A 72,089-nucleotide genomic window follows, 5' to 3' on the forward strand; every position below is an offset into this window, starting at 1 on the left:
AAAGAATGAATACTCCTTTCTATGAGAAGAAGGAGAGATTAAGTCAGAAAAAGATATGGTGCCTCAGTTTTGAAGGACTTTATAAGGATTTTGTAATATCAGTTGCAAAATGTTAGGGAGCTTGTGTCAAGTGGCAGGAATTACACCGGCTGGAGAAGTATAAAGTTATGTGGTCAAATAATGTACACAGTTCAGAATACCTGTGTGGCAAGGGGGCCGCTGGTGAGAAAGAGAGTTAGGGGCCAAATCAAGGGGTCCTTCGTCACCATGCTGAAAAGTTGGGACATTAGTCTGCACACGATAGGAAAGTTATAAAACCACAGACTGCTTGGATCAAATGTGTGTGTGTGTGTGTGTGTGTGTGTGTGTGTGTATGTGTGTTAGGAATCTTTCAAACACTTGGGAGTGGTAGTAGTCAAGAGGCTCTTGTATTATTGCAGAAAAATACACCAATTCAAAGGTGATAGATGATGCCACTATGACATAGATCACTGGCGATGGTTGAAGTTGAGAGAAGGCATTTCTGAAAATTAACATGACAAGATGATTGTGAGGATGCAGGAATGAAGAAAGGAAGGGTTTTTTAATATCCTGGCTTGGATATTTAGGTGAAAACGTTGTTGTTTACTAAAATAGAACATTGGGAGTTGGAGATGATGAGCTCATTTTGAATAGGGTGAATTTGAAGTGCTTTAGGAACACCTGGAGAAAGATGTCTGATGGATAGTTCAATATACAAGTTAAATCTGAAAAGGTTATATAGGCTGAAGATATAAATTTGAGGCTTATGGCCAGACATGGAATGGTAGATCAGCTCTTTCAGGGAGTATATTAAAGGATCAAGTATGAAATTCAAGACAGTGTTTCTCAAGCTTTAGTGTGTGTGCAAGTCACCTGAGGATCCTGTCAAAATACAAGTTCTGATTCAGTAGCCCTGGAGTGGGGTCTAATCGTCATAATTTCCAGCAAGCTTCCAGGTGATGTTGATTCTGCAAGTATGCAGACCACACTTTGAGTAGCAATATTGTAGAAAACACTAGTGTTTAAGGACAGGAAGATGAAGAGAAGTCCACAAAAAGGATTGAGTAGAAGTCAAAGATTTAAGAAGAGAGTTGGTGGGGCGGGGGGTGGGTGGGTGTGGAGAGGGCAGTGGGGCACAGTAAATAGGAGTATTGTCTTGGAATCCAAGAAAAGAGAGAATTTCATAAAGAAGAAAATGTTCAACAAAGTCAAAGGTTACTAACAAATAGAGTAAGAAGGGACTGGTAAATGTCTACGAAATTGGCAATTTGAAAGTAATTTTGAACTTTGACAGAAGAGTTTTTGTACCATGGAGGGAGAAGTAAATTATAGTGGGAGCTAATTAACAGTAAGGAAATAAATGGTAGTTAAGGAAATAGACATAGTGAGAATGGATTTTGTTTGTTTGTTTATAAACAACAACAACAACAAAACACTTGACCGTATTAGGAAACAGACAAATTGGGTGACAATTCAGGAGAGACAAAGATTTTTAAAGTGTCATTATTTTTAAGATTATAAAAGACATGATGTTTGTGGTAGGTAGAATAATTCCTTCTTTCCTAATCCCCTGGAACTGTAAATATAGTTTCTTTGATGGCAAACAGTACTTGGGCAGCTGTGTTTAAATTAAGAATTTTGAGATGGAGAGATTATCCTTGGATTATCCAGGTGTGCCGTGTGTAATCACAAAGATCCTTCAAAGAAGGAGGCTGGAGGGTCAGGACCAGAGAAGGAAATGTGACAACAGAGGTTGGAGGGATGCTATTGCTGGTTTTGAAGAAGAAAGAGTGCTGTGAGCCAAGAAATGCCAGCAGCCCCCAAGAGCCAAAAAAGACAAGAAACTGATTCTTATCTTAGAGCATCCAAAAGGAACACAGCGCTGCAGACACCTTGGTTTTAGAGCAGTGAGACTTCTGACATCCTTTCAGAACTGTGAGATAAAGATAAATTTGTGTTGTTTTCAGCCAAAAACTTTGTGATAATTTGTTATAGCACCAATAGGAAACTAGTACAAGAATCTTTAATATGTGAAGCAAAAAAAAAAAAAAAATGTAAGGGACAGCAGGTAATATCTTTTCTCCAACCATCAAAGGGTCATAGCTGACACTCCCATAACAGAGACAGATTAACAAGAGAAAAGCATAACAAATTTATTTGACCAAAGTTTTATGTGACATAGCAGGCATCATAAATGAAGACCCAAAGACTCCAGGGAAAACTGGTATTTTTATGGACAGCCATACAGAAGTGTGATTGGAGAACAAAACCCTATGTTCTAGTGGTAATAAAATGGGGGGAATTCAGCAAGTCCTGTTTATTCAAATTCTTCTTTGCTTCCAGGAATAGGGCCAGACCCCTCTTCTGGAATGGGGCCTTATGATTTACTTTCAGAGGAATTTTTTTATGACCATGGGTGAGAGGAGAAAGATGGGAGAAGGTCAGAGGAGTGACCGCCAAAGAAGAATGAGGATGAGAAGGGAAAATAAAGACTTTTCTACTCTGGAGGTGCAATGTCTTCAAGACATTAGATGTAAGGCTATGGACAGAATAACTATAAACCACCCTCTCATGTGCATCCTTGTCTATGAAATGGGGGTCATAACGCCCCCATTCGTGAGGATAAAATGAGGTACCATGTAAAATGTCTAGGCAAAAAAGATGAGGGCAAATGTGTCGTTCTCTTGGCCATTTTAAGTGCTTTCAGGAAGAATGTTTTGCTGCAGTCCAGGGCGTGGCAGCTGTTTCATTGTAACTAAACACTGGAAACTGGCTCCCCCAAATAATCTCCACATTAAGCTGAGATCTGTTGAGTACATGAAAAATTGAGAGGAGGAGGACTCTGATCCTGGGGTGTCTTGGACTACTTCTCTGAATGTTCCTAGGCTAAAACCAAACATTTTTAATAGATAATCTGTTCCCTTAGCCCCTTCTGTTTCTACCTCGTCTCGTGCCCTCTCTGCCTAAACGCTGTCTCCTCCTCCCCAGGTTCACATTAATAAGGAGAAGGTCTCCCCGCAGCCCCTCTGGACCCAGTCACACCTCTGCCTGGGAATCCTGTGCTGGGGCTGCAGAAGCCCGCTGCGCGCCTCCTGGTTTCCATGGAGACCCTGCTTGGTGTCAATGGCGGCTGCGGAGCGCAAGGGAAACCTAAGCGTTTGTATTTAAATGAGGGAAAGTGGGGGGAAGGGGAAGTAAAAGAGGAAGGGAACAGAAGAGAGGATGGTGGAGGTGAGCCGCGGGTGTTCATGAGCGGGTGTTCATGAACTCAGGGGACTAGAAAAATCCAGCTGGGTTACTCAGTCATCTCACGCTTGGGGAGAAATCAGAGGAAGCAGCAGGGGGCAGAGGGGTGTTTATTTCTTGCGTGAGAAATATCCCACTTCTTTCTGACATCCGGAGTAAAGGACAGGCAACTAGGGATCCCTTTTCATGTGGCTGGCTCCTGGCTGATAGTGCTGCTCAGTTTCATTTCCAAGAAGCAAGGGAGAGTTCTCGCTCTCCCCAGAGTCTCAAGTCTTAAAGATTCATTGCTGCTATGGGAGGGGCCACACCTCTGTCTTTCACTCTCGACCCTTTCCCTGCAACATATCTAAATAGAAGCTCTGGAAAGAAGGATTCCAAAAGCTCTGGGGTCTGGATTAACTGTTGTTTATTGGCTGACACCCTAGCAAGAGCCTGGGGGAGGAATAGGAGGAGGTTGGGCAGAATGTACGCTACGATTGAATTGCACTAGGGTTCAGATGACGTCAGCTTGAATAAAGGTCTGACCTAGTGAATGTTAAATGTGGCTGAGTGACTGAATCCTCGGAAGGGATCGATGGCAGAAACCTCCCTGAAAGGACCATGCCACTTCTTTAAAACATTAAGCATGTGATTCTGCTTATCTCCCCTGCAACTCCCAGAGCTCTGGTGGAATCTCAGCTTTCTGCTATAATCACTTGAACATTACTTACTGCCCTAGATAACTGCAGGTCACGTGGAGTTTGCACCAAAAAAAGGAAGTCTTTGAAAAAAGAAAAAGCCATTAATCAAAGTGCCTGCTAATCTTACAAAGTGAAAGCAATTCAATTTAATAAACACTTTCAGAGGTCTACTTGGAGCTAAGTGTATGAAAAAAGAGTGAGATGTTCTTTGCCTTCAAGGTGCATACACTCTGACTGGGGAGGGGGATATGTTCACAGATGACTCATGGTGCCTGGCAGCAGGTAATATATACCATGGGCACTCCAAGGAAAGTGAAATTAATTAGATACAAGGCTGTTGGGGGAAGCAGTTTATATTAGATGCTTCTGAGGTCTAGACTTTTATAATAGATGCAGAAGAGAGAAGTACAGGGAAAAGTTCTGCAGGGGTAGAATAGAAAAAGTTTAACCCAATTGCCCATTCCATATAAAATTCCAGTTCTGTAAAATTGTCTGTCAAGTGACATAGAAAGCTAATTTTCCTATTTTTTCCCTCTCTGATGATGTATTGCTATTGCTGCAACTTATAGGAAACTTTGGCTTGGCCTCTATTCCATTTTTACCACTTGCCTAACCCATTTTATTTTGATATTAGAGGTTCAAGCTTTAATGGTTTCATTTAAAAATAAACCCAGAAGGTAGAATTGTGAGAAAGAATGCTTTAAAATGTATTTGGGTTTAGGCTGAGTAAGAACCATAGGTATGTGAAGGGCATTGAGATTCTTTTGTAGTTGAGACAGGACTGAAATAAGGAAGGTATTTGTGCCATTTGGGGCTCATTTTCAGAGTCATGGCACATAGGAATTAAGAGATGACTGGCAGCTCCATCACAAATGGTTTTTAGAATATGTGACACTTATGTTCTGAACTTAGTGCATGTTGCTCAGTCATGAACTATCAAGTTTTCATTAGAAAATAAGAAGATATTCAGGAATACATTAAAGGACACAGAAGCCAAAGGCTAAGTCTTGGCCTTTGGATGGAAGATACCAGGCAGAAATGAAATTAAAGGAGGGCAATTATTTCTAGAAAGGACAGGAAAAAGAAGCCATATGTGCTCAAACTAGTCATAGTTTCTGTGTCATTGAGGTATTAGTTACTAAGGGCTTGTTTTCAAGGTCCTACTCTCAGTTGGCTGAGGAATATACCTATAATAAAAAACATCTTCCCAGAGTTTTGGCAATGAAGCAGAATATTAGCAATTTTTTAATGAAAAAAGGCAGAAAGCCGAGAGTCAAATTATTTTATTTTTATTGTTTCGTTCTTCTCACATGGTTCACCACAGAATCTTTGGACTCTTAATTTACTTTCTTTAATGCCATTCTGCCAAGTTTCGGGATAACTGAAGATAACCCTCTAGCTTCTTTACTTCAAATAAACACCCATAGACATGTGGGCACCTCAGTCATCTGAACACAGTCAAATGTATTTACATGAGACACTTTTTAATGGTAGTCAATATGGCATGACAATTCCTAGAAATGAGTTTAGTAATTTAAAGAATGACCACTTGACATCACTAATAGCTTAAAGAAGAGGCAGAAGGGATAAAATAAACACATAAAAAAGAAATTGGGTCATAAATAGTAGAAAAGATGGAGGGGGAAAAATAAGTAGTGAAACAAGACATTAAGGGAAAAAATGATATAGAACAAGACGTCTTAATCCCTTGAAGAGGTTAGGATCCTTGTATTAGTCCGTTCTCACACTGCTATAAAGAAATACCTGAGACTGGGTAATTTATAAGGAAAAGAAGTTCAATTGCCTCATGGTTCCACAGGCTGTACCTGAGGCATAGCAGCTTCTGTTTCTGGGTAGACCTCAGGAAGCTTACAATCATGACATAAGGCAAAGGGAGAGTGAGGCACTTCACCCAGCCAGAGCAGAAGGAAGCGAGAGAGGTGGGGAAGGTGCCACACACTTTTAAACAACCAGATCTCAGGAGAACTCTCTCACTATGGCAACACAGTACCAAGGCGGAAATCCGCTCCCATGAACCAGTTATCTCCCACCAGGCTCTATCTCCAACATTGGGGATTACAGCTCCACATTTGCAATTTCCTAGAGACTTGTTGAATAGTTGTAACCCAAATGCTGATAGTGATATGGACAATGAAGTACAGGCTGAGGAGGTTTCATATGGAAATGAGGAACTTATTGGGAACTGGAGTAGAGATTACTTTTGCTATGCTTTAGCAAAAAGCCTGGCTGCATTGTGCCCCGACTCTAGGGATCTGTGAAACTTTGCACTTAAGAGTGATGATTTAGGGTATGTGGCAGAGAAGTTTCCAAGCAGCAAAGTGTTCAAGATATGACATGGCTAATAGCCTATGCTCATATGTGTGAGCCAAGAAATGATCTAAAGTTGGGACTTAGAATGAGATTTGGGTGGGAATACAGATCTGAACTATATCATTCTCCCCCTGGTCCCTCCCAAATCTCATGTCTTTCTCACATTGCAAAATCCAATCATGCCTTCCCAACAGTCCCCCAAAATCTTAACTCTTTCCAGCATTAACTTAAAAGTCCACAGCTCAAAGTCTCATGTGAGACAAGGCTAGGCACTTCTGCCTATGAGCATGTAAAATAAAAAACAGGTTAGTTACTCCTAAGATACAGTGTGGGTATAGGCATTGGGTAAATAATCCCATTTCAAAAGGGAGCCAAAAGAAGGGGACTACAGGCCCCATGCAAATTTGAAACCCAGCAGGGCAGTCATTAAATTTTAAAGCTCCAAAATAATCTTCCTTGAATCCATATCCCAAATCCAGGACACACTGGTATAAGAGGTGGGCTCCCAAGGCCTTGGGCATCTTCACCCCTGTGGCTTTACAGGGAACCGCCCCTGTAGTTGCTCTCATGGGCTGGTGTTGAGTGCCTGTGGCTTTTCTAGGTTCAGGGTGCAAGCTGCTGGTGGATCTACCATTCTGGGTCAGGGGTCTTACAGTTCCATTAGTGGGGACTCGGTGTGGGGGCTCCAACCCCCACATTTTCCCTCTGCATTGAGCTAGCAGAGGTTCTCTGTGAGGACTCTGCCACTGCAGCAGGTTTCTGCCTGGACATCCAGACTTTTCTGTACATCCTCTGAAATATAGGTGGAGGCTCCAAAGCCTCAACTCTTACATTCTGAGCACCTGCATGCTTAACACCACATGGAAGACACCAAGGCCTATGACTTGCACCCACTGAAGCAGCAGCTTGAGCTATACCTGGACCCCTTTTAGCCATGGTTGGAGCTGGAGTGGCTAGGATTTAGGGAGCAGTATCCTGAGGCTATGTAGGCCAGCGGGGCCCTAGGCTTGGCCTATGAAACCATTCTTCCTTCCCAGGCCTCTGAGCATGTTACAGGAGGGGCTGCTGTGAAGGTCTCCTGAATGTCTTTGTGGCCTTTTCCCCATAGTCTTAGCTATTAGTACTTGGTTCCATTTTACTTATGCAAATTTCTGCAACTTGCTGGAATTCCTCCCCTGAAAATGGGCTTTTCTTTTCTACCACATGGCTAGGCTGCAAATTTTCTAAACTTTTATGCTCTGCTTCCCTTTTAATGTAAGTTTCAACTTTAGGTCATTTATTGACTCACACATATGAGCATAGGTTGTTAGCGAGGTCACATCTTGAACACTTTGCTGCTTAGAAATTTCTTCGGCCACATACCCTAAATCATCACTCTCAAGTGCAAAGTTCCACAGATCCCTAGGGCAGGGGCACAATGCAACCAGGCTGTTTGCTAAAGCGCATCAAAAGTGACCTTTACTCCAGTTCCCAATAAGTTTCTCATTTCCATCTGAGACCTCCTTAGCCTGGACTTCATTATCCATATCACTATCAGCATTTGGGTCACAACCATTCAACAAGTCTCTAGGAAGTTCCAAATTTTCCCTCATCTTCCTTTCTTCTGAGCTTTTCACACTCTTCCAACCTCTGCTTATTACCCAGCTCCAAAATCACTTTCACATTTTCAGGTATCTTTATAGCAATGCCTCACTCATGGTACCACTTTTCTGTATTAGTTCATTCTTGCACTGCTATAAAGAAATACTTGAGACTGGGTAATTTATGAAGAAAAGAGGTTTAATTGGCTCAGAGTTCCACAGGCTGTGTGGGACGCATAGCAGCTTCTGCTTCTGCAGAGGCCTCAGGAAGCTTACAATCATGGTGGAAGGCAAAGGGGGAGTGAGACACTTAATATGGCTGGAGCAGGAGGAAGACAGGAAGGTCAGGGGGAGGTGCTACACACTTTCAAACAACTACATCTCACGAGAACACAGTCACTATCACAACACATTACCAAGGGGGAAATCCCCTCCCATGATCTAATCATTTCCCACCAGGCCCCACCTCCAACACTGGGGATTGCAATTTGACATGAGATTTGGATGCAGACACAGTTCCAAACCATATTGATCCTCTAGTTTACTCTCATTTTAATTTGAGATGGAAATCTTTTCATTTCACAGATGAGAAAGCAAGAGCCAGGAGGAAATGAGGGACTTTTCTAATATCACAGTCATTTAGAGACAAAGGCAAGGTTAGAGCCCAGGTTTCCTTACTGCTAGTCCAGTGATAGTTCTGCTACATCATTTCTTATACCTATAAAGGCTGACTGAATCCAAAGTTCCTTTGAAATGTAAATACTTTTCCATTTGTACTTTAACAACTAACTGTATTGTATTTTTCCATTTCTATTGTTTATTTGCAGCATGCGAAGTGTTTTATCTAATTTAACCCTTGTATCAATCTGCAATAAGTAAATACCAGCTAAAGAATGGCCTACATGGGACTTATCTACTTTTTATATATGATATATTTTTCCCACAAATACCCATTTCTTATTTGTGAATACTAGGTGAATTAAAAATAAGATAAATAGACCATGCTCTTTCTACTCTTCTCCACCATACTATCAACTAGGAACTCGTTATGCTTTAAGAAAATAAAACAGAAGTGGGAGGAATGGAGAGCCTGACAATTAAAGCAAGCAAGAGAGAACAAATGGTGTGGACAGCTTTTGCAAGTTTGTGCCATAGATGATAGTGGTTAAATTTGCTTGTTATTCTAGACATCTGTAATAGAGGAGGTATTACCTCCAGTTGTTTCTGCAGTAGTGATCCTTGTTATCTTGAGAAAGTTCTCTTTGAAGCTGATGAATTCGGTTCCCAGAAAAAGACATAGGACTGATGTTGGGGAATAGGAGTACCTCCTCCCTACCACGAACTGCACTCTCAGAGGCCCAGCCATCCCTGGCAGGATGGTTTCAATCACTCCTGCCATCCAGTCATCGCTAACACTTCTTGGCAGGCAGCCTGCCTCTAATGGAACGTGTCCTGCAGCTGGGAATTAGGTCATCAGTAATTTACTTAATAGCATTTTATGAGCTGGGCTCTGACAAAAGAAAGTGATCTGGCCTTACCAGCGGGAGCTTTCCTTGATGTGAGGGGAAGGAGGGAAGAGAGTATAGCATTGTGAATAATCAGACATTACATTTCCTGAAAGTAATGGGTGAGGGTAAGAAAATCTGGGTGTTTCTTCAGACTTCCTATATGATCAGGTAAGATACATACCTTGGGCAAGGTACTTCTTGTTTCTGGACTTTAGTTCCTCTAAAGTCCTATGCGACTCTAATATCATATACTTCTGACTCTAAAGAATGCTTTATGAAAATGAGAAGATACAGAATTTGACAGGTCATCACTGCCTCTTCCCTGATGGTGCTCTATGGAAGGAGAGACGGATAACCCCACTCTTCTGCTATTAGTGTGCTTTGAAAAGAAGAGCACTGTGTTGTAGAGTTTGCTAATTTTCCTGGTGTAAGTGTTCTCAACATGGCTGATTTCAAGCTGTCAATGCTTTAACAATTAGCAAAACTTTTGAAAATTGAACAATTAGCTTCTATGGGCTAGTATGAGTTGCTCCAGTACACCACTAGTTCTCTCCCATCTAGATAAAGCTGCATCAATGAATAGTCTCCCGTATGTAGACACATAACTGGATTGTTCACACACTAAGATATGTGCCATATATATCTTTGTTTTGGTTATGGATGAAAAGATATTCACAACTTCTCTTTGATTCTATTCCAGTTGCTATTCTTAATTTATGTGAAACCCTCTCAGAAAACATGTGAATTCTTATTAGGAAACTGTCCAGTTTATATAGCTCTTCATATGAATTCCCATTTCTTCCACCACTGCTCTGATGCTCCCAGGGATGTTCAGGGAGCCATTTGACCCTTCATATTTTCTTCTGACCCCTCGGACCCCATATTCTTTCTGTTGGAAAAACCAATATGCATCTCATGAATGTTCAGAAGATTCGCTTTTGCTATACAGGGTTTAAAATTTGAAAAAGAATCACTGGAATCCTTCCTCCTTTTCACTGGGTGTGAAAGAAACCCTTTTGGATTCTGAAATTTTAATGTGCAAAATCTTCCAATTTCAAGGAAATTAGGGCTGGGTGCAGTGGCTCAGCCTGTAATCCCAACAGTCTGGGAGGCTGAGGTGGGTGGATCACTTAAGGTTGGGAGTTCCAGACCAGCATGGCCAATGTGGTGAAATACCCATGTCTACTAAAAAAACTCAAAAAAAAATTAGCCAGGAGTGGTGATGGGCACCTGTAATTTCAGCTACTCGGGAGGGTGAGGCAGGAGAATCGCTTCAGCCCAGGAGGCGGAGGTTGCAGACAGCTGATATCATGCTACTGCACTCCAACCTGGGTGAAAGAGCAAGACTCCATCTAAAAAAAGAAATAATAAATGCACTTTTAAAAAAAGAAAATTGGGATGATCAGAGGTAAAATCGGTACCCGGAATGGCAATGGATACAATTATGAGTCAGTTCTATTTTATCCCTTCAATTGAATAGTATGTATAAAAAATATTCAATTACCAACTATCTACTGAGCATTTACTACATGAACTCAGCACTGCAAACTATCGTGAAATATAAGAGAAAGCATATGCTATAATACTAGCCTTCAAATTTATCTTTTTGTTGGAGAGATAAGATTAACATGCACAAATTAATGGAAATCAGTTAAAAACATGTTATAATCAAGTGTTTAATGATGTGGCACAAATTCTAAATGAAGCAGGAGTTTAGAGAAAAGTAAAATTTCTTGAAGCAAATGTTGCCCAAGGAAACTTAATGACAGAAATGGAGCATAAGCTGCCTATGATGTGAGGATAGTGTTTACGTAGTCAGGTGAAGGTACCAGACTAGCCAGGCTTGGGGGATTGCATGTCAAACGCTGATGGCAAGAAATAGGGAGGAGGTAGAAACAGTAAGTAGTGGAAGGTGAAGAAAAAATAAAACCTCTGGCCTAAAACTGAGTTTTAGTATATTTGTGTGAGAGATAATGTAGAGGAGGGGTGAGAGGCCATATACAAATAAACAATGGGCAGATCACATATGACAATAGAACTCTGATCTACAACCTCTGCAGCAACCAGTGTGCAGGAAGCCAAACCACAGCCTCTGCAGCAAACAACCCAGAACAGGCAGCAAGTGGTGAATGACCACCAGCTTCCCTAGTTTTTGCCTCCCTTCCCCTCCCCTCAACCGACTCCCACCACTTCCAACTCAGGACCAAGGAGAGAAAGCCAAATATGCTCCCCAAACCAATCACATAGAACACCCCACTTCTAGTTAGGCTGCATCCAGCTTCCCATGCCAATAGCCTCAAATCAGAGCATACTTATCACCTTCCCTTTTTTCTCATTATAAAGCTTTCTTACTCCTCTGCCTGCCTTTGAGTCTCTGCCAAACACCAGTGATGGTGGCTGAATCTCTTGTTATATAGCAAGCTCTAAGTAAATGGCCTCTGCTTGTTCTCATCTGGGGGGTCTGGGTGGTCTTAATTTGTTTCCACAGTGGGAAAGGCACACACCCATGACAGTCTGTTTCTCTTTTGCTATTACACAACTACACACACACACACGCACACACACACAGAGTTCTCTTTCTCCCTACCACTGTTCCTCCTTCCTTCCCACTATCTACTTTTCTGTAGGCTTTCTTACCAGTCTCCCAAGAATGCTCTTAAAAAAGACAAGTGTTGAGGAAGCTATCACTTCCATTTCAAAGGTGAATAGAATGAGGTATTCAAGGTAGTCTATGCTGAGGACATTTATAAATTTTCTTTGAATCTAAAGTGGCAGCTGAGCCAGGTGCGGTGGCTCACACCTGTAACTCCAGCATTTTGGGAGGCTGAGGTGGGTGGATCAGTTGAGCTCGGGAATTCGACACCAGCCTGGGCAATGTGGTGAAACCCTATCTCTACTAAAAATACAAAAATTAGCCAGGTATGGTGGCACACGCTTACAATCCCAGCTACTTGGGAGGTTGAGGCAGAAGGATAGCTTGAACCCAGTAAGGGGAGGTTGCAGTGAGCCAAGATTGTGACACTGCACTCCAGCCTGAGCAACAGAGTGACACTCTGTCTTGCAAAAATAAAAAACAAAAAAATAAAATAAAATGGCAGCTGAATGACTCAATTCTAACCTGATTTTGATTCTGGTTATCCTTTTTCTCTACAAAAGGTCTTTTATTGTTGTTTTAAAAATAATGGTTCCATATTTTAAATGGTTTGATCTAACATTAGTTAAATAACAATTAATGTTTTTCTAGTATATTTTAAGATATCTAAAATGGTTTGTCTGATTCTCTGATTGATGTAAGATAACCAGCATTGTTGCCATGCTAGACAATATATTTCCTGTCAAATCAAAGAACACAAGTATTTCAAATAGTGACTGCTACACAATCTTCTATAGATATATGGATTTTATTAGGGCATTTTGAAATTCTGAAAATAGCTCATCAGCCCTCATCTCTATTCGACTTTTGAGAATTTATTATGGTGATCAGAATCCCAACTTGGAAACAACCCCTTAAATGATATTACAATTACAAGAATTTTGTTATGATTTTACCAGTTCCTGAAAGGCCAGCTCTTTACTCCATACTCCAAAACCCTAAAATAAAATAATTTTTGGGTTTTACAGGTAGATTATTTTTGAATATTTAAAGGAATTGGTTCTCTACCTAATTTATACCAGTAGACTGGAAGTTGACCAGCAGTTAGCCATGATTTTTTTTCTGATATGACATCCTCTTCTTTGTGAACATCTGATATGATCAAAAGGCTAGAGGCAGATTTAGCTTGACTATGCTGAAATTCTCCATGTTTTGCTTTCCATTTAAACCCTGTGGTCTTATTCTTGGGTTTGTAGACTTAGAAACTCAGTTTTCCAGCTCATCCTGGAGCAATTACGCATTGGCAATATAATCACATCCCTGTTATATGTTCTTATCTTACCTTGAATGTTTCCTTCATTTCACCTACTCCTAGAGCCCTGATGATACCAGCAATGAGTCTCCAAAGTACTCATGTGAAGAGAGAATATAACTTTAGAAAATGACTCTTGTTGATGATGATCCTCTTTCATATCATGTATGATCTTGTTAAATGAGATCATAGGTCTTCATTACCAAGGGTTTTGTCTCATTAAACTTTGCTCAATAATCTATTGTCATAAGTCTAGTGGGTGTATTTTAGGGTATATATTAGTTAAGATGACAGTGTTTGTTGTAACCAGCACATCTCAATTGTGTAGTGGCTTCACACAATGAAAGCATATTTCTTGTTCACCCAAAAGTTCAACATTGGTACTCCTTGTCAGCAAATGGCTTTCTCCATGTGGTGATTCAGAGACCCAGGCTTCTTCTGTATTGTGGCTTTGCCATCCTTTAGGGATTTGCCATCTTCCATGGCTGAATACAAGTGGGAAAGAGAGGATAGAAGTAGTTCATTTGCTTGTTAAAATACCTTGGTTCTGGAAGTGGCAGATATCCCTTACATTCATACTGTTTGTGAGAACAAATGCAAGGAAGGCTAAGAAATGTAGTCTGTCTATGGACCAAGATCAAAAAGAAAATGACAATTTGGTGAACATTTAGCATTCTCTGTCTTAGGTATTTGTAGCCTCTGCCTACCTCTTGCTATCCACTAAAGATATTGGAATATGAATCGAGATGCAAAGAAACTGTTTAAAACATGATCTTCCTTCCTTTCCCTTGCCTCACTAACTTGCAGGAAATTGTCATTATCTTTTTTTTCTGAGAGAATTGCAGTTGATCAATTATCTCTTGTTTTCTCTACTTAGCTATGTTAAAAAAGAGGATGGGTATCTCTAGTGTAAAATGACGTCAGCCATTCTCTCCTGGGTGACCTCTCAGTGGCTGCTCTCTGCTTCTATGACAGCTGCTCTTGGCAGAAATTCCTTTTGGATCAACTTTGCTTGCTCAAAAGCCCATTGGCGGTGGAATAGCTCCAGGTTATGCTTTCAGCTCTACGTCTTGAGAACCAACTCATGCACTCCGGACCTTTAGATTCTCCCAGGACCAGCTACAGCTTAGATGGTGCAGGCAGAGCATCTGTCCAATTTTTCTTGGAACCACAGAATTGCAGGCCTACCTCCCTGTCTCCCCTTGAACTCTCTGGCCACAGTCATGCCTCAGCTAGTAGCTTGGGCAGAAAGGAATTTGATAACCCAATTCTCTCTAAGCTCTAAATGATTGCCAAGAGCTTAATATGATTTTGCTGGTAGGCAGACATTTACTGTTTTAAAACAGACACTCTCTAATCATGGGATACAGGTAACGGGATGCAGGCAATGCTACAGGTATTTCTCTTTATTCCTCAGATTGGTAGCTTAAGATATCACCCATATTTTCTACATGTGATGAAGACCTTTCATGGAATCATTCATTTAATAAATTACTTATCCATTCTACACACATTTTTAACAACTACTGTGTTTCAAGCACTGGGAATGTAATAGTAAACAAGACAGATACAGTCCTACTTGTTAGTTAAGACGTTGTTTACAGGGCCCTCTGGGTCCTAACAAAATAGGAAGTTTCAGGGATGTGTGGATTATCTGGGGGCTTTTGAACAGCTCTATCTGTAAGCTGCACAGGTTGTCTCTGTCCTACCTTCTTTGATTCCCTCTGTAGTCCATTGCACAGACTTTAGGGTAACCCAGGGAATTATTCAATAAGTCAATATATTTAAAGTATTTAGCAAGCTCCCCTCAGAAGTAGGTAAGACAAATAATAGCTGTTAGTGATAGTACCATTATGCTATTTAAGAAATCATGGGGAAAAATTGGCCCAGCTGACAATTTTGAATTATTTTTGGTGTTGGAAATATATGTTGGCTATCAATAACTCTCATGTGAATCTGTTGATCTCTTCAAATCACTTTTCTAAGTCCTTACTTTAGGCAGTAGTCATCAGTTGCTTCTGGGAAGAGGCGTGAGGTCAGCAGACTTGAATTGGTCAAATGTCAGACTGCAGCTCAGTCATGGCTGAGTTATTTAACGAATTATATGGGAAGGAATAGTGAATATCTGTGGCAGGAGCACTGACAATATAGCTTAGGGATGCTCCAAGACTCTGGAAAACACAGCTAAGCACTGCTCCTTGGTATTCCCTATAATGACGCTGCATGACATGAAAAAGGACAAAGATTCAGACTGGGAGGTGGTAAGTTTGGAGAATAAAACTGGTTGTTTAGCTACTATTATTACAATGCTCCATCTTCCCCTATGCTGTACCTGCCACTGTACCCAAGGAGGGAGGCTTCTAAATAAAAGATTCATGAGGATTACAACCTCAGTGTGAAGATGCTATGCAATTATCACCAGGGATCAGAATCATTGATCAGTCTAAGTATTCAGTAAGGCCTCTTCAGTATCCAGAGCTGCATGAGATGCTGTGGAAGGAGGCAAGAGAAATGTATAACACCATCACTACCCTTAAAGAATTTATATCCTCTATGTGAAGACCTGGCAAACACAAAAACATTTACAGAACAATTCAACTCTAAACTGCTTGGCTCTGACTAGAATGACAATTTTAAGCTCTGTCCTGGCTTCCTAACTGCCTGCAGGGAGGCACTCTGGTATGGTATAAGAGCACAGGTTTTAGTCCAAGAGACCTAGATTCCAAGTCTCACTCTGCTGTTTGATGAACTGTATGATTTTGAGCAATTTACTTAGTCTCAAAGCTTCAGAGCCTTTATCTGTAAAATGAAGAAAATGTTTTCTCCTACGGTTAAAGTGACCATTTAGTGAGTAAAATACATCAACTGCCTGACTCATAATAAACGTTAAAAAAAGAGGTATCTGCCCCACATCCACATGCTTGTCCCATGAGAACCTCAGAGAATCTCAGAGACCAAGTGCTTACAATAGGCATATCGTCTTTCACACATAATTTATAATTATCTGAGTTAAAGAGTGGATGTTCAAGATAGATCTTTCCCAGATCACCCATGATTAAGGAAAAAAAAAAAAAAAAAAAGAAACGGTAATTTTTGTCACTGTTTCAACTTAAAATTCCCAAATTTTTTTTTTAAATCCGAGTTTTTGACCAAAACTCTCCTTTTTGCTGCAATTCCCTGCATTCTTTGAAGACTTGATAGCCTGTAGTAGATCATATTGGAGTGCCTGCTGAGTTCTAGAGCCACTCTCTCATTCTGAGGATGCCTGGCTAGCAGCCATATTGCACTGCAATATCACCTCCTTCCTGATCTTGGCTGATTGGAAAATGGTGATACCTGGCTCAACCTGGATCAATCACAGTTCCTTCTCACACATTTGGAATTGGAATAGAAAGATTGTGAGACAGCCATAATATGCAGCTGAAGCTCTTAGATGTAAATCCAAGAGCTGACAGGTGGATGAAAAAGCTGTTTTGCAGTGAGAAAGAACACAACAAATTATCTGAAAAAAGTAGAAATAAAAGAGAATGACGGTATCTTCATGTCCTTTTAGGTCCTGATCTCAGATCTTCCAGGGATCTGGTTTGCTCTCTTAAGTTTTCTGAGAGATACTTTCCCACCTCTACAAATCTATACCCTTCCCCCTTTTCTTTAGTGCTTCCACTAATTTGATTTGGTATCTCACGCTGGCAATAAAAGAGAGTCCTAAATAATACAATAACTTGATTCCAGACTCAATATTCTTTTCAAAAAACTTTTAAGTTCAGGGGTACATGTGCAGGTTTGTTATATAGACAAGCCTGTGTCATGTGGTTTGTCGTACACATTATTTTTATCACCCAGGTATGAGGCCTAGTAGCCCTTAGTTACTTTTCCTGATCCTCTCCCTCCTGTCACCCTCCACCCTCTAGTAGATACCAGTGTCTGTTGTTCCCCTCTGTGTGTCCATGTATTCTCATCATTTAGCTCCCAATTATAAGTGAGAGTAGGTGATATTTGGTTTTCTTTTCCTGCATTAGTATGCTAAGAATAATGGCCTCCAATTCCATCCATGTTCCTGGAAAAGATACAATCTCATTCTTTTCTATGGCTGCATAGTATTCCATGGTGTATATGTACCATGTTTTCTTTATCCAGTCTGTCACTGATGAGCATTTAGGTTGATTCTATGTCTTTGCTATTGTGAATGGTGTTGCAATGAACATATGTGTGCATGTGTCTTTATGATAGAACAACTTATGTACCTTTGGGTATATACCCAATAATGGGACTGCTGGGTTAAATGGTAGTTCTATTTTTAGCTCTTTGAGGAATTGCCACACTGCTTTCCACAATGGTTGAACTAATTTCAACTCCTACCAATAGTGTATAGGCCATTCTCTTTTCTCTGAAACCTTGCCAGCATCTGTTATTTTTTGACATTTTAGTAATAGCTGTTCTGACTGGTATGAGATGGTACCTGATGTGGTTTGGCTGTGTCCTCACCCAAAACTCATCTTGAATTGTAGTTCCTATAATCCTCATGTGTCGTGGGAGGGACCTGGTGGGAAGTGATTAGATCAAGAGGGTAGTTTCCCCCATGCTGTTCTCATGGTAGTGTCTGAGTTCTCACAAGATCTGATGGTTTTATAAGCATCTCCCATTTCCCCTGCAGGCACTTCTCCTTCCTGCTGCCTTGTGAAGAAGGTGCCTTACTTCTCTCTCGCCTTCTGCCAAGATTGTAAGTTTCCGGAGGCTTCCTCAGTCATGCAGAACTATGAATCAATTAAACCTCTTTCCTTTACAAATTACCCAGTCTCAGGGATGTCTTTATTAGTAGTGTGAAAATGGACTAATACACGTTGTGGTTTTTATTTGCATTTCTCTAATGACCAGTGATGTTGAGCTTTCTTTCATATGCTTGCTGGCTGCATGTATGTTTTCTTTTGAAAAGTATCTGTTTATGTCCTTTACCCACTTTTTAACAGTTTTTTTCTTGTAAATTTGTTTAAGGGCCTTATAGATATTGGATATTAGACTTTTGTCAGAGGCATAGTTTGCAAATATTTTCCTCCACTCTTCAGGTTATCTGTTTACTCTATGGATAGTTACTTTGCTGTGCAGAAGCTCTTTATTTTAATTAGATCACATTTGTCAATTTTTGCTTTTGTTTCAATTGCTTTTGGCATCTTCATCATGACATCTTTCCTTGTCTCTATGTCCAGAATAGTATTGCCTAGATTGTCCTAGGGTTTTTATAGTTTTTGGTTTTACATTTAAGTATTTAATCCACTTGAGTAGATTTTTTATGATGTAAGGAAGGGATCCAGTTTCAATCTTTTGCATATGGCTACCCAGTTATCTCAGCACCATTTATTGAATAGGGAGTCCTTTCCACATTGCTTGTTTTTGTCTGCTTTGTTGAAGATCAGATGGTTGTAGGTGTATGGCCTTATTTCTGGGCTCTCTGTTCTGTTCATTGGGAGTCTATGTATCTATTTTTGTACCACTGCCATGTTATTTTGATTACTGTAGTCTTGTGTAGTTTGAAGTCAGGTAGTGTGATGCCTCCAGTTAATTTCTGTTTGGGCTTCTCTTGGTTCCAAATGAATTTTAAAATTTAAAATAGTTTTTTAAAATAGTTTTTTCTAGTTCTATAAAGAATATAATTGGTAGTTTGATAGCATTTAATCTATAAATTTATTTGGGCAGTATGGCCATTTTAATGATGTTGATTTTTCCTATCCATGAGCATGGCATGTTTTTCCACTTGTTTGCATTATCTCTGGTATCTTTGAACAGTGTTTTGTAGATCTAAATTGTAGAGATCTTTAACTTCCCTGGTTAACTGTATTTCTAGGTATTTATTCTTCTTGTGACAATTGTGAATGGGATTGAGTTTCACTATTGTTGGTGTATAGGAACACTAGTGATTTTTGTAGGTTGATTTTGTATCCTGAGACTTCGCTGAAGTTGTTTATCAGCTGAAGGAGCTTTTGGGTCAAGCCTATGGGACTTTGTAGATATGGAATCATGTTGTCTGCAAACAGGCATGGTTTGACTTCCTCTCTTCCTATTTGGATGCCCTTTATTTCTTTCTCTTGCCTGATCGCTCTGGCCAGGGATTCTATGTTGAATAAAAGTGGCGAGAGAGGGCATCCTTGTCTTGTACCAGTTTTAAAGGAGAATTCTTCTAGCTTTTGTCCATTCAGCATGAGTTGGCTGTGGGTTTGCCATAGATGGCTGTTATTGTTTTGAGGTGTGTTCCTTCAATATCTAGTTTATTGAGAGTTTTTAACATGAAGGGGTGTTGAATTTTATGGAGAGCCTTTTCTGCACATGTTGAGATCACCACGTGGTTTTTCTCTTTAGTTCTGGTTATGTGATGAATCACATTTATTGATTTGCATATGTTGAACCAAAATTGCATCCTAGGGATTACAGCCTACTTTATAGTGGTGGAGAAGCTGGATTTGGTTTTCAAATATTTTGTTGAGGATTTTTGCATCAATGTTTGTCAATAATATTGGCCTAAAGTTTTCTTTTTTTGTTGTGTCTCTCCCAGGTTTTGGTATCAGGATGATGCTGGTTTCATTAAATGAGTTGAGGAGAAGTCCTTCCTCTTTAATTTTTCGGAAGAGTTTCAGTAGGAATGGTAATGGTACCAACTCTTCCTCATAGTTCAAGTAGAATTTGGCTATGATTCCATCTGGTCCTGGGATTTTTGGTTTTGGTTTTTTGTTGTTGTTGTTGTTGGTAAGCTATTTATTACTGATTTAATTTCACAGCTTGTTATTGGTCTGTTCAGGGATTCAATTTATTCCTGGTTCAGTCTTGGGAATATGTATATGTCCAGGAATTTATCAATTTCTTCTAGATTTTCTAGCTTATGTGCATGGAGATGTTCTATGTGTATAATATTCTCTGATGATTGCTTGTATTGCTGTGGGGTCAATATCCTTTTTTTTGTTTCTAATTATGTTTATTTGGATCTTCTCTCTTTTCTTCTTTATTTGTCTAACTAGTGGCCTATCTATCTTATTGATTTTTTCAAATAACCAATTTCTGGATTTGTTGATCTATTGAATGCTTTTCATACTGTCTCAGTCTCCTTCAATTCAGCTCTGATTTTGGTTACTTGTTGTCTTCCGCTAATTTGAGATTAGTTTGTTCTTGGTTCCCTAGTTCTTTTAGTTGTTACATTAGGTTGTTAACTTGAGATCCTCCTAACTTTGTTATGTGGGCATTTAGTGCTATCAGTTTCTGTCTTATCACTGCCTTAGCTATGTCCCAGAGATTCTGGTATGTTGTATCTTTGTTCTCATTAGCTCCAAAGAACTTCTTAATTTCAACCTTAGTTTTATTATTTACCCAGGAGTCATTCAGGAACAGGTTATTCTATTTTCATGTAATTGTATGGTTTTTAGTATATGTCTTAGTCTTGATTTCTAATCTGATTACACTGTGGTCCAAGAGACTGTTTGTTATGATTTCAGTTATTTTGCTTTACTGAGGAATGTTTTACTTTTGATTATGTGACTGATTGTAGAGTATGTGCCATGTGACTATGAGAAGAATGTATATTCTATTATTTTAATGTGGAGAGTTCTGTAGATATCCATCAGGTCCATTTGATCCAGTGGTGAGTTCGGGTCCTGAATATCTTTAATTTTCTTTCTCAATGATGCATCTCATATTGTCAGTGGGCTGTTAAAGTCTCCCCTATTTTTGTGTGTGAGTCTAAGTCTCTTTGAAGGTCTCTAAGAAAAAACTTGCTTTATGAATCTGGGTGCTCCTGTGTTGGTTACATATATATTTAGGATAGTTAGATCTTCTTGTTGAATTGAACCCTTTACCATAATGTAATGCCCTTCTTTGTCTTTTTTTTATCTTTGTTGGTTTAAAGTCTGTTTTGTCAGAAACTAGGATTGCAACCTCTGCTTTTTTTCTGTTTTTCATTTGCTTGGTAGATTTTTCTCCATCCCTTTATTTTGAGTCCATGTTTGTCATTGCATTGGAGGCTCTTGAAGACAGCATACCAATAGGTCTTGGTTCTTTATCCAGCTTGCCACTCTGTGTCTTTTAATTGGGGCATTTAGCCCATTTACATTTAAGGTTAGTATTCATATGTGTGGATTTGATCCTGTCATCATGATGTTAACTGGTTATTTTGCAGACCTGTTTATGTGGTTGCTTTATAGTGTCACTGGTCTGTGTACTTCAGTGTGTTTTTATCATGGCTGGTAACGGTCGTTCTTTTCCATATTTAGTATTCCCTTGGGAGCTCTCGTAAGGTAGGTCTGGTGATAGCAAATTCCCTCAGCATTTGCTTGTCTGAGAAGGATCTTATTTCTCCTTTGCTTGTGAAGCTTAGTTTGGCCAGACATTAAATTTGGCATTGGAATTTCTTTTCTTTGGAAGGGTTTTTTTTTTTCTTACTTCATTGTATTTTATTCCCTTGAGAGTTTGATTATAGTATAAGGTGGGTTCAGTCGACTGGATTCATTTCTGGGCAATTTTAGGGGGCCAAGGCTCAGCTCCCAACTGCTGGACTATATGCTCTAACTCTGGGGGACTTGTGTTGGCCCTGAATTTGTTCTCTGGTTCCTCAAGGTCAGGAACCCACTTCACTAGAGGAGCCTAGCTGCTCCCAGACCACTAGTCTCTACACTCCAGTGGGTGTTGCCAGCCAAAGCATTTTGTAGGGCAGTGGCAGCAGGATCCGTCTTCGTTCACATGTTCCAGCAGCAGCAGTGCTGCAGGGCATATGCTTGTCAGCTGTGGCAGAGTGAAAAACAGGCTTCAGGGTGCCAGCCTCTCTGTGGACATTCACAACACTGGCAGAGGCAGTACAGTTGGGGGGTCAGGGGTCTCCCACTGGTGACTGTGCACACAGTTGCTCTGGTGGTAGTGTTAGCACAGGGGCAGGGTGCTGGCAGGAGTGGGTCTGAATGTGCAATTTCTGTATGTTAACCCAGCCCAGGTGGCTAGTCAGGGTGGAGGAGGGACTCTGTTCTCCTTGCCTACTTTCATTCTGGCAGCAGTGTTGGTGCAAGGGCAGGGCACAGGTGGGGGTGGGGCTAGTGGGCTCTGTGCCCTCCGAGGCTTGAATGCAGTGGTGGTAAGGCGAGGGACGGGGAGCAGAGTGCAATGGTGGTAAGGTAGCACACACACACATGCATGCTGGTGGGTCAGGGAAGACAAAATCCACAGGTGCACACACATGCTGGCAGAGCAATATGTGGGGTGGCAGTGGGCCCAGGCAAGCTCCATGAGGGAGAGATCAGGTGAGTTGGTGCATTGCTCTGGGGACCACTCTGCTGGAGCTCTCTGCTGGTCAGGTGCAGTCTGCCTGTGTAGGAGCTATGGTGTGGGCCCCCAGGGCACCTGCATCTGCACTGTCAGCAGGCTTGGCCAGACTGGGGCCCGGGGAGAGGTCAGCAGACCAAGAGGTGCTCAGGTCAGACCAGCCCCATCTGATGGGCAAGACTGCCCTGCAGAGTTCAGGTTGACAGTTCCCCTAGGGCTAAAGTCTCCTCTGGAAGCAAGTGGAGCCTGGAGGGATGGGCATCCCTCACCATGCTCCCTTACCGATACTCCTGCACCAAATCCCCTGAGCTCTGCAAAACCTGGCATGCTGCCCCTGCTACTTCTCTAAGCAGTTCTCCTCACCAACTCAAGTCTTCGTGGTGGTTGAAGAGTCTCCTCCTGCTGGGATTCTAGAGGCCTTTGGCAAAAGCAGGTTACTCCTTGCCAGTTGAACTCACTCCTTCCCCCAGAGTTGTCAGGGGCCAGGAATGAGTCCCGGTGGACAGTTGCTCTGTGCAGGATTCCCAGCTTCCTCTCCCTTCAGCCCAGCTTCTGTTTCTTCCCTCCATCCACTTTCAGTGCCTTCCTTCTGAAGATCTATTAGGAGTGAGCCAGTCATCTCGATCCCTCAGTGGCAGCTGTTCCACCTGGGTGCATCTATATACTTGATATTCTATATTCCTTCTTCATTCATTCAACACATAGAGATTAACCATCTACTATATGCCAAATATTCCTCTGTTAGCCTCCCTGCAGTAGCTTATAAAGACAAAGAAGTAATTATAAGGGTGTCCTCTGTCAACATATGCACAAAATACATACACATGGCAAATAAATGGAGGCCAAAAGGAAGAAACATAGTCATTTTGAAAGTATATGGTGCCTTAACTAAGCTGAGCAAAGGGTTTATCAAGTGAAGGAAGGAAGGGTGCCCAGACATTATATATATGATGTACATAATACATACAATAATATAATTAATATATGATATATCTTATGTATATACATTATATACTTCTCCATGTAGAGAAGGGTGGCAAGATATTAAGGCACCTGAGCTAGGTGTAGAGAGTGTTACTTTCCATATCATGAATTCTCTCTTTAGATGATAGGGGAAATCACTAAAAAATTTTAGCAGCAGATTTAAGACCTTATTTACAACATAGCTCAAGCACACCAACTTTGGATGGCATATCCCAATATCTTATCAAATAGAAGCAAAATAGCTCTTGTTATTAAATACATTAAGATTTAGATGAAATTATGCCTGTGCCTTTCTGGAGCAGTGACTTTTAATTCATAAGTAAAATTCTTGTTCTTCTATGTTTTACCAATTGCTTACTTTATGATTCTCTCTTTGACATATTCTAACTCCTAGTTTCTCTCAATATCTCTTCATACAAACCATTGTCTTTTCAGTAATTTTTATAATTCTGCATTTTATTATCCTTTGTGATTTATCTCTTAACATAAATCATTTTCTAATTCATTTTACAGTAATTATTATAATTAAATTTTAATAATAACCACATAACAACGAATCTCATTATAATTAAAAATGATATAAAGCTGGGAGGGATATAAAATATTTTGTATGTCAAGTCGGGACCCAAAAGGATCTCTGCAAGCTGGAGTGATTACTGGACTCCAAGAAAATTCAGGCAATAGTGATAAAATGTAAATTCCTACATTTGAGTTGTAAAAACCAAGTACCCCACAGTAATATGCAAGACAGCTCAAGCAAGAGAACTTTTAGCTATTGTTAAACTCAATGGAAGAATTCTCCCAAAGCAGAATTCCTATCATCCTGGTCAGATGATATGAAGAATGTTGGACTCTTGTAGGCTCACCACATTCTAAGAAAGATATAGAAAAATCTTTACATGTTCAGAAAAGTAAGATTGAAAAGACTAAAAAAAGTGGGGATTTATGATATTTAGCTTAGGAAAGAGTCCATTGTTTTAAAATATGCAGAAAACCATCATGTGGAAGACAAACAGGGGTCAGACTTGTTCTTTATGGCCTTAAAGAGAAGCAGTATGACCAAGGGAGTGAAGGTGGAGGAATTTATGTAGATAGATTTTGTTTTAGAATAAAGAATAATTTTCTAAAAGTTAGACCTGTCTGATGACAGTATGAGCTTCCTCAGAGTAGGTAATGATTTTTTTTTGTTTTTAGAAGTGTTCAAGCATGGGATGAGTGACTTCTTATGAAGTTGCTAGACAAGGAATTGGAGCTTTACCATGATTTTTATTTTAGGCTTCTGAAGTTTATTTAGGGATACTATTTTCACTGACATGAATAACCTCTTACACTATCTTCACTTTTAAAAATCATTCCTGGTTGGGCACAGTGGCTCATGCCTGTAATCTCAGCACTTTGGGAGGCAGAAATGGGCCGATCACTTGAGGCTGGGAGTTTGAGACCAGCCTGGCCAACATGGCGAAACCCCATCTCTACTAGAAATGCAAAAATTAGCCGGGCGTGGTGGTGCATGACTGTAATTACAGCTACTCAGGAGGCTGAGGCAGGAGAATCACTTGAAACTGGGAGGCAAAGTTTGCAGAGAGCTAAGATCCTGCCACTGCACTCCAGCCTGGGTGACAGAGTGAGATCCTGTCTCAAAATAAATAAATAAATTGAGTAAATAAAATAAAAATAAAAATGATTCTTACCCTTTGAGACAAAGATAAAATCTTCCAAATAAGCTTTCTCTTCATGCAATTTAGAATTTTCCTTATGTAATATAAATTCTTATTGTATTTATTGCTCTTTTAATATTAGTCTTTTATGAACCATTTGAGAGTAAACTGCAAATAGTATTTCCTATCACCCCAGAATTCTCCCATTTACCAAAAACAAGGATACTTTCTTACGCTCGAAGTCAAGAAATAGTAATACCACACTTCTATCTAAAACACAGACGTTATTCAAACTGTTCCAGCAATGACTCTTTTTTCCTTCTGCTCCAGGATCTCATCCAGGAACTCAGTGCATTTACTTGTCATATCTCTTTGGTCTTTTCCAACCTGTGACCAGTTCTTCACTCTGCCCTTGTTTTTTGTCTTCTCATTAGATAGTTGAGGGTCTATAGCTGGGCCGTCTAATATGGTGGCCACTAAGTACATGTGGTTGTTAAAACTAATTAAAATAAAATTTAAAATTCCACCTCTCAGTCATACTAGCCATGTTTAAGTGTTCAATAGGCACATTTGACATGTGGTTATCAAATTTGACATTGCAGCTAAAAACATAGGACATTTTCATCATTGGAAAAAGTTCTATTGGACACTGATTAGTCTTCAGAATGATCCTCAACCTAGGTCTGCCTGATGTTTCCTCATGACCTGTTTCAGGTCACAGTCATGATTTCTTTGCAAGAATTCTATGGAAACACGTCATGTTCTTTTTAGTGCATCCATAAGGAAATATTATTTTCCTTTAATATCACTGTTTGGTTTGACTTTATTCCACACTACCATCCACCGCATTTACTGAGTTCTGCTCTGTGTATGACACTATGACCTCATTACAGAGTACATAATCCAGTCCTTGATATCAAGGAACTTCTCAACCAAGATGTTACCTGTAGAATAGATAGATAGATAGATAGATAGATAGATAGATAGATAGATAGATAGATAGATAGATAGATAGATAGATACAGACAGAGAGAGAGTGTGTGTGTGTGTGTCTAAGCTTTAGCTACAGAGAGATCTATATTTGTGTTGTGGTACTGCCATTTTATAGAACAATTTCCCTGTTCAATCAACATGTATGTTTCAATTGCACGCTTTTGTACAAACCATTGCAGGATACGAGTTTATTAAAAGCAGGGACCATGACTTTCTCGGTATCTATTCTTTTACGGCACCCAAGTTAGGTAGGCCTCCCAATAGCGGTGGATTGATGGAACAGAAAAACCCATAAATGCTGTGATGATTCAAAGGCTATATAAAGTTTAGTCGCAAATAAAGTTTAGGAAAGCTGTGTCGTGTTAAACACTTTTGGTAATTTTAAATGAGAGTGGTGTATTAATGGAAAGGATTATATTGAATTCATCCATCCTGACTGTAGACCTATCCTTAGAGCTGACTAAGCCCACCCAGAGCTGCCCATATCTTAGTATGCAGTAAGTCTGATAAAAAGAACTAGAGGATTAAATATTTATGCCCTTTTAAAGTCTTGGGAAAAGGGAAGAGAAGGATATTATACAGTTACACAAATTAGATTTCCTGATAAGAAATCAATTATGTTATTTATCTGTCATGAGTACTTACATGCCACTGGCTAGATCATCATTTTCAGGTTGATGTAAATCCAGCCATCTTTTTGGGACTGTAATTATGTAGAGTACAAATCGAGTTGTGATTAAAAAGCTCAAACTCCTTAGTCAGACTAGTTTTGTGAACTCATCCAAATTACTCATCTCCCTGTACCTCAACTTCTCCATGCATGAAATGGGGTTTCAATAGTTTCTGAATCCCAGGGCTGTTGTGAAGAGTAAATGAGAAAAATGAAAGTAAAGACCTTTCTCAGCACAGTTCCAGGTACATAGTAAGGATTGAATACAGCCTTACTGTTTTAGATTTTATTTCTTTATTGATCTGTCATGACCCTGCCTCTCTCTTGCTCCAATAGTCACACTTACATAAAATCATAGAACTTTAAAACCAAAAATATTACTAGAAGTCAACTATTGACCCACGCATTTTTTAGAAGAGTAGATTGAAACTGGATTTACTGTGACATGTGTTAGATGAATCTGCTTCTTAGGGACAGAGCCAAGAGTAGACCACTTTCTACTATATCATACTGACTTTGAATAAGAACTGTATTATTTCGTCTGCATATTTATTAAGTCCTATTTTCTGCATAGCACTAGGCAAACCACTGGGGATTAAAAACAAAAAATGATAATATATATTCTTGAGAAGCACTCTCAGGGGACGTGGGGATGGGGATGGAGGAGTAAATCCATGAAACTGCAGTAAGATACAGTGGTGAATACAGAGTTCTGCAAAGGAAGCTGCGAGACCATTTGACTCCTTCAGGAAGTCAATGTTTTAACAAATCTTCTTTTTCATAGATCCCAGGAATTCTGTGAAAAGCCACTTACAATCATGGTTTTCAAGCAAAATACCCATCACCACCCAGGTAGTCAGTCCCTACCTTTGTGTGTGTCACTTAGGATTGGACTCAGTACTTCCAGCACCATATCCTCTCTTATCAGAGGTGTTTGGGTTGGAGATTACCAATATTCTTCTACTACCTCTTCTGTTTCAGCCTAAAGATGTTTTTTAATTTGAGAGAGGAAACAGGTTAAACCGTGGCTTTAGAGCACAGATCCATTTGTGTTCAATCCAGTAATGCTGTTGACATGTTGTTTGACTTGGTAGGAATCATGCTGCATTTATCTGGTTATCTCTATCAAAATCTCTTATTTCCCAGAGTTATTGTGGGAAAGATTTTGCCCAAGTGATGCATGATACTTGTAATTATAAAATATTTTGCACTAAAAATGGTAATTGCTTATGTCAGTTTATTCTGTTAGATTTAATCATGGTATTTGCAAATATACCAGGAAGGAAAGTAATGAAATATTATTTGAAGACACTTTAGGGTCTCCTTCGTGTCTGGATGAATATATTTAATCTGTCTACAGGTAGATTAAGAGTTTTTTTAACAAATACTTGAAATTTGTGTTCAACATAATTGCAGCTTAATTTTTGAGGCAAGAAGAGTTAGTATTTTTTGAAAGTCCTCAGGATTATGAACAATACTGATTTGGTGGAGCTATCATCCTGAATCATATCATAAATTGCTGAACTCACATTATTCATTTATTCATACATTCATTCAAAAGCAGTGCATTGAATTCTTATATATCAGTGACCAGGCCAGGTACCAAAGATACGTGGTTGAATAAACACCTTGTCTAGTACTCACTTAATAAGTGAATGAATAAATGCATCTATGAATATCTATCTATCTCTGTCCTACAGAGGACCTCACACTCTAATAGAGGAGACAAAATTATACATAGCTAACTATAATACAATATTTAAAAGGTGATAACAGAATGATATTCAAAGTGCCATGGAAGAAGGCACGTATTATTTCTGCCTAGCAGCAGTGTCAGGAAATGCTTCCTACAATGATGCTTAACTAGGATATCAAAGAACTAGCCAACTCAAACCTCAAAATCAATGTAGAAATTCCGTCATATACTGACTAATTTTTTTTCAATATTTTAAAAATGTTGGCTTACTTACAGCACTGTGGTTAAAAATCCAATAGTCACAAAAGGGTACGTGTGAAAGGTTTTTATCCCAAATTTGTCACCTAGTTATCCATCATTCCCTTAGCTTGGAGAATCCAGTGTAATCAGCATCCAAAGATACTTTACACAAAGACAAACAAATACATATGGAGAGTCTGTGTGTACACTTCCAGTTACATCCACATGCACGTATGCACTGACAATTGTCCTGTTTTTTTTCCATAAATAGTAGTACAGGTATAGCTTAGACATATCATAGGTTTGGTTCCATGGGTTTGGATCACTGCAACAAAGCAAATAAAGAGAGTCCTGTGAAGCTTTTGGTTTTCAAGTGCATTTAAAAGTTATGTTTACACTATAATGCAGTCTATTAAGTATGTAAAGTACTATGTCTAAAAAAAGTATAAACCTTATTTAAAAATACTGCCCAAAATGCTCGCATTCACCTGAACCTTTAGCAAGACATAATCTTTTTGCTGATGGAGGGTCTTGTCTTGATGTTGATGGCTGCTGACTGATCAGGGTGGTGGTTGCTGAAGGTTGCATAAGAATAAAGGATAAAGTTTGTTACACCAATTGCCTCTTCCTTTCATTAAATATTTCTCTGTAGCATGCAATGCTGTTTGATAGCATTCTGCTTACAGAATTTCTTTCAAATTTAGTTCAAATTTGGAGGCAATCCTCTCAAACCCTGTCACTGCCTAACCAACTAAACTTACGTAATATTCTGAATCTTTTGTGCCATTTCCAATGTTCACAGCGTCTTCAACAGGAGCAGATTCTATTTCTAGAAACCATTTTCTTTGCTCAACAATAAGAAGCAATGCCTCATCTGTTTAAGTTGTTCATGAGATTGCAGCAATTCAGTCACATCTTCAGCCTCTGTTTTAATTCTAGTTCTCTTGCTATTTCCACCACATCTGCAGTTACTTTCTTCACTGAAGTCTTGAACTCCACAAAGTTATCCATAAAAATTGGATTCAACTTCTTCCAGTCTCTTGCTCATGTTGTTATCTTGACCTTTTCTCGTGAATCACAAATGTTCTTAATAGGATTTAGAATGGTAAATCATTTCCAGAATATTTTCAATTTACTTTGTCCATATCCATTAGCGTAATCACTATCTATAGAGGCTATAGTCTTATGAAATGTATTTCTTTAATAAGACTTGAAGGTCCAAATGACTGCTTGATCCATGGACTGCAGAATGTGTGTTGCATTGGCAGCAATGAAAACAACATTAATCTCCATTAACATATCTATCAGAGCTCTTGGGTGACCAGGTGCATTGTCATTGAGCAGTAATACTTTGAAATAAATCTTTATTTTTTCCTGAAAAATAGATCTCAACAGTGGGTTTAAAATATTCAGTAAAACATGCTGTAAACAGATGTGCTGTTATCCGGGTTTTGTTGTTCAATTTATGGGACACAGACAGCAGATTTAACATCATTCTTAAGGGCTCTAGGATTTTCAGAATGGTGAATGAGCATTGGCTTCCACTTAAAGCTGCCAGCTACATTAGTCCCTAACATAAGGTAGCATGTCCTTTGAAGCCTTGAAGCCAGGTTTTGATTTCTCCTCTCTAGCTATGGAAGTCTTAGATGGCGTCTTCTTCCAGTGCTATATAAGATTCTTTTATCTACATTGAAAATCTGTTGTTTATTGTAGCCATCTTGATCAATGACATTAGATCTTCTGAATCAGTTAGATCCAGATAACTTGCTGTAGCTTCTCCAGTAGCCCTTGCTGCTTCCCTTTACACCTTTATGCTATGGAGGTGACTTTTTTCCTTAAATCTCGTGGACCAATCTCTGCTAGCCTTATGTTTTTCTTCTGCGGCTTCCTCACTTTTCTCAGCCTTTATAGAATTGAAGAGAATCAGGGCCTTCCTCTAGGTTATTATGCTTTGGCTTAAGGAAATGTCATGGCTTATTTGATCTTCTATCCAGACCACTAAAACTTTCCTCATATTAACAAGAAGGCCATTTCACTTCTTTATCATTCCTGTGTTCACTGAAGTAGTGCTTTTAATTTCCTTTAAGAACTTTTCATTTACATTTATAACTTGGCTAACTGTTTGGTACAAGAGCCCTAGCTTTCAGGCTATTTGACCTTTTGGTGTGCTTTGCTCACTAAGCTTAATCATGTCTAGCTTTTGATTTAAAGTGAGAGATGTGACTGTTCCTTACACTTGAACACTTAAAGGCTATTGTAGGGTTATTAATTGGCCTAACTTCAATATCATTGTGTCATAAGGAAAAGGGAGGCCTGAGGAGAGGGAGAGAGATGGAAGAACGGCAGGTCAATGGAGCAGTCAGAGCACACACAACAGTGCAGTTAAATTCAATGTCTTATATGGGCACTGTCCATGGTGCCCCAAAACAATTACAAAGTAACACGAAAGATCAGTGATCACAGGTCACCATAGCAGATATAACAACAATGAAAAAGTTTGAAATATTGCAAGAATTATTAAAATGTGACACAGAGACATGAGGTGAGTACACGCTGTTGAAAAAAAAATGGCGCCAATAGACTTGCTTGATGCAGGGTTGCCACAAACCTTCAATTTATAAAAAACCAAATAACTCTGAAGCGTAATAAAGTGAAGCACACAAAACAATATATGCCTGTATGGTATAGATATTGTTCTGTACTTTGCTTTTTCACTTAAACATATTTCTTAGAGATCACTTCCTATCAGATTTTTGTCACTTTAAGTCTTTTGCTGTAATAAAAAAGTCTTGTGCCAATATTCCCATATATGTTATATTTTGTAGTAATAATCCTGAGCAAAGACCATTGCAAGATCAAAGGGTAATTTGGATAGATATTGCCAAGTTGCAACACTGTCCCCACAGTGTACGAGAGTGTCTCTTTTTCTGTATTAGCATTAGCTATTCTTTAGCAGTTTGCTCTAAAATTCTTTTGATTTTTACTAATTTGGTTTGTCCCCTTCTGCTTTTAAACACCCCAATTATGAGTCATTTAATTCCCATATTTGACCCTAGGTCTTTTTTTTGTGTGTTCAACGGATGCCAAAATCACTGAAACTTTATAGTAAATTTTTAAATTTTAGAGAGCAGGCACCCTGAATGCAATTCTCATGTATTTACTTTTTGGAAATTTAGTAACAACTGAAAAATTTACATTAAAAATATCACTTTGGCATTTTGTTTAGGATAGCATTGCACTTACAGATGCATTTGGGAAATGTATCTTCTATATAAAACCCAGTCTCCTTATCAGGAACATGGCATATTTCTCCTTACTCAAGACATATTTTATTCTGTTCATAAGGTTTGTTTGTTCATTCAAGTCTTGCACATTTCTTAATTTTGTTTAGTTCATATTTAGCATTTTTATTATTATGTCTATATAAATATGGCTTATAGTTGTGCTAACTAATAAACCATCACACTTTTATCTATATACAATGTTTTTGTTTTTCTGAAGCCATCAATTACCTCATATATATATTTATATATGTGATTATACATAAATATATATATATATAAAAAATGTATTTTATATGCTAAGATGTCTGCTGGCTAAGTTTCCCCACACTCCCCCAGTGGCTCTATTAAGTATCTCTCAGTTGTCCATGTGTTTAAACCTGTCACATATCCCATCAGTTCTATTTTTTTTTCTGGTGATATGTTTCCTAGAGTCCTCTGTCTTCCTACTCCAATTATACTTGTTGCTCCTAGGTCTTCTGCAAAATCACCACCCTGGGCATTCACTTCCCAGTTACCCTGGGGTTTGCCTTTGCCTCTATACTATTGCATTTCTTGTCTCCTGTGTTTCATGTCTTCCTCATTCTTGGTTTTATCTACCATTTTTGGTGAAGTATAGACTCTGGAAGCTCTAGAAAGAATTCCGGGTCAAACATGTCTCCCTCAAAATGTAGAAGGCAAGTCTCCATTATCTTCCAGATTCTTGCATGTGTCTGCTAAGAAGTTTGAAGTTTTTCTTTTCTATGTAATCTGTCTTTCTCTCTGGAAACTTTGAAGATCTTGTTTTTACTCCTAATGTTTGGAATTTCCATGACAGAAATATCTTTTAAAAAATTGCTATGCCAGGAATTCAGTGGGCTTGAGATTCACGTCTTTTCATTCTAGAAAATGTTCTTGTATCACTTCTTTAAGAAATTGTTTCTTACCATCTCCTTTTTTGTTTTTCTGGGACTCCTACTAATTAGATTGTGGGCCTCCTGGAGAGATAAGATGAATGTAGACTCATTCACCAAATGCTAACCCAGATGAATTGCATTATTAAATTTGAAAGTACTCCCTTTATGAAAGACACACAGAAACAGTATATGCTATAGCCATAAAATGGAATTTAACATCAAGAAGTGGTTAAAACTGAAACTAATGATATGTATGTTTTAAGATATTTTAATGTGTGCATGTGATACGCATAATGATAAAACCATCTGTGGAGGCCTACTGACCTGGATTGAGTTTACTTTGCCCCTTAGTGCCTACTTAAACTCTCTAAATAGGTTTCCTCATCTGTAAAATTAGGAGGATTATGGTACTCATTATATTTAATTTTGACAGTTAAATAAGAAAATGTATTTAAAGAAGCTTGCACAATGTCTGGCATACAGTAGTTACTCAATAAACATTATTTGTATATTGTTACTGATGGAATGAGTTACTAAGGGGAAGTTGAGAATGTTCAGAATATTTTACCCATTAGAATTTTACTTCATAGAGAGCTGCCATGTGTTTCTACAAACATCCTGCTGTGACTCTGTATGACATGAACATTGCACAAAATGGGCCATTTGTCTGACTTCAGAATAGCATACCTAATATTATATTCCAGAAAACCCTTTTTGTTGCCATGCTGATGAATAGCTCAAGAAATTATTTATCAAGCTATGTGATTTAGTTAACCCAGTCAGATACTCGTTTAATCTGTGAAGAAAGATAGGCAATCAAATGAAGCAAGAAAGATGGGCACAAGCAGAAAGAGGTGGTGATGTCAGAGGAAGAAAAACAAATGTAGAGGGCACCAAAACCAAGAGCAGGCTATTAGAAGAAGGAGAGACCTCAAAAATCCATTGGGTTGAGATGTTGTTTGAGTAAAAAGGTTCTGTTAGTGTGCTAAGTGAAATTCCCTGGAATACTCCCAGAAACAGTCTAGTGGGTTAATCTCATCAGAGACACAAATGACAAGACCATTGGAGATGGAGACACAAATTCACTAGAATAGTTTTGGCTGTCAAAGTCATTCCATCATGCAGCTAAAACCAAGAGGGAGAAATGTTAGTTTTTATGCCTAGGGTTTATTCACTGAGTAATAGCAGAGGATCTTCAACTCTATTCATGTACTTGTATATCTGTGTAAGATTCCATGGGTCCCTGGTGCTTTGACTGTTGTCTCGTTATCTGATTGCTCTGGTTTATCATGCTCTTTCTGAAACAAAGACTAAGAAAAAGGAGAAACACAACCCATGGAATAACATCCTACTCCTAATTTAGAGTGATGTGATGTTAACAGTAGCTCACCTGATCACCCATGAGGCCTCTAAAGTCCTTAGTTTCTCCTAGGGTTTTGTGGCAAAAGTGATGAAGTGGGACTAGATAGAATTATTTTCTAGTCATGGTTCTGCCAATTGTTCTGAGGGAAAACCCCTAACTTCTCTAAGGCTCCACTTTTCATGTCTATAAAATTATTTTATTCCTGTAGCGAGACGATTCTTAAGCCCTTTGGGTCAAGTGCCATTTGAGAATCTGATAAAAGCCACAACTTCTCTCCTTAGATTTATGCATGTTGCAATATTACAGATTAGCAAAAAGTGACCATACACAGGCAGGCATCCTCTGCAAAGTTAGATTGGATTTCTAACTTATTTTCCCAAAAATACAAAATATTTGAGAAATGAGGTGGCCACACAAACCAGAAATAGATGCAATCAATCCCAGTGTAGTTTCTCTCGGGCCTAAGGTGCCTAACAGGGGCCAATTACACTATTTGTGCAAATTAGAATCTCACCTGATCCAAGAGGGGAAATTCTTGCTGTGTCACTCTCCTTTATATTCAAGGCTTGTACCTCCATTGGTGAGCTTACACTAACAGCCTGTGAACTTCCAGTTAAGAAAATTTTTTACAGAAAATTGGTTCTTTATTCTGTAATCGAATGGTATCAGCTCAGCCACAGTCTTATCTAGGGAAAAAGCAAAATCAATGCCCTGATCGCTACATCAACTGTTTTAGACTTTCAATAGATAAATCATTTCTTTCCACACATACACACACACCCACACCCACACCCGCTTCCCCGCTCCCCCCACCACCACATACACACACTACACAGTGCATGGTTTGGCACATAATTTCAGAGAGTTCAGACACTCCCCCAAATTTATCCCATGCACTCCAGATTAAGAGTCTCTGATCTGGAGTATCTTTATGATGTTTCTGACATCTAAAATGTTATCATCTTTTTTTTTTTTTTTTAAGACAAGGCCTTACTCCCATTGCCCGGGCTGGAGTGCAGTGGTGAACTCATGGCTCACTGCAGCCTCAAACTCCTGGACTCAATCAATCCTCATCCTTAGTCTTAACCTCCTAAGTGTCTGGGACTATACGTATATGCCACCATGCCTGGCTAAATTTTTTTTTTTTTTTTTTTTGTAGAGATGGGGTTTCGCCCTGTTGCCTAGGCTTGTCTCAAACTCCTGAGCTCAAGAGATCTGCCTGCCTCAGCCTCCCAAAGTGCTGGGAGATTACAGGCGTGAGCCATAATGCCTACTAAATGTTATCATTCTAAGCAAGCTATAATATTTTTCTTATCACCAGTATTCCTTCAGACTACAGTGGGAGGATTTGGGGGTGGAATGAGTAACTTTCATGTTTACAGCTTTCAGACCAGCAATACAGCTTTTTCTTTTTAATTTATTATTTTTCTCTGTTTTAATGGTAAAGTTGATAGAGTGTTGAAGCTAACATGAAAAGTTCAGAACAATTTCATCTCTTACTCTTGTTCACATTAGAGATTATTATGTTCCAGAATCATGTTTCTAAAATCCAAGATGAAATATTTTGGGGGAGTCTTTCTATATTGACTTCAGCTGTGAATGAAGTAAAAGTATTGTGGTTTCTGTCTCTACTTAATTTAATCTACCACTTTGTCTTGAGAGAAATGAGATATCCTACCTTTTATCTTTCATCTGAAATTTCATCTCGGCAAATTCCTGTTTAACCAGAAATTGGTTTCATACTCATGGTCACCATTATTATTTGTTCATTTAATACTGTTCAACTAAACATCTTGTGGTGCCCTTACTGACCTATTTAGCCATTCATTCCAAAAATAATCTATGGGAAGGGGTAACATTTACTGAGCATTTACTGTGTGCTGGGTACTGTGCTAAACACTTTGCAAATACCATCTCCTTTAATCCTATTTTGATTGCTTCTTTTCAGGGATCTGGAAGTTATATTCTGCTTTACCATGATTTGAACCAACAGGTTATAACTGTTTGTGAGAAAGAAATGCATTTCATTTCCCTGAAGCCTTGGGGTCACCCTGCTGTGCTACCTCGGTGGTTAGTAAGAAAGTGGAGATAAGGACAAAGGCCATGTAGCAGCTGTATGGAAGGGAAAATTGCTGGGTTTCTGAGTGGTACCAGGAATTGACTGCTTTAACCTCCAACTGAGGATCTTGGAAAACCTTGGAAGTGAAGAAGGATCAGGGAAATAAAACTTGTGAGTGCCTCCTAAGTATCATGCTTAGTAATATATGCTTTGCTATATTTCATCCTCACTTTACTATGTGAAATTGGTCTTATTACCTCTGTCTTCAGAGAAACCTGAGGCTCAGACAAGTCACATGGCTAATGCATGTTGCTATGGTTTGAATATTTGCACCCTTCAAAAATCATGTTGAAATGTAATCTCCAATGTGGTGGTACTGAGAGGCGTGCCTTTAAGAGGTGATTGGGTCATGAGGGCTCTGCCCTCATGAATGGATTAATCCATTCATTAGTTAATGGATTAATGGGTTATCATGGGAATAAGATTAGTGGCTTTATAAGAAGGGGAAGAGAGATCTGAGCTAGCACAATCAGCCCCCTTGCTATGTGATGTTCTTTGCTAACTCGGGAATCTGCATTGTCCCCACCATCAAGAAGGCCCTCACAAGATGCAGCCCTTTGACCATGGACTTCTCAGCCTCCATAACTGTAAGAAATAAATTGCTTTTCTTTATAAATTACCCAGTCTCAGGTACTCTATTACAAGCAGCAGAAAATGGACCAACATACGTGTGAAACTGGGGCTTGAACTAGTCCTGTTAGCCTTCAAAAAAAAAAAAAAAAAAAAAAACCTTTTTCCTCTGCTTCACAATGGAGAGGAAAGAAGAGAAAAAGGCATGGTGGGGAGGGGAATTGTGCATTTACAAAAGCAACGTGAACATCAGAAGTTAAGAGGTTAAGACTGACAGAACCTGATCAGAATTCCTGACTTAGATGCTGGATTGATAGGAGGCTGTGTTAACAACCTGAAGGTAGGAAAAATTAGATGTTGGGAAGCAAATAGAGAAATAAAAAATAATACATATACTCAATTTACAGCTGAAATAACCCTGTTTAAATTGATTGTTTTAGACTGTGAGCCACATTCTTTCATAATATATGCTATAAACTATTTTGAGCAGCTGATCTTTTTTTTTTTTTCTTCAAAATGCATCTGAGGTTTTTTTCTAACTGACCTTAAAAGTTTAATCACATATATCCAAGGGATGATAAAACGTGAGTAAGCCAGTTTCTGAAAATTATTTTGCCCTTTGCAAAACAAGTCTTTTTAGGGAGAGAGACTCCTCCTATCATAATTTAGGGTCTTTAAATTGGAGCAATGAGAAATCATCTTAATTAAGGAAAACCCTTAAGTCTTCCCCAACAGCTGGTTTGCTTGCAAGTAGGAAAGACTAAAAATGAATCAGAGAAAAAGGGTTTGCACAATTTCTAAAATAACTTGATATATTTAGAAGTGTGACTCTGTGTGTGTTTTCTTGTGCAAATCTAGAAAACCAGAGAGCTTGTGTGAGTTTTAACTATGTTGTAATTTTCAGAATCTTCAAGTATCACATAAAATACACAGCATAGTTCTGCAGTTCTATAATGTTCTGTTTTGCTTGGTTGTGAGATTCATATTGGCATAGCAATGTATGAGAGTAAACATTTAATATTTTAAATTTATAAAATGCAGTTGCTGTATGTACAAACATAGTAAAAAGGTATATGATAGTGTGTAAGATATTTTAGGTATATGATACCTTGTGGCTATTAATGAGAAACAGTACACCAGAGAAGTGCTGTTTTAGACAGGTGTGTGCATCCCTTTTCCCCTCTGTAACCTGTGATGTTATTTGGAGGTTTGTCCATTGAACAACAGGTGGTGCCTAATGTTAAAAGCCAAAAAGCAGTTACTATGGAAACCAGATGCAAATTTAGATCTGCGTCCACTTTTTACCACGTACAGAAAAAAAAAATGCTATAATAGAAATAAAAAAACTGAAATATGATTCACATTCATGTCTTCTGAGTCTTAAATGTCTGCCAAATACGGAGATGTTAAATAAGCTACAACTTCTTAGCCTGAACTTCCAATAAAATCTTAAAAATGATGAAATTAGAGAACACTTCAAAATGTTCTTTTTATTTCTTCATTTGTCAAAATTCCCTTTTCTAAATATAGATCTAAAATAATAGCAAATCTATTTTTGGACTATGTAAAATCTATAAATGTATAGATAAATAGTATTTACAGTACTAAGTGCTTATTATATATAATTTATAAAATGCTGAAAAGTAAAATGAAAACAAGTCATGCATAGTTCCAAGACACAGAGAAAACAGTCTTTTTAATATAATTATTTAATATATTTGAGATCATGCACACATACTATAAACACATGTGGTTTGTTCTGTTGCTTTTTTTCATTTAACATAACATCACAACATCATAAGCCAACACATTAAAAATAGTTACTGGACATAACTTTAACAACAGCACAATATATGATTCTATAGATAGACCTTAAAGTACTTCATCTTTCCTGTTTTTTTCAACAAATTAGGAGTTTGAGCTTTTTTGTTATTATATTTTAACACTGTCTTTGTGCATAAACATCATCCACATTTTACATATGTGCCTGTAAGTAGAATAGTAGGGTAAGAAATACAAATTTTAGATTAATGTATATTCCTTTCTTACATATATGTAATATATATAGTATTATATATACATTACATATATAAAGAGAGAGAGAGAGAAATTTTTTTTCCTTTACGAAAGACAGAAAACCAATTAAAACTGAGGGAATGAGGTAGGAGAAAGTTTTTGGTCCGCATAACTCAAATAAACCTGACTTTAGGTACGGTTTGACTCAAGGGTTTTAACAATGTTAATATCAATAACAGCGAATATTTCTTGAACAGTTTCTACATGTCAGGGACTGTTATGTACTTTATATAACTAACTCATTTAACTTTCACAGCATTCTATGAAGAAAATACAACTATGATTCCCATTTTACAGCTTTCTCTTGATCTCCTGTTTCTGCTCTCCTCTGTATGGCCTCATTCCCAGGCAGGTTCTCTCTCTCTAGCTGCTCCAGATTCATTCCCTCAGACCAAAGTCCACAAAATGACTCTTGCCTCTTTCCCACTTGCTCAGGCAAAAGTTTCACAGTTAACTCTGGTCCTGCCTCCTGGATTGGCCTTGACCCCATTCTTGGCCCCATTGCTAAGGGAACATTAGACCCTGATATGTCATTCCTGAGCTAAACTCTTACCCACCCCTGGAGCTGGGAATGGAGTTAGCTGCCTCAAAGTACATGACCTCAGAGTAAAGGATGGAATATTTCCCCAAAGATAAACCAAGTACTGTTTTCAAAAGCAGAGTAAATGGAAAGCAGATGGTCACTTCCACTACAGCATCAAATCCCACTACAATGAGGACTCAGAAATTTTTGGTTGCATTTAGAGAAGAGAACAGTGCATCAAGCTATTTGGACGAAACATATCTTTCTGGTTCAAGATTCTGAGGACTAGCAATTAATACATTTTCAGATTCACAATGCAAAGGAATAGTTTTAAATAGTCTGAAAGAACTATTTAGATGCCAGCCACAACTTAAATAAATGTGTTCATTTTACATACAAATCTAAATATACATGTAAATGAAGAAATCTGAAGAAACCCTAGTGGATTCACTCTTTCCAGCTTAAAGCACACTCCATTATTTTCCTAAATATATGGGTGTGGTCCAAGAAAATATCTAGATAGAAGTCTTTTTTCCCAACAATATGACAAAATATATGGTTTCTTTGCTGCTTCGTCAGTGATTGGGGTTTGATATAGACTGTAACTTTCTACAATTAGAAAATCAGCCACAAGAACAGTGGTTTCAGTGTCTTATTACATTCACCAAGTATGTCTGTTTATTAATCTTGATGTTGTTTGCTATGTAATGGAGGTAATGCAGATAGGGGAAAAAAAATGTCTGAGCTGTACATGGATTGCTATGGAAACAGCAGCTGACCAATCAATGGAGAGTAGTCAGAACATATGCTTCCTCTCCTCTGCAGTCCTGATGAACTGCTGTCCTGCTCTTGCAATCCTTTTGGCTCTGTTGCCACTTGTAGCAATAGCTTTTTGACATCTAAATATATGACTCACACCTGTTATTTAAAAATCAGATGTATAAATGATTAGTCTTAAAATATTCAATCTCTCTGTACAAACATGTTCACAGGCAGTTATTTCTCCCTCCAAAGTATTTTCTAAATATCTTCTGCATCCGTCACTCCTAATCCTTTTACTCGCTGTTTCCTTACACCATCCAGCTCACTTGCTTTCCCTCCCCTTTGCTTTCCCAAACCTCCTTAGTCTATTAGCAGGTAGCATTTTCTTCAACATGGAGAAATATAAATCAACATGAGTCCATTTAAAACTTTGTCCAATTTTAGAGTTAATTTTTTTTAAGTACTTGAAAAACATATTCAGAACTACAAGAGGGTTCAACCACCAGACACATGAGAAAGGCAATTTCACATTTCTCTGTAAGTCCAGGAAATATAAACAGATCTGTTTCTTAGGAAAGCTCAAGAAAAATGTGAAGAAAGAAAATAGAGGCTTTAGAAGCATAGTCTAAGTTTAAAAATGAATAAATCACATTTGACAATAATCTGCCAATTGTGCGACTAGTCACATTGATTAGAAAAGGTGGTCGTAGATTTCTCTGGGGTAGTGAACCCTTGATCTGCATAAAACTTCAGTCTCTTGTGGCCTTAAATAAATTGGGATAGTGGAGAGAGAGGGAGAAAATGTTATCTGCAATAGCTTCAGTGAGCAGGAAGGGATGTGTGCCATGATGATAAAGACAAAATAGGGCCCTCTGGTCTTTGCTATTGTCGTTGCATAAAAAGATTTAAAGGACTGACTTCCACTGAGCAGATTGAACAATAAATAATGGCTGCTGACATTTAAACCTATCTCCAGATCACACAGTAAATCTGTGGGGATGATTGAGCACAAGTCTTAGAATCATTTAATATTCAACTGATCCACTGGTAGAACAATGGGCTGATTTGGTAATATGGTGATATTCTTATTATCTGGGCTCACTGAAGAAATAAGCATTCTTAAAAACAGTTATTTTTGTATATACACTGAGGCTTTAAAGAAAAGGTCGATACTCATTTCCATGCCTTTTTCGGGAATTATTCTGGGAGCTTGGTATCATCAGTAAACAATGAAAGATTTCCTGACTTCATGGGGTGTACATTCTAGAAGAGGAAGCAAACAATAGAAATAAATGGATTAAACAAATTCATTTTATAGTATGCTGGGAAGTAAATGTTCTTGTTAAGGTGGCCGTAGCATCTTAATTACCAACACCTTACCTTTCTTGGTTTCCTCCGAGCATGAGGTATTGTTGCGCCTATTCTTATTTTATCTTTCATCTCATAGATGGGCAAATGTTTGGGGAGTACTTACTAAACTCCAGGCATTGTGCTGGGTGCTAGGGATTCAGCAGAGTATGTGGCATGTTGTAGCTACCCCCTTATCTTCTCAGTCCTCTCTTTTCTCAAGCCACTGATGGCCTCCTCTCCCTCTTTAGCAAGCCCCTTCTTTTCTGTCTGCTCCATACTTATTAGGATTTTCCTTCTATATTTTGTCCACAGTCCTCTTAGATCCACATGCTTTATTTGTGATCTCACTGACTTTCTGAGTCTCTAACTGTCATTAATGTCCTAATAACTCTATCTCTCCATCATATCACAATAATCCATTTATTTATTCCTTTAATAAATATATACAAGCATTTACTCTTTTCTAACCACTACCCTGGGGAATTCAAGAATATGTAAAAAGGACATGATCTTTGCCCTCATGGAGATTACAGTCTAATGGAGGAGACAGACAAAAAACAACTGAACAACTGAACAAGAAAAGGAATGAAAATAATAACACATTTTAACAATTTTCACAGTTTAACAATTTTCATGCATGAAACAAACAAGGGGAGAAGAATAAGAACATATGAAATCTGCTATCAGATAGGATGGTCAGGATGGACTCTGTGGAAGGAACATTTGGGCATAAATTAAATGATACACATAAAACAGCTTAGTGAGAGTCTTCAGAGTTAAGACCATTCTAAGTGAAGGGAATAGCATAAGCTTATGCTAAGGTGCTGGGGGGGAAAATGTTGCTGACCTCGGTAAATGGATGAAAATGAACTTGGGAGAGGGTATTGTAAGACTAGTTTGGAGAAAAACATAATAGTGAGATAATGCAGGATCTTGAAGTCCTGAAAAATAATTTGGATTCCCTTTTGGGTAGATTTAAAAGGAACTGAATTATTCTAAGCAAAGGATTGATGCAATGTAATTCACTTCTTTATTATTACTCTTGCTACTTAGAAGAAAGTGGAATTAGTGATCCCTTAAGAGGCTGTTGGAGTTCAAATGAGGGATGCATAACTGAACTAGCTGATGGCAGCAGATGTGAATGGAAGCCAGTGGATTTGATATGAATGTTTCAGCATAAGCAATAGGACTCAATATTGTTGGATGGTGTGTGGTAGTTGGGAAAAATGGAGGAATCAGAAATGATTCATAAGTATCTTGCTTGAGAAAATGGGTGTGTATTGGTGTCATTTCAGAGTTTGAAGGTAATCTACTTCATGAATTATTGCCACAGTTCTGTATTTTTCTACTGGTCACTAGGCTTTTATCTCTCCAGTCCATCTTTCATCATGCAGAAAGAGAGATTTGGCTCTCAGACATAATTTGATTCTTTCTGGCTCCTATTCAAAAGTCCTTTTTGATTACCCAATGCTTATAGTTTTAAATATACAAACATGTTGGATTGGGATTCAACCTATTTTCTGGCGTCACTCTGCTGCTGCCCTCCATACCCTGGGTTGTTCCTTTCACAATGAATGTCATGCCATTCTCTTGATGCCACCATCATATTTCCCATACTTTTTTTTTTTTTTTTTTTTGCCCAAGACCTGGAATGTTCTTCATATTCTTCTGCACCTGGAAAACTCTGACTCACCTTTCAGGACCCTGGTCCAATGTTTTCTTCTTAAGGGACCCTCCTTGACTTCTTTAGATAGGGTGACTTGATGGCTATCAATTACCATCTCTCTGCTAGAGCATTTACTGCATTTTGTAATTTGCCAGTTCATACGTCTGTTTATCTTGTTAGACCTGCATTTCTCCAAGCATGATAATAAGACCACTTGCATTAGAATCTCCTGAGATATTTATTAAAAATGTAGATTCCTGGCTCATTCTCATTCTCTTTGCATCAGAATCTTTCTGAGTGGAGCCTGAGAATCTCTGCTTTAATCAACTCTTCAAGTGATTGTTATATATACTAAGCTCCAAGAATCACTGCAGTGGGTTTTTTCAAGGGCAGGGCCCTATCTAATGCTTCTCTTTCTCCACCACTTAACACACAGGACATGCTCAAAAGATGTTTTTGGAATGGATACTGATTTCAAACTAATATATATTATTTATCTAACATACCAATTATTCATTCAACACATAATTGACTCTGATTAGTACTATATTATTAGCAAGTTTCTAACATTCTGGCTTTTCATTCATACTGTGTGAAGATCTTTTAAAAACCCACATGCTATAGCATTGCAAGAGAAAATTAGACATTTATTCCTTCACACAATCTTAAAAACAGGAAAAAAATACAAATCTCAATTTCTCCTTAGAAATGATGTTTTCTATAATGTTAGCCAAGATATGCACAAACAAGAGAGATAGAAATAATTAGCTAAAATGTTTGTAAGAAGTACACATGTCCAGAAAATTCACTGAAAGCTAACCGTCCCATAGAAGTAGAACACACCACAGTGAACCCTCAAGATTACAATTAAATAGGCAAGTGAAATTTAGTTTCTCTTCTCACTTGTTAGTGCCCATATATGTATGTTCCATAACACTTTTCTCTGAGAGCATTTTTTTGTTATTCATCATTTATTACTAAAAAATAATGACTCTCATAAACTTTGAAAGTATAAGTACTCATCTTACTTTTCTTGGATTACCTTTTGTTTGGACCAACTCTGCACCAGGATTCCTGCCCTTGTCTTCCTGCCCAGCCCAGTCTGCCATGCCTCCCCTGTCTCTCACCTCCTACCTGAGGCTATATTCGGCCACTTTTTTCCACAGGTATGCAGCTGAACTGCTGAACAATGCAGAGTGGCTGCGAAAGCTGAGGTTAAAGGCTATGGGGAAAAGTCTGATCCTTAGAGAGAAACTAGGGAATGGGAGATCCAAGTCCAAGATGGCCTAGGGGAGAGGACAGACCACAGTAAGAGGAGGAAGGATATCCTCTACCTCAGGACATCTTGAGGCAATGGTCAAACCCACAAGGAGCTAAGGTAAAGGAGAGATGGAGAGGGAGGACTTGGCCATCATGTTATTAACATGAAAATTCATTTTCTAGTTGATTGTACTAGAATCAATGAATTCTATACCAGGTGAAACACACAGCAGCCACTAAAAATACAAATATGTTGAGTTCCTCAAGAGAGAGATACCCATGAGCCCAAATTCTATTTGCATAAGAAGATAAATAGTGTCAATATCTCAATGAAATCTTCAGAATGATAAAACTGTCCTGAAAGACTCCAGCATCTCCTTTCCCTCTTCCCTTCCTTCCCTTCCTTTACATTCCATGTGAAGCTCTGTGAATCTAGGATTTTCCTGCTTTTTTTCATCCTAGGAAGGTTAAAAAGTAGGAAGATTACTGTTTGTTACCTTGGACAAATAAAGTAGTAACCAGGCCTCTTCTAGGTCACTAACATGAGTCTCCAAGTCTGATATCAGCTTAGAGGCAAGAAGTAGCTTCCCATTGAAAACAACACAAACCAAAAGCCTCTCTCACCTGACTGATATTGGCTGAAATTCTGACAGAAAACACAGAACTACTTTGCTCCACAAGCAGTGTTAAAATCATTGCAAACAATACAAATAGGAAGGAGGAAAGATAACCTAAATTCCTGACAGTACATTAGGTATGCTTATAAATTATTCATACATTTTCAGTCAAAATATAATGTAAATATTTTCTACATAAATATCTACATAAATATTCCCAAATTTATGTAGAAGAAAGTGAGATTCAAATAGAAATTGAGCACATAGGTATTTCTTGTGTTGAGGGACTGAACCTATTTGTGTTTTTACTGACTACTATATATATAACCTGATAGGTAATTGATTGATTTCAATTGACTACTGTTTACTCAATTGATTACAATGAACTGAAAGTGAATTTTAATCTTGGATCCCATTTTCTACTGGTTTCTACTTTTAAATGAAAACTTTGGTCTTATGATTTTTCAGCCTGTGCAGTGAAATTGTGACCCAGGCTTAGTTACCAGGAATCCAGTGATCCTAAAACCATTCTAGTAACTAAAGGGAGAGATTGGAAATAGTGGGTTACTGTGAGCCATGAAAACAGCTGGATAACCAGCTGGATAGTTCTTATTTAATTAGGATGGTTTAGTGCTGTGTTAAATGAATAACCTTAGAATCTTCTTGCAAAAGTACCTGGGGTTAAGATTTTCCTTATACTATATGCTACTCACAAGGAAAAACACCAGAATTGTACTTTACTGGTTCATTTGATAAACATTCATTGGGGACCTAGAATTGTATTCCTGGGCTTACAATAGTTCACAAATAGAAAATACTTACATTCTAGAGGAGGGATAATAAACAAAGCAAATAATAACAAATAGTATCAGATGATGATAAATACCGTGAAGGAAAATAAAAGCAGGAGATGGAAATGGAGAGGTCAGGGGTTAGAATTTGAGATTGGTCAGAGAAGTCATAAGAAGGTGGCTTGGGAAATAAGATGAAAAAGAGGTGAAAAAGTAAATCATGTGGCTATCTAGAAGGAGGTCTATTCCATGCAGAAGAAACAAACAGTGTAAATGCCCTAAGGTGAGATAAGCCTGGAATATTCGAGGAATAATAGAGCAAAGCAATGCAGAAAATAGTAAGAAAGAAAGTCAAAGAAGTATCAAGGGGCCTTGTAAACATTATAGAATTTTTCTTTTATTTAGAATGAGATTAGAAGCAATCAGAAGGTTATGAACAGGGTAATATCACCCGATTTATATTTTTAAATAATAACTTTGCTGTTGAGAGTCAAACACAGTGGGAAAATGAATGAAACAGGGAGGTCAGAGTTAAGAGACTGTCTTGGTCTTTCAGGCTGTTGTAACAAAATACCATAAACTGGGTGGCTTAAAAAATAACAGAAATTTATTTTTCACAGTTCTGGAGGCTGGGAAGTCCAAGATCTGGGCACTGGCAGATTTGGTGTCTGGTGAGGACCCTCTTCTGGTTCAGAGTCAGCTGCTTTCCCGCTGTGACCTCACATAGTAGAAGGAGCAAGGAAGCTCTCTGGGGTCTCTTTTATAAGAAAACTAATTTTACTTGGAATGAATTTAAGAGAGGAAGGTAGCTAGAGAGAGAAGCAAGGCCAAGAAATTTTTGTTGTTGTTTTTATAATTGAAGGAATATCATCATTTTTCTAAGCTGGTAGGAATAATTTAATAGCAAGGAAAAATGAGATCTTCCATTAGAGAAGAAAATGCTGTATCTAAAGTACAAGTGGAAGGTTAATCTTAGGAATACGGACCACAGTTACAAAAAGAAAGGCAGCGTTTGTGGGCACAGGTTTTAGTAGGTTACTTAAATACACTGATGCAAGCTTATGGAAGTTCTCTTCTGATTATTTCTATTTTCTCAGTGAATAGGGAAGCAAAGTCATGAGATGAGATGGAAGATTGGATAGGAGGTGGCAGAAGTTTTAGATAGAGAAAAAGTAATGAAATGACCATCTTGGAGAGTGAAAGAATAAACAGATCAGGGAAATAGGGGCTGTTTGAGAATAATAGTGAAGCTTTTGTGTATTTTTCTCTATTCACCTCAGGAGTGCAGATAAAGAGTAAGTGCAGAGTTAGAATTAACCAGAGATGAAGTTTTGTTAAATTACTAGTATTACAAAGAAAGAGAGGGAAAAGGGAATGAAGAATGCTTGCTAGTGTATGAATGTATTCTAACAATAGACAATGGAATTAAGCTGTATAAGGAGGCAACTATTGACTTGACAGAGGTAAAAGGCAGTGATGAAGTCACATGATCTGGTGATATCCAAGGAACCTTGCAGTCATGGTTCTAGCAGTATGAGCTGGAGAGATGATGATGACAGTCTAAGAGGAAGAGGCTTAAGACTGAAAAATGGTCAAGGCATGGGGGTGAAGGATTTGGAAGGATCGTCTACATAGATATTGAAATTGTCAAGAATTACAATACGAGTAGTGTCTAGGATAATGACTAATCCAATAACCAAAATCTCCACGGAACTTGTTTTTGAAGTTAAAGTGAGTGGAAGAGAATAAAAGTTGCTATTGTGTGTGTTTTTTTTAATAAGTCTTAATCTGTCTTGAGATTTTTGGAATACACTAAAACTGGCTTTATTTCTTTCCTTATCCAGATTACTTTCTTTCCCCTACCCTGATTCTTCAAGGTCGAGATATCCTTCTCTCAAACCTTAAATTTCCCTACCTTTTGCTTTCCCCCTCACCAGCACTTTTCCTTTTGCCACCACCTCTTCTAATACACTAATGCTGTCTTTACTTCTTTTTATCCATAATCTCTCTCCCATAGCTCAAGTTTCATTAATGGGAGAGTGAAGTTTGGGATGATCAAGACCAGAAAGAGATTTAGGGCCAGAGACAAAAAATATGAGAGGAAAATGGGGCTGACATATCCAATTTTTATCACCTCCTAAGATCTGTTCTACTCAACTATCCATTAAACTCTGTTCTGACATGGTCTTGATATATTTACATCTTGGGCATGGTGTAAAGTTGCATGCATGAGACTCAATATCAAGGCATTACCTGAATAGATTCAAAATATTCTATGATATGTACAAATGAGTGAAGTAAATTTGATTGCACATTCTGAAAATGTACTCAGAGCTTCTCAAATGAATGTCTTTCTACAGAATAGTAGCAATAATGATGACTACTATGGTTTCTACTGCAATAACAACAAATAAAAAATCAGCTCCTTTTATGACCGAATTGAGCCCTTTGACTTTTGACTACAACATAGCACTGCTTAATAACCAGCAGAACCTATTATTCTCTACCTTACCTTGCATACCATGGAGCTTGCCAACTTGCATTTAAAAATATTTAGAGGATAGACAGCAGCCCTAATTGTAAAAGATTATTTTATGAGAGGAGATAAGAGGTCATCAAATGACAGCTAATAAATACACTTCTTTAAGTCCTGGGTGTGGTAAATTATAGACATTTGCACCTGAAATAAAGTATCTAAAAAACAAGATATATTTTTAAATTGTTATCTACTCTGTAGCACAATTATGGCTAAACATTTACATTCAAATTCTTCTTGGTTCCAAGACTTTAACTCAATTCAATTAGTTTGACATTCTTTGGTATCAGGTGTAAGACAAATTCAAAAATGAATACTGAGCTGAGCTGATCTCTCACACAGCAGCGGAAGACTTTTTTCTTTCCTTTTTCAATAGCTAGAAATCTTCATTCTCATTGATAATCTTCCTGTATAATTTCTCCCAGCATTGTTACTGTTTCTTTGTCATACACATAAAATTTGTGGCAACATCATTAGTTAGTCTTCAAATGTCAGCCTCTCTGGGCTTTCCCCTTACATTTATGGCTATATTTTCATCAGCCTAACACTGAGGAGAATTAAATTTGATCGATACTTATGTAGCAGATCTGGATGACTGGTTGTTGATGGTGATATTTCAATAACTGTATAATTCTCATCTTGGTGCATTCAGATTTAGTGCCCCAGAGTCTCTTTCCCAAGAGGCTGAAAAGTAAGGATCTTTAAACATATTTTATGAAATACATGTGCTGAATTTCAGTGATAGTGTTCAACTTAAATGTGGAAGGCTGCATCTTTTGAGAGCTTGTTGATATCCTTGCTACTGAAAATGTGATCTGTAGACTCCTGGGGCATCACCTGGGATCTAGTTAGAGATGCCTTGCCCACACTTATGAAATCCAGACTCATTCTACATCTACTAAGACAGAATCTGTGTTTTATCAAGCTCCCCAGGCGATTTGTATGCACACTAGAAATGGAGAAGCTTTGATCTATGAGATTTCCTTTGTAGCTATAGAGGAATGGAAAGGGAATGCAAGGAAACCATGCAATAAATATTCATAACATCTATTCATTTACTCAACTTGTATTTATTGGGTGCCTTCTATGGGCCATTCACTGTGCTAAGAGCTAGGGCACAGCAAAGAAAAATTAAGACTCTGTGTATATGGGGATTACAGTTGTGTAGATACTTTGCTATGGACCTAGCATTGTACCAAGCAATATGAGACTGCAAAAGAAGTAAAATTCATTTAGCCAAATATTTTTATGTAATTAGTACATGCGCAAGTACTCTAGAGCTACAGGGATTTATAGAAGTAAGAGCTCTGCCCTTAAGAAGTTTACATCTAGTACCAAGACATGTTTCCAGCTCCTACAATTCAATGAGGCCAACAAGATTTACATACACCAAGCATTTTGGGAATAATACAAATATAATAGTGTTATGTGAAGTAGGAATAATGTTGCAATTGGAAAGAGGGAAAGAATATTACTTAAAGAACTCATTAGATTACATTTCAGAATGAGACCTGCAATGGCTATTGAAAAATACAAGGGAAATTCATGGTGGACTCAAGAACGAACTATTTCCAAATGGATTATGTAGAAAATAAAATTATAAAATAACATAATGAAGCTAGATTCAGAATTTGGGATCCATTGAGTTTCCTTATAAAAATATATACAGTGAGATCTATTAGAAAATGCACTGAGGAACCTGTACCCAGATTGCAGTTTCAAAGGAGTATACTGTAAAAGGGTTTAACATTTAAAGGAATATAAAATGGCCATTAAGCCACTTCTTCACACAGGCCATGCAAGTATCTGACCCACATCTCCAAGTGTAGGAAGGGCTAGTCCTTTGGAAAGGCAGGGGTTTAGAAGTCAAGAAACCTAAGGTTTTGCTTCTTAATACCTTGTCTAAGTTTTGATGTCATAATGTCCATCACAGCCCTCTCCTCCCTTACTGGTAAAAAAAAAACAAATAATGTTATTTCTGCCTCTGTTTCAGCAAGCATATGATGATTCCCAAACAGTGCCCCTTACTCCTCCATCCATTCCCAAAGAATTTCACACATCCAGTGTGACTGCCTCTCATAGAGGCAGGTAATCCAAGCAATGTAGTTCTCTAGTATGCTTGCTTATAAAGTTCCACAGAGTACCTACAACAACCACAAGGCCTGGATTTTTCAGGATAATTGTGTTTTAAATATTTCATCACAAAGTCTCCCTAAACACATTTTTTGCACTATGTAATGAAACAGGAAAAAACTGAGCTTCAAAACCAGATGAATGTGAGTTCAAATCATCAGATAGTTCATCTATCCTCTCTGAGACTTAATTTCTGGACTGTAAAATGAAGATAATACTTTATGAAAATTGTTATAAAGATTATGAATAATGTATGGAAAGTCTAACACAGTGCCACACAAGACTAAGCCTATATAGAAGGTAGATTGTATAGCCAGCTATTGCAACATATAATATATGATTCCTATATATGTATTCACATGTTTTTCCCTTTAATGCCTTAATCTACCTGATAATTTTCTATTTCATCATGCTCAGTGCCCATTCACCTTCACTGAAGTTTCTCCTCCACTCTCTACACCCTTTTTCTCACCCCTATTTCATTCGGTACAATCGTAGTTCTCATGGACATCAAATCTGTCATGGAAAGGTCACACATAACCACAGAATAAAGCTAAAGACACCCTTGAAGCATATCTTTCCCTCTCCCCTACTCATTACCATATATGCCCCAAAGAAAGAAACTAAAGTCTAAGCATAATTAAATTAGCTTTATTCTTTCTCCAGTTCTCTTTTTTATGGAACAAGAGAGTAAAATGCTATTTACAGCAGGTGCTCTATAATTTGAAAGGTGAATGATGAAATAAAAACATTGTCTTTATTTACTAATTAATAAAGGAAATTTGATCTCCTACTGTAATCAGTCATTGTAATATGCATAGGATGATAAAAAATTTAAGTCCCTTTGAAAGCTCACATTTCAATGTGAGAAACAGTTACAATAAAATGTAAAATCTATAAGAAAGATACACAATTTAAGCTAATTTTAGCTGCTGTAACAAAAAAATCACATAATGGTTCAAATATGATAGTAAATATTTCTCATTCATAATATTTCATACTTTAAAATGGATGATTGATCAGTGTGTAAATTTTCTCCAAGACAGAGTTCAGGGATCCAGGATCCTTCCCTCTTTTAGGCTATTCTACTCCTGGGTGTAGTGGTTAGAAACAGAAGAGGAAATAGATGTACACACATCACTTGTAGTCACATCCCATTGGCTATAACTCCATCATATGGCCACATCGTACTGAAAGAGAAGCCAGGAAGTGTAGTTATGCTCTTTACTCAGAAAGAGGATGGATGTGGTAATCAGTTAGCCAGATTCTACCACAAGAGGTACATCCAGAGTGCTATTGGACCATGAATTTCTCAAAGTGTGAAAGCTTTCCACCCCTTTCCAGGGGTAGCAATGAGAGTGAGATGGGGTCTGGAGGTATAATAAGGTTAACTTCATTCAGAAGAGATGTATTAAGTACATTCATCTTGGCAGTCATTGTATTAGACATCAACCAGAATCAGCTGCTATCTTCAGGAAATTTATGGTCTACTATCTTGAACCATCATCTACAGCATCACCTGGGAGATTATGGGAAACCCAGAACTACTGAATCAGAATCTAAATGATTCGTATGTAAGTGAAAGGTTAAGAAGCACTAGTGTAGGGCATTTCATAGCTACTACCTTCAAAGAACATTATTCTGAGCCCCATGAATTTGAGAGTCAAATTCTACAAGGACAAGCGCCTGAGGTCAGGAAGTTGGTAGGCATGGGTAAGTGCTGCTGGAGAGAACGAAGCTGACCAGAAGCCCAGGAGAGAACATTAAAAAGGGGCCAGTGTGGGTATCTGGGCAGGACATCAATATCCACTAGCTTACACAGTGATGAATTCATCAATGTCTTCACAAAGATGTATGTTACATATCTACACACTCTTCTACACAATTATATATATGTCCCCAAACATTGAAAGTTACAAGCATTAATGAAACTAATAAGTTAAATATACTGTTTTCTGTATATTGGGAAGAGAAGGGGACGCCTCTCATACAAAGCAGTAACATAAACATTCTGCCCTGTGTATTTTGTACCTGAATAAAAGTTGAAAACTCAAAATACTGGACCGGGTTTACACTTTCTAATATGGGCATAAATGTGTATAAAATTTCTCAACTGCTTTTACACAAATATACTTATGAATGCATTTAAAATCCTAAAAATATAGAGAAATTTATGCCAGCCCTACTTTGGTGAGGACTTACAACTTCACTTGCTTTGTAAGTGTGTCTTATAGCATTTAACTGCTTTACTATTACCTGTTTGCCCCCTAGCTTCTCTCTCTTTTCTCCCTTTGCTTCTTCCTTTCTTTAGGAAATATCCTTGCTATTCTGAAGTCTGGAGTATATGACTTGGTAAATAGAGAATGACTGAAAGATTGAAATCGGCCGGGCGCGGTGGCTCAAGCCTGTAATCCCAGCACTTTGGGAGGCCGAGGCGGGTGGATCACAAGGTCAGGAGATCCAGACTATCCTGGCTAACATGGTGAAACCCCGTCTCTACTAAAAATACAAAAAACTAGCCGGGCGCTGTAGCGGGCGCCTGTAGTCCCAGCTACTTGGGAGGCTGAGGCGGGAGAATGGCGTGAACCCGGGGGGCGGAGCTTGCAGTGAGCCGAGATCGCGCCACTGCACTCCAGCCTGGGAGACACAGTGAGACTCCGTCTCAAAAAAAAAAAAAAAAAAAAAAAAGATTGAAATCTAAGCAAACAGCATACTTGATATAAGAGGAGATAGCTTAGAATTTATAATTAGAAGCCTATTTCAGCTTCCTTCATAGCACTACTGAAATCCTTTTCAGGGGTATCTTGACTGCCTTGAAAGTGAATGTCATTGAGGATTTTTTTGCCCTCTCTTGTTTCCTTGGCAACAGGTTGGTGATGCAGCAGCTGAAATCCACTGTGTCCCTGGAGATGCTGGTGTGGGCAGGTCACAAACCACTGGTAATGGCTGCAGTGGATACCGAACTTGACCAAATCTTTTCATTCTAATCCTTCTAAATGAATTATACAAAGAAATCGACTTAATAGAAGAATGCTTTGCAACATAATTATTGGCATGACTATCAGCAAGGAAAGTATTAATCCTTCTTTTAAAAATAGCTTACCTTTGCACACATAACTTAATAGTGAGTTTTAATATGTAGAAGTTTCAGGTTATTGTATACATTGATTCAGTGTCAGAGCAATACATTGAAAAAAGGCGTTCAGTGTTAATATAAAGTCTGAAAGAAAGGGGCAAGAGATCAAGAATCAGGACCCTTTCCTTTAGATTTATGTCAGGCACATGGTCCTCTTCGGGCAGCCATGTCCAACAGCTACTCTGTATCCCTTGAATGTTCTGAAACACATCATGCCTGTGATCTGCAGAGAAAACGTGGAGGGACTGTAAATGGATCTCATCTGTCAGTGTTCTTTTCTAGAAGACAAGGGAAAGGGGGCAACTAGGAAAGAAAGGTCAGCTGGGCTGGGAGCACCATTTAGGGAAAATGTACAAGATGGCTGCAGGGACAGACATAAATGGAAATGGCTATAACAGTCTTAGATGGACAAGGCAGCTGGAATACAGATGGGCCTACTGCCAAAGATGGGATGGCTTAGACACTCAGGAATGGGTGAAAGGGGCTTTATGTGAACATGATAAACAGAGGGAGATGTAGGTAACAAAACCATAAGGACCTATTAGTGGAACATGTGAGCAGAGAGGTCAGAATTTGACAAGGAAAAAAATTACAGTTTAATTCACTTAAAAAGTAGATTTTAGAACAAAATGGATTTCTTTTTAAGATAGTTGAATCCAACCATTTGTTGAATTTATGCTGAGAATAGATTCAGAAGAAAAGAAGGCATGAAAGAAAATGTGTTTAGCCTAAAAAGTATGCAGGGGAAACGAATGCTGAGAAAACATAGTGAGGGTGAGGGCTGGGTGGAGTCTGAGAGACAGATGAGCAAGATTATGTAAAGGTAAAACAGGAAAAGGAAAGACGAGGAAGTCAGACTAGATAAAGATGCTATTCCAAAACTATCAAAGGAAAGAGAGTGCCTACTATGAGTAATTCAACTGAAGAAAAATTACACTAAACATGTGTGCTAAACATGTGATAGTTATCATGAAGCGTGCTGAGAAGTGTTATTTTAATATGATACATTTTGCAGTGGCCACATTATAGCTTGTGAACATTCTGAGTGATGAATTCCTTCTGAAGACTAGAAAAATGTACATGTAACTTGCTTTTTGTCCTCCAGTACTAATAGCCACTTCAGGTACTGAGGAATAAATATCTTGGGAAAAGACATTTTATTTATTTTAAGAACATGCTCACTGACCTAACCTTTTGCTCCCTCCATTGACATAAGCAGCATAGCCCAAATAAATCAAAAAGGTAGTTTTCCTTCATGTTAAGGTCAGAACACATAGCATAGGAACATGAAGAATAAAAAGGAACAATCAAAGAATTCTTGGGCCGGGCACTGTGGCTCATGTCTGTAATCCCAACACTTTGGGAGGCCAAGGCAGACAGATCACCTAAGGTTGGGAGTTCAAGACCAACCTGACCAACATGGAGAAACCACATCTCTACCAAAAATATAAAATTAGCTGAGTGTAGTGGCACATGCCTATAATCTGAGCTACTTGGGAGGCTGAGGCGGGAGAATTGCTTGAACCTGGGAGGCAGAGGTTGCGGTGAGCCAAGATCGCACCATTGCACTCTAGCTTGGGCAACAAGAGGAAAACCCTGTCTCAAAAACAAACAAACAAAAAAAGAATTATCTCACTGTTGCACTTAGTGGTTAATTGCACTTATTCTGGAGTCAGGTAGCCTGTGCAGGAATCACAAATCTAGTTTTTAACAGATGAGTGACCTTGAGAGAGGAAATTAATTTGTCCAGGCAACAGCATTTCTGTCTTTAAAATGGTGATAAAAACAATACCCACCTCATATGGTTATTGTTAGAATTAAATCAGGAAATTCACGTGAAACTTTCAACACAGTTCTTGGCACATACAGGAATCTTAGTTACTATATTTTATAATTGTCAAAATACTTGACTAATCAATCTAATTTTGAAACCCAATGGAATTCATTATTAGTTTAACATCTAGATCGGGCAGCTATGTTGAACAAAATGGAGTAAATGTCTCATTCCAATTCTTTGTCTGATAGTACATCTGATACTACCTCATATGTAAAACTAGGTGTGCTAATGCTTTCAGAATCAGTCTATTAATATTAAAGTGTTAGGCAATCATAGGCTTAAATTATTTTTCTTCTATTTTCCCTTGGATGTTTCCCTTTTAAAAATAGTATTCAAATTTATTTAATTCCGTGAATTTAAGTTATGCTAGACTTAGAGAAACAGTATCTTTTTAATCAAACGATGGTTCATTACACATTCACTGAAAATTTTTGAATCACCTTAAAATGCTGCCTGTGATATTCCTTTGCTATTTTCTTTTCTGTCTCTTTTTTCTTTTTTTGTGGTAACCTATATGGATTTTATTGAAGTGGAAACAGAATAGAAAAAGGAATAGAATTGAATTCATCTTGGTCAAGTATCTTTTAATGCAGAGCAGAGGTCAGATACTTGATAAAATAGGAGTAAATGTTCTAGGTCATGCTGGCACCATCAACAGCAGTAGAGCCAGAGGATAAAGGAGGATATTTGAACAAGGAGAGCAGGGGACAGCCCACAGGATGGTGAACAGACCACAAGGGTAGTGATGTTTCTACATGACAATAGACCATCAGCAGTTGAGTGATGAAGGAGATGAAGGAGACTGGACCCTCAATACCAGAAAAGAAGGGCAGAGCATAATGATGGCTAGTAAATTAAATGAATCATAACCACATATTCAGGCAGGCAGCAGGTGTGAAGAACCCAAGAGAGAAGCAGGCTAAGAAGTGGGTAAAGAAGTCAAATAAGTGACTGGGCACGGTGGCTTACACTTGTAATCTCAGCACTTTGGGAGGCCAAGGTGGGTGGATCACGAGGTCAGGGGATTGAGACCATCCTGGCTAACATGGCGAAACCCCATCTCTACTAAAAATACAAAAAAAAAATTAGCCGGGCATAGTGGTGGGCACCTGTAGTCCCAGCTACTCAGGAGGCTGAGACAGGAGAATGGCGCGAACCCAGGAGGTGGAGCTTGCAGTGAGCCGAGATCGTGCCACTGCACTCCCGCCTGGGAGACTGAGCAAGACTCTGTCTCAAAAAAAAAAAAAAAAAAAAGTCAAATAAGCAAAAAGCAATATTTACTATTGAATTCTATTAAATGTTTAATACCAATGTTTCTCAAACTATTCCAAAAAAATTAAAGCAGAGTGAATTTTTCTTAACTCATTCTATGAGGCCAGCATAACCCTGATACCAAAACCAAGCAAGTACACAACCTTAAAAGAAAACTACAGGCCAATATCTTTGGTGAACATAGACACAAAAATCTTCACAACCAAATACTAGCAAACTGAATCCACAACACATCAAAAAGATGATAAACCATGTCCAAATGAGATGTATCCCAGGAATTCAAAGATAATCAATATATGTAAATCAATAAATGCTATATATCTCATCAATAGAATGAAGGACAAAAACCATGTGATCATTTCAATAGAGGCAGAAAAAGTATTTTATAAAATTCAGTATTACAAAATTCATGATAAAAACTCTCAATAGGTGGGGCACGGTGGCTCATGCCTGTAATCCCAACACTTTGGGAGGTTGAGGCGGGTGGATCACGAGGTCAGGAGTTCGAGACCAGCCTGGCCTACATGGTAAAACCCTGTCTCCTCTAAAGATACAAAAATTAGCTGGGCATGGTGCCAGACACCTGTAATCCCAGCTACTAGGGAGGCTGAGGCAGGAGAATAGCTTGAAAGTGGAAGGCGGAGGTTGCAGTGAGCCGAGGTCATGCCACTGCACTCCAGCCTGGGTGAAAGAGCAAAACTCTGTCTCAAAAAACAAACAAACAAACAAAAAACTCTCAATAAATTAGGTATAGAAGGTAAGTACCTCAACACAATAAAGGCCATATATGACAAAGCCACAGCTAACATCTTACTGAAAGGGAAAGCTTTTCTCTAGGAACTAGAACAAGGTAAGGATGCCTACTCTCATTACGCCTATTCAGCATAAAACTGGAAGGGCTAGCCAGCACATTTAGGCAAAATAAAGAAATAAGGGACATCCAAATTGGAAAGGGGGAGTCAAACTCTTCCTCTTTGCAGATGATATGATCTTACATATAGAAAAAACTAAAGGCTTTACCAAAAAGTTCTTAGGACTGATAAACACATTCAGTGAAGTTGCAGAACACACAATTAACATGTATAAATCAGTAGTGCTTCTATACATGAACAACAATCAATAATAAATCAAGAAGGTAGTTCAATTTATAATAGCTACCAAAACAAAAACAAAAACAAGTACCCAACAATAAATGTAACCAAGGAAGTGAAAGACCTCTACAAGGAAAACTACAAAAACAGTGATGTCAGATGGTTTGGCTGTGTCACCACCCAAATTTCCTCTTGAATTGTAGTTCCCATAATTCTCATATGTTGTGGGAGGGAGCTGGTGGGAGATAATTAAATTATAGGGTCAGTTTCCCCCGTATTGTTCTCATGGTAGTGAATAAGTCTCATGAGATCTGATGGTTTGATAAAGGGAAACCCCTTGCACTTGATTCTCATTTTCTCTCTTGCCTGCCACCATGTAAGACATGCCTTTCACCTTCAGCCATGATTGTGAGGCTTCCCCAGCCACATGGAACTGTGAGTCCATTAAACTTCTTTTTCTTTATAAGTTACTCAGTCTCAGGTATGTTTTTATCAACAGTATGAAAACAGACTCATACAGATAAAGGAAATTAAAGAGAATACAAAACAAATGGAAAAAGCATCCCATGCTTACAGTTGGAAGAATTAATATTGTTAAAATCACAATACTACCCAAAGCTATCTATAGATTCAAGCCAATCTCTATCGAGATACCAATGACATTCCTCACAGAAATAGAAAAAAATTATAAAATTTGTAGGAAATTACAAAAGACCCCAAAGAGCCAAAGCAATCCTGAGCAAAAATAACAAAGACCTCAAAATGTACTGCAAAGGTGTAGTAACCAAAATAGCAGGATACTGCCATAAAACAGACACATAGACCAATAGAACAGAATAGAGAACTCAGAAATCCACATATTTTCAACCAATTGATTTTTTACAAAGGTGCCAAGAATTCTCACTGGGGAAAGGATAGTCTGTTTAATAAATGATGCTGGGAAAACTGGATATCCATATGCAAGAAGAATAAAACTAGATCTCTACCTCTCACCCTAAACAAAAATCAACTCAAGTTGGATCAAAGGCTGAAATGTAAGACCTGAAGTGATAAAAGGAAGAAAATATACTAGAAGAAATAGAATGATACTAGAAGAAAATATAGGGGAAATGCTTCAGGATATTGGTGTGGGAAAATATTGCATGAATAAGATCTTAAAAGCACAGGCAAAAAAAGCAAAAATAAGGTAGGATTATATCAAACTAAAAAGCTTTTGCACAGCAAAGGAAATAATCAAAGGAGTGAAAAGATAACCTACAGAATAGGAGGAAATATATGCAAACTACTCATCCAGTGGGGGATTAGTATCTAGAATAGACAAGTAACTCAAAATCTCAACAGTAAAAAAAACCTGATTTTAAAATGGGCAAATGATCTGAATAGATATTTCCCAAAAGAAGACATACAAATGGATAAGAAATATATTTTTTAAATGCTCAACATCATTAATCATCAAGGACATGCAAATCAAAACCACAATGAGATATCATCTCACCTCGGTTAGGATGGTTATTTCCAAACAGACACAACAACAAGAACAAATGCTGGTAAGGATGTGAAGAAAAGAGTATTTTTATAACACTGTTGGTGGGAATGTAAACTAGTACAGCTACTATGGAGAACAGTATGGAGGTTACTCAAAAAACTACAAATAGAATGACCACATAATCCAGCAATTCTACTACTGGGAATTTATCCAAAGGAAAGGAAATCATTCTGTCAGAAACATCTGCACCCCCATGTTTATTGCAATACTATTCACAATAGCCAAGATATGGAATCAGTCCAGGTGTCCAATAACATATGAATGGATAAAGAAAATGTGACATATATATACAATGGAATTCTATTAGGCCATAATAAAGAGTGAAATCCTGTCATTCATGGCAACATGGATGGAATTGAAAGATGTTATGTTGAGTGAAATAAGACAGGAACAAAGAGTTAACCACTGTATGTTCCCATTTATATGCAGAATCTAAAAAAAAATGTGATCTCCCAGAAGTAAAAAGTAGAACAGAGGATATTAGAGGCTGGGAAGTATAGTGGGAAAGGAGGAATGGGGAGAAATTTGTTAAAGGATACAAAATTACAGCGAAATAGGAGGAACAGATTTTAGCGCTCCATGCTACCTTAAGATGACTGTAGTTAACAATAATACATAGTTTTGAATAACTAGAAGGAGGAAATAGAATGTTTCCAACACAAGGAAATGATAAATATTTGAGATGATGCATATGCCAATCACTTTGCTCTGATCACCGTATATTATATGTATCAAAACATTACTATGCACCCTGTGAATATGTACCGTTATTATTTGTCAATTTTAAAAATTAAAATTAAAAAATATATACCCAGCAACCAGGGAACTATTAGTCTTTTATTGGTGCAGCATCATTCTATCTCATCCAGAAATTTCTTGCAGATTGGGAAAGAAATCCTTAATGTGAACAGCCTAGAACTCGCAGATTTGGGGAGAGAGGTCAGTCACCAGACTGAAAAGAAGAAAAGAAGAGGTAGCAGCTCAAGGTAGATGTAGAACCAAAGCCTGTTTGATGATAAATTCAGATAAATCACCAAAATCAGATGGCATCCACCCAACAATCTTCAAAAATTTTGAGGTTGTGACTTTGGGAATCATGTTTAAACTGATATCCTGTCTCTGGAAATCATTGCTGTGAGGGGAATTTTCATTCTTTGTTTTTCTCCAAGACTCTCCCTACCTTGCACAAAATACCTGAAGGTTCAGTAGGCCATTTTCAAACCTGTATTTTTCAATCCTCAGGAAAATCTCCAGAGGAAGAGATGCTTGCCAACCAGAATTGCAGGGAGCCAACGTGGGCCATGTTCAGGTGGCTTTGAGGAAAGTAACACTGACCTCAAGCTGCAGGGTGGCACTGGTGCCACAGGAATGCAAAGATAAGGGAAAATTAAAGGAATGAGCCATCTAATGTGGGAGGAACACAAGTATAAAGCCTAAGAAACACATGACTAAATAGTTAAACTACCAGGTCTACTTATTAGTATATAGACTTTATATCCCCGATTTTCCTTAAATTATAGAAAAGTTGACTTTGCACTTTAAATGGCAGGATATGTGTATATATAAAAGTGTGTGTGTGTGAATGTAGGTGTGTGTGTGAATGTGTTCTTGGATTCCTGAGTCACTGAGCTGAGTCCCAGAAGCTAACAGAAGATCAGCATGTGGAATTTTTTACTTCTCACTGTAAGAACTATTTTAAGAAAGTAAATAGGCCGGGCGCGGTGGCTCAAGCCTGTAATCCCAGCACTTTGGGAGGCCGAGGCGGGTGGATCACGAGGTCAGGAGATCGAGACCATCCTGGCTAACATGGTGAAACCCCGTCTCTACTAAAAATACAAAAAACTAGCCGGGCGTGGTGGCGGGCGCCTGTAGTCCCAGCTACTCGGAGGCTGAGGCGGGAGAATGGCGTGAACCCGGGAGGCGGAGCTTGCAGTGAGCCGAGATCGCGCCATTGCACTCCAGCCTGGGCGACAAAGCGAGACTCCGTCTCAAAAAAAAAAAGAAAGTAAATAATAATAGCGAACCAGTGTAAATTTTATTAGATTGTGCTCCTGTTGACCTATATTTTGAACAATTTAAAACAAATAAACACAGTTACCAGTAATTGTTGGTAACACAGAGTTACCAATAATTCTTCTAATATACACCCAAGAAAAATAAAAACGTATAGCCAAACAAAACATTGTACATGAATGTTCACAGCAGTGTTATGCATAATACCCCTGTATTAGCTTGTTTTCACACTGCTATAAATAAATACCTGAGACTAGGTAATTTATAAAGGAAAGAGGTTTAATACAGTCACAGTTTAGCATGGCTGGGAGGCCTCAGGAAACTTACAATCATGACAGAAGGGGAAGCAAACACATCCTTCTTCACAAGGCAGCAGGAAAGAGAAATGCAGAGTAAAGGGGGAAGAGCCCCTTATAAAACCATCAAATCTTGTGAGAACTCACTCACTATTACAAGAACAGCATGGGGGAACCCCCTCCCCCATGCCTCATGATCCAATCACCTCCCACAGGGTCTGTCCCCTAACATGTGGGAATTACAATTCAGATTATAATTCAAGATAAGATTTTGGTGGAGACACAAAGCCTAATCATATCAACCTGAAAGTGGAAACAATCAGCATGTCCACCTGCTGATGAATGGATATTTAAAATGTGGCATATCAATACAGTGGAATATAATTTAGCAGTGAAAAATAATGAAGTTCTGACATCTGCTCAACATGGATGAATCTCGAAAATATTGTGGTATATGAATTAAGCCCATCCCAGAGGACCACATTGTGTATGTTTCCATTTATATGAAATATCCAGAATAAGGAAACCTACAGAGACAAAGTGATAGTTGCCACGGGGTATGTGAGGCAGAGGATAAATGAAGAATAACTGCTGATGGTTATGAGTGCTTTTGAGAGGGTGATGAAAATATTTTAGAATTAGATTGTGATGATGGTCATGCAACTTTGAAAATATACCAAAAACCTCTTAACTAAACATTTTAAATGGATTAATCATAAGGTATGTGAATTAAATCTCAAGTTTAAAAAAATGAACCACTCAGAATTTAGGAAAAGTACTTCCCCTGGATGTAAGCTAGTATGATGCACCGGGTAACAGTATGGGTTCTGGAATCAGACTGCCTGGATTTGAGTACAACTTTGCCACTTACAAGCTATGTGATCTTGGGCAAGTTACTTGACTACTTTGTGCCCCAATTTCTTCATCTTTAAAAGGGGTGGATAATTGTACACACCTCTTGAGATATCCTTGAAGATTAATTAATAACATAAGTGCTCAGAACAGTACCCTGCACTTTGCACAATAAAACCATTTACTATTATTATCATTATCAGCTTTACTGATGTGTTACCTTGTTGGGACCTGAGAACAGGATCACACCCCAGAGAGTAGAAGGTGATAATTCTCTTAGGGAAGGTCATTATTCCTATTAGCAATCAACCTGGCAAGCCACTGACCTTTGGAGAGGTAACGAGATCTTGGAATATATGACATAAACATATCACCAAGTCTAGGTTTTTATTTTTCTCTGAGCCTTCTGACCCTTGGAACCAGAATTCTAGAGATGCTTGAGTAGGTTTCTGGTGATAGGGTTATGCTGGTCTCTACCTCACAGGAAGGCTTAGAAGGCAGGGAGCCTCACAACTCATCAGGAACTATCTAAGGAATATTTGGGTGTGCAATGACTGGCCCTTGAGCTCTGAGTACAACCACATCCAGAAGCAGTTGTGTTACCCTATGAGTTGTGATTCCCTTTTGTCGATGAGGAACTTCAATAAAGTCCTATTAAAAGACACAGCCTGGGCTCTACTCTGCTATAGGAAGTGAAGAAAAGGGTGCATTCCATCTATTCAATGAAATGTCATACAGGAAGGCAGCCTCTGGCCCCATCTCCATCTCACTCCAAGGTTAGTGGGATGGTTGCAGAATTCACCAGGGAGGTCAGGTTTCCCAGATCACAGGAGGAAATCAGCAGATGTGCAATAGGCCTATAGATAAGAGTAGAATTGGTAAGTCCAGAGCACTAATGATTAGGAAAAGAGGCAGAGGCCCAGAATGACAAAGGATCCTGGTTGCACAGCACCATCCTGGACACTAGGGGAGGAGAGGACTAGGTGAGGAAGGGTAAGGACTGACATCCTATTACACTGACAGGTGGTGCTGAGAACCATCATAATTGAGGTACTTAGGTTGCTATAAATGTGCCCATACTTTCAGACTAAGAGAAGAAGTTTAAAAAATTCCACAATGCTTATATTTAAGGAGCCTATGACCCAGTGTTTTTGGACTGTCAAGTAAATAGAACAATCACAAAGGCAAACACCAGATTTTCGGGTAGCTTGAGCCCTGAGAGATCCAGGAAGTTTTCTTCTTATGGAATATGTTGAAAGAAAGTCTCAAAGTAGAAATTTATAGTAACCTAAGTACCTCAATTATGATGATTCTCAGCCCCCCTGTCAGTGTCATAGGATGTCATTCCTTACCTTCTTTAGTACAGGTGAACTAGTCAAACTCTTTCAAAACCCAGGAAATGAAGCTAAAGCTTCCGAAATCAGTTCCACAACATCTTCCATAAAAAGAAAACTTCCTGGATCCCTCAGGTCTCTATCTACCCCCAAATCCTGTGTTTGTATTCATCATTGTTTTATGATAAAGTCGTAAAATAGTCCCAAACACTTGACAATCCCAAACACTGGGTTACAGGCTCCTTCATAGAAGGATTGTGGAATTTTTCATACTTCTCTTTTCTTCTGTTTTTTCATTTTCCTTTTAGATTTCTGGGTCACATTGCTTAACTGAACTTCCTATTCTTATGCCAAGCACACAGAAAGTACTCGTTGAATGAATGAATCACCAGTTGAGGATAATTTAATTATGGGAAGTAGTTAGAATGCAACCACACTTTTGTGTTAAGGTGGGATCCAGTCACAGTGCTTTTGTTCCTTTACTATCCCTGAGATGTACTGAGCTGTCTATTCTGACTCTCCCGTTTCTGCTCAGTTCAGCCCCTTCCTTTTTTGGGCCCATTTCCTCCTGTTCTCTATTCTTTGTGCCCTCTGAAGCTCCTGTTTTCTTACCAAGAACATTGCAGCTATGTTCAGATCTTTTCTGAAAAAGACCTTACACATTGTTGTTTAATGAATGCAGGACCTTTTACCTCTGGGGCTGCTTTATCTCAGTTCCACTGATTCCTCTTCTTTCAATTAACATTTAAATGTTGATGATTCTAGAATTAGACCATTTAATTTTATTCTTCTCAGTTTATATCATCTCTCCTGAGGGAACTGGAGACTAAGTATAAGGTGAACATTGGGAAGAATGAAGAGATAAGGCCAGAACATTTAAGTTGGAAGCTGATTGAGGAAAGATGTTAATGCCATGATATAGAGTCTAATTTGGAGGTCAGGGGTCATGGTGGGTATGGATGAAACGTACTTAAGAACAGGAGTAGCATAAAGTTATGATTCTGAAAAATAATTGTTTGTGGGTTCTAAATGGACTAGTGACAGGAGAGCTTGAGTCAAGGAGATTGGGTGATTTGAGCTGACCCTGGGAATTGGCAGTGGTATAGGTGGGAGAGATGGATTTAACATATTTCCAAGGGAAAAAAAGTACAAGATGTAGTGACCTGTTAGACATAGCAGATAAAATAAAAGAAGTGAAAGGATCCTGGAGGTTTGGGCTTGGGTAATGCACAAATGGTGATAACATATTAACAAGATGAGAAGTAGAAGAGGACAAGAATAATTTGCCATAATCTGATGTAGTGGTATTATTAAAGTAATGTCTCTAGGTCTTTCGCAGTCAGTGTCTCATATGGATGAGTGGCAGCTAATTCATTCTATTAGAAGTGATATAGGCAGGGCCTCAGTTAACAGATGACAAAAATATTTCAACTTGAAACTTTATTTAACCAAGGCTTCATAGCTCTTTCCACATTAACCAGGATTACCACAAAGACATAGCGTAAGAGAACTAACATGAAAATCAAAATATTTACCTGAGTCCCAGTTATGCCACTTATCATCTGTGGAAGATAGAGTATTTCACTTGTTTGAGCTCATTTTTTTTCTCATCTGTAAAATGGAAAGATAATACCTCACAGGGTGGTGATAAAAGTTACATAAAACAATGTATAGAAAATTGATTTGTGAGCCGCCAACACATAGTTGGCTGGGGGAAATTTAATGCCAGTCTTAGGAATCATTTAGGCTGAGGGTTTGAAAAGGCAAGATTTAGAGTTAGAAGTATGCATCCAACATTCTGTTATAACTGCATGTCTATATTGTGATGAGACTTGGGAAGGAAATCCACCAAATAATCTAAATAGCTCCATGAGTGTGATGTTATACTCTTATACTTCACAGACAGATGGTGTGTCTAAGATGGAAGAGACCTCAAGGATCATATTGTTTTCTTTTCTAGATGATGAGTCTGAGGCAAGAGAGGTGATACAACTTATCTAAGATCACAGAAACCACTGATAGCCAGGATAAGACCCATGCTTCTCAACTAACTCCCGGCTCAGGGCTCCTCTGCTGTATTACAGAACATTCCCCTGCTACTGAAAAAAAAAGACATCTCATTCTGGCCAAGGAGTCATCATCTTTTTTGTTTGTTTGTTTGTTTAATTTCCGTTTCATAAAGCCAGAATAATTTCTGGTCCAAAACTATTCTTTGCTGGCCTGGCTGATTTACCCAAACTGTTTTTCATTTTATCTTGCCCTGAAAACTAACATTTTTCTTTCTTTGGGGGAAAAAAAGAAAAATGGCAAAGCAATGGAAAACTTCTACTCATAACTTCAGCATTTCTAAACCCTGAGGCAAGGGAGAGGAGAGGTAGAAGTGGCTTCACACTGGCAAGGGAATATTAGCTGGAGCACTCTGCAGCCTGGTAGCAATGGAGAACTCGTACTGTGTGAAGTCTGAGACTCAAAGTGACAGGAAATGTATGTTTTTTGCTTTTTATGCCACTGCTCCAACCTGCCATGGCACTTGTAGAAATCCCGTTTTGATCATCTGGTCCTTACCATCTCCATTCCCATAATAACCACTTCCCAATTCCTTATTGAGGAGACTCTTGACAGAGGTCACTCCGACACCAGGTTGGGCAAGGAAAGAAAGTGAAATGAGAAAGGACTTCTCTTGACTCCCATGGTGACTAGAGAAGCTGTTAGGTGATTCAGAGTGGGGGACCTTGTGTACCATCTTCAACATTGACTCATTCAGGTACATTCTCCTTTGAGTGCTGAAGCGTGCTCTAGGGATGTATTAAATGGAGAGTGAAGATATGAACAAAGCTCTGATGATCTCCCATTCACATCCAGGGGGCAGGAACTATGCTTTCTTTATCTTAATATCCTTTGCACTTATCTCAGTACTCTGCACATAGAAGAGTGCACAGTACAGTTCTGTGTTTGTGGTGTGTGTGTTTAACTTGTTGACATGTAGTTCATGTACCATATGCATGGTACAGTTTTGCTGAACAAATAGATCTGAAGGAAACAATGACTTCCTCAGACATCCAGCAGCCAGATTATCAAATGCTAGCAGTGGCTCTGGGCATGATGGCCACGACTATAATCCCCGCACTTTGGGAGGCCGAGGTGGGCAGATCACTGGAGGCCAGGAGTTCAAAACAAGCCTGGCCAACATAGAGAAACCCCATCTCTACTAAAAGTACCAAAAATTAGTTGGGCGTGGTGGTGCATGCCTGTAATCCCAGCTACTCAGGAGACTGAGGCAGGAGAATGGCTTGAACTCTAGAGGCAGAGGTTACAGTGAGCTGAGATTGCACCACTGCACTCCAGCCTGGGCTATGGAGCCAGACTCTGTCAAGAAAAAAAGGAAAAAGCTAACGGTATTATTTCAAGCAAGAACATTTATTGAGTCCCCTCACCCCCAACAAATACTCATCAATTTGCTTGTTGATAATCTTAATAAAGTTTTATTTTTCTTAAAGTTCTGATAATAAACACACAGATGTTCCCAAGACAAATAATAATTATTAAACCTTTAATGAATGCATATTATGAACCCATGCTATGTTAAGCATTTTGTGTGCCTTTCTCATTTATTCATTACAACACCCCTCTGAAGGAGGCACTATTATTAACCTCATTTTATAGCTGAAGAAACTGAGGCTAAGAGAGGCCACACAATTTGTCCAAGCTCAAGAGAAAAGCAGGGGAAAAAAGCAAGATCTAGAGGAAGGTCTATAGATTCTGAAACCTTTTTGCATTTATCAAGAACTTTCCAATTCTCCTCAAGTGATCATTTACATTTTACAAAGAAAACACAAAAATCTATGCTTTCATCAAGGTAGAGGATGCTGATGCTTGAGATAGACCAAAGGAATTGTTAACAGGGAAATATTTGCAGAGCTGAGAGGAAGAGGAGAAGCTGGAACCCGGTAGAATGTTGGTGCTCTTCATGGTTTTACTGTGAACCAGTCTTGCAAGCAGAGATTATACAGATGAGGATACTTGGAGATTTTTTTTCCACTGCCTTTCTCCAGAGTTTTAGAATGCCTGACATGAGTTTGACATGGCCATCTACAAAGCATTTCTCTGACTGGGATGAGAGCCAGCAAATAAATCCTTGTGTTTCCATTACAAATTGTTTTGAGAAAAGCTTCATATAATATTTGAAGTTGAAGGTGGAAAAGGGGTTGCAATAAAAGAACTGATGGCAAATGGACCTTTCAAAAGGTTATTGAAATGTGTACCTATTATATATAGGTATATACATCTATTTAACATGTGCATACTTGGCCAGAAGCTGTGGCTCACGGCCATAATCCCAGCACTGTGGGAGGCCTAGGTGGGTGGTTCCCTTGAGTCCAGGAGTTTGAGACCAGCCTGAGCAACATGGCAAAACTTTGTTTTGACAAAAAGTACAAAAATTATCCAGGCATGGTGGCATACAACTGTAGTTCTAGCTGCTCAGGTGGCCACGGTGGGATGATCGTGTGAGCCCTGGAGGCAGAGGTTGCAGTTAGCTAGCAGTGATGGCATCACTGCACTCAAGCCTGGGTGACAGAGCAAGCTCTGATCTCAAAATGCGCGCGCGCACACACACACGTATATTTACACATATATGCATATTTACCTTATTTATAATTTTCTATACTCCCAAGTTTATCTTTTAATACCAGAATAATTTAGATTACACCAGAGAATCCACAGGCTTCATTCACACTAGAGATAAATGGACTTGGGCAATCACATATGGAAAGACCACAATTGTTGCTCCAAATAGACAGAGGTAATTGTGCCCTGAATATTTTTCTAAAGGGAAATAAAAACAAGAAAGCTTATTTCTAAAGGGAAATAAAAACAAGAAAGGTTTAGGTTAAGGAGCCCAGAAAAGAATAAGAATAGACATGAGCACAAAGGTCAATGGCCACAAGTTGAACAGCACTGTGGGACTTGCAGGTGAGGAGACTCAACCTACTCTGTTCTGAACCCTCTATGCATTCCTCCTCCATAACCCTCTATACATTCCCAGCAGCATGCTTCACTGGAGACCTCCTAAAAATTTCAGATTCCTAGGCAACACCCATAGCTTGGTGAACCTGAGAAAGTCAAATTGTTTCTTATTTTTGCATCATTGAGTAATCAATGCACACAGGAGCTTAGGGTGGCCACTGTATTTTCTGAAGTTAAAAAGAATGCTGTCTTGTTATGTTGTGAAGGTGGTGGGTTTACTTGCTGGAGACCTGAACTTGCTACAACTTGCTGTGCAATGGGGGTAGATCAAGTGATAGTTTGTAACTTCTTCCCCATCCCTAAAATAGAGACACACCATGCTCACTTCAGTGACAAAGGAAAGTAAAAGGATATAAAGCAATATGAGTATTTTGGAGGGAATAAACAATACAGATAGAACACAAGTTCCACATTTTATTTAGGAAAACCAAACAGATAGGCCATGTTTTGTCTATTGGTTTCCAGAACTGTGTACCTGAGAGTGGATAATGTAAGCTTGAAATACCTCTTTTACAGAGTTGTGTTTAAATATCCACAGGATCCCATGTCAGTTCTTTGGGGTGCTTATTCAAAACACAGATTCTCCAGCCTGGGCAATAGAGTAAGACCCCTTCCCTACAAAAAAATTTTAAAAATTAGCCCGGTGTGGTAGCCTGTGCCTGTAGTCCCAGCTACTTGTAGGACTGAGGTGGGAGGATCACTCCAGCGCAGGAGGTCAGGGCAGCAGTGAGCCTGTGATGGAGCCATTGCATTGCAGCCTGGACTGCGTTTCAAACAAAACAAAAGAAAACAGATTCTCAGGCCACCATCTACACCTTCTACACTGAGACAGTGCAATCATAATATCTGAGTTATGGAGATTGTCTTGTTTTTAATAGGCTCTCCAGGTGGTTCTTATGTACAATGAAGTTAAAGAACCACTGTACATCTTCTAAGGCAGGAACCAAAATACATTCATCACTGTAGCCTTTTCAGTGTATTAAATATAATAGGTGGCCAAGTAACATCCTTTGAGGAAACAAAGGCATAAAGAGAAAAATTATTTCATCCTTGATCCTTCTCATAGCATGTTTTTATAATCAGGGGCCTTGGTGAGCTGTGTCTAGGGTGAGTAAGCTGAGCTTTAGGCTATACCTCCTGATGGGGAGGGAGCTTTAGACACAGGAAATGCCCCTTTCAAAATGTTCCAGAAAGACTTTCAAGAAAAGCCTCCCGGGAGCTAATTAAGGAGCCAGAGGCAGACAGTCTGCTGAATTAGATCTTTGGTAAGCCACTGAACTCAAAGATGAAAATCTGAGACCAGGAATAGCCATGAAAACCCCTGAGGCTGAAGGGATATAGGCTGATAGCCAAAGGTCAAACAGATCATGGTCAGTAAACTGGTAGCTAGAGGGGAAAAGGAAGCCACATGTCCAGCTTCTACAAAGCATTAAGCTTCTGTGCAAAGCATGAGAGAAAAATGGGACTTGAGACACTTCTGAGTCTAACTTTAGTGAACGCTGGGTGATGGGGGCCTGGGAAAGAGGGGGCAGGATGGGCGTTAACAGACAAGAAATGCCTGAGCAGTAAAGTGCAAAACTCAGTGCTGTTGGCTCCCCAGTTTTAAAAGGACTTTGGCCATTTGTGGGTTTGGTCCCTCGGAAAAAACACCTGAGGCTTCCACAGGGCGAGGTGGAAACAGGCCTCCCTGAAGAGTTAATTGTTACAAATTACTTCTTATGATGATTGTATAATTACATTTTCTGTTCTATCCTTATGTATTTAAGGAGCATTATAGTACAACCCCTAGTAAACTATGTTTCACGCTGATTTCCCACATACCTCCGCATGCTGTAACATTTTCCAATTTATTTTCTTTGTCAGCTTTTAGTTAGGTGAAAACTTTGAAAAATCCAATGTTAAAACTTCCTGGGACAGGAGCTGTGCAAATGGCAGGGGACCTGTGACCGCCTGATCACACTTATTGCTTCATCCACTGCTTCACTTGACAATATGGGAGCTGAGCCAGAGTGAGTGATGTAACTGCTCTGAAAAAGTGGTGGAGTCCCAGTTTCCTTCTGCATGCTAATGGATCATGCTTGACCTCAGTTCTCTAAAACCCTCGAAGAGCATCAAAGGAACCCCTGAAAGGGTAGGGAGTCCCCAGAATCCCTTTAAGATGCAAACAATCAAGCTTAGTGTTGCAGAAAGCATACAGATCATAGCCAACTACTGCCAAGTAAAGCAGCAAATCCCTCTAATTAGAAGGCCAATTAAAGAATTAAAAGGGAAATGGTGAATCTCTTATTATGGATGATAAAGAGTGTCTCTCTTCTTTCTTTGATGTTAATCATCTGTGTGGTATTGTCCTGGGTTAAGTACCCTCAGGACTGTTTATGAGTAGCACTATGACAGAGTGTGAGTCAGCCAGAGCGACATAACTCGAGAGAGAGACAGGGCAATCTAAACCCGAGAGGGAGACAGGGCAATCTGAACTTGTGTATGTGCTCTTTTTTTCTTTTCTCTGCTTATCTGTGTCTCAAATATGTTTGCTTGGTCTTTTAAACCAATGACTTCTGTGAATCATTGTTTTCCTATAGATGGGAGAGTAGCAGATGAGAACACAGGATAGGTTTGTCAGCCTAGGACCTGCTGCTGGTGAGTAAAACAAAGAGCTAGATAATTAAACCATCATAGGTAAGCGTACTTGTTCACCTTGGTGAGGCTTCCTAATTCATATTCCTGTCTTAGAACTTAAGAAGATTCTTCCTATTGAAACTGTTTTTGCAAAAATTATAACTGAGAAAACAATGACAGTGAAAGATATCTGACCTAACTGACTCCAACTTGCTTCTAACCTCCAAGCTACCCTTGTTTACCCCTGGGCATAGGCCTAACTAACTTTGGGAGGAACTTAGTTTATAGTTTAACTTTGAAACAAAGATGATAACAGCCCTTTCCCAAA

The sequence above is a fragment of the Theropithecus gelada genome, chromosome 2 (genome assembly GCF_003255815.1).
Source record: "Theropithecus gelada isolate Dixy chromosome 2, Tgel_1.0, whole genome shotgun sequence".
In the NCBI taxonomy this organism is placed as follows: Eukaryota; Metazoa; Chordata; class Mammalia; order Primates; family Cercopithecidae; genus Theropithecus; species Theropithecus gelada.